General features: G+C 34.6%; 2 protein-coding genes, 1 long non-coding RNA gene and 1 other non-coding gene across 4 annotated transcripts; 2 read left to right on the top strand and 2 right to left on the bottom strand.

Moving 5' to 3' along the window:
• Positions 1-12,047: 12,047 nt before the first annotated feature.
• LOC148760835 (uncharacterized) lies at positions 12,048-13,875 on the bottom strand. Its single transcript, XR_016028664.1, has 3 exons — positions 13,750-13,875; positions 13,020-13,104; positions 12,048-12,151 (listed from the first exon to the last, which is right to left on the bottom strand). It is a non-coding gene; the product is annotated as an uncharacterized LOC148760835 (long non-coding RNA).
• A 15,409-nt stretch (positions 13,876-29,284) lies between these two features.
• Positions 29,285-37,209, top strand: LOC18589524 (putative protein phosphatase 2C 44). Its single transcript, XM_007014540.3, has 5 exons — positions 29,285-29,526; positions 29,720-29,980; positions 30,059-30,335; positions 30,506-30,660; positions 36,633-37,209. Exons 1-5 carry the CDS (start codon positions 29,455-29,457, stop codon positions 36,768-36,770), a joined length of 903 nt encoding a protein of 300 aa, XP_007014602.3. The 5' UTR covers positions 29,285-29,454; the 3' UTR covers positions 36,771-37,209.
• Positions 37,210-38,193: 984 nt separating this feature from the next.
• LRX2 (leucine-rich repeat/extensin 2) lies at positions 38,194-40,614 on the bottom strand. The gene has a single exon (XM_018127518.2). It carries the CDS (start codon positions 40,511-40,513, stop codon positions 38,267-38,269), a length of 2,247 nt encoding a protein of 748 aa, XP_017983007.2. The 5' UTR covers positions 40,514-40,614; the 3' UTR covers positions 38,194-38,266.
• Positions 40,615-69,381: 28,767 nt separating this feature from the next.
• LOC148760834 (small nucleolar RNA R71) lies at positions 69,382-69,488 on the top strand. Its single transcript, XR_016028756.1, has one exon. It is a non-coding gene; the product is annotated as a small nucleolar RNA R71 (small nucleolar RNA).
• Positions 69,489-71,836: the final 2,348 nt, after the last annotated feature.

Genomic DNA, 71,836 nt, shown 5'->3' with positions numbered 1-71,836 from the left:
TAGTAAAAGGTAGAAAGGTTATACTTCCTTGAAAAGGTAGGAAGGCTGTGCTTGATCCTTAAAAGGTAGTGTTGTTAAGGTTGTACTTGATCCTAAAAAAAGTAGTGACTTGTTGAAAGGTTGTGCTTGATCCTTAAAATGAAGTTGCTTATAAAGGTTATACCTTAACCTGGTTGAAAAAAGCAATTGATGATGGATTCAAACTCCTTGCGCTATCAAGGGAGAGGACGTAGGCTTTGAAGGTCGAACCTCTATAAAAATCATGGTTGATTTTCCTTTTTTCCTTTACACTCATTACTTGCTTTATTCTTCATCTTTGGTGCTTTCAAAGCTTTCATCTTTACCTTTGTTTTCAAGAAAGATCAATTTTTTAAAAAAAAACCAATTCACCCCCCTTTTGGTTTCTTTATCTTAAGCTTTTTGAACTAACAATTGGTATCAGAGTAAGCTCTCAAGTTTGAAGATTTAACAACCTTTGAGAGATTCTAAAGAAAAAGCTTAAAGAAATAAAGATGGCATCGACAAGCTTTGTGGGTGAAGGTCAGTTAATGATGAGACCTCCATTGTTTTCAAGAGAAAACTATTTATTTTGGAGGATGAGGTTTGAAAACTATGTAAAATCAGTTGATTTGGATCTATGGGATGTTATTTTGGAAGGATTGTATGTCCCTAGTAAGGTTGTAAATAGTGTGAGATAGATCAAGACCAAAGATGAATGGGATGACAAGGATAAGAAATTAGTTCAGCTAAACTATAAAGCATTGATTTTTCTCATGTGTGCACTTAATGAAAAAGATTCTAACCGAATAAAAATGTGTACATCAGACAAAGAGATTTGGGATATAAAGGAAAGTTGTTATGAAGGCACTTTACAAGTAAAAAAGTCAAAAGTTAAATCATTTGACTCTACATGATGAATTACAAGATAAGGGAGAGAAAGAACAAGTTGAACACTTATGTCTCATAGGAATCAATGACTCCAAAGTTAAGCATATATGCTTGAAGTCAAATACTCAAGAGAAAGGCATGTGGTATCTAAACAACAATCGCTTAAGACACATAACCGAAAAAAAAGAATATTTCAAGCATTTGAAACCTAAGTAAGGAGGAGATGTAACCTTTAGTAACAACTCAAAAGGTAGCGTTGAAGGAATCAACACCATTGGTAAAAACTCTTCATCTCACATTAAAAATGTACTCTTTGTGAAAAGCCTTAAACATAACTTGTTAAGTATGAGTTAATTATGTGACAAAGGTCTTAAAGTAACATTTGAATGTTTATATTGTTATGTTGTATGTATTAAAACAAATAAAATTCTTTTTATAGGAAATAGGAATGGAAATGTATACATTGTTCACCTTGATGACTTGTCTTCTAATATGTTTACCTCATGGTAAAGAAAAGTAAGGATTGTTGGTTATGGCATAAAATGTTAAGGCATGCTAGTATGTATATATTATCAAAATTGTCATCCTTAGATTTGGTTCGAGGACTATAAGATTAGCTATGAAAATGATGGTGTAAAACCCGACCCTATAAATACATGTCATGACATACATGCACTGAGTAGCATGTTATTATGCTAGGAAAGCTCCTAAGAAAAGACGAAACCCGGTATTGTACCTAACGGTACACTTGAGTTGATTTAACATCGAACTAGTTCAAATAGGAATCGTAGGATGAAATTTAATATTTTACAGTCCAGGAATGACTAAAAATAATTGTTCGGAGTTCGAGGGTTCATTAGGGGTAAAATTGAAAATTTTGATGTTTAGGGGTAAAATCGTCATTTTGCCACTTACGATCATAATTTTATAATGGAGTGAAATTTTTGACCAAGATTAACTATTTGGAGTATAATTTAAAGATAGGAAGTGAAAAAGTTTAATTCTGGTGATTTCTAGAGTGTAGGGGTAAAATCGTAATTTTGCCACTTGTGGATAAAATTTGAGATTTTGAGAGAATTTAGATCAAATTTGACAAATTGGAGAATGGTATGAGTATAAGGGATGAAAAATATGTCTATGGGCAATTTTTCAGTTTTTTGGGCAAAAATGTAATTTTTCACTTTTACGGGGGTAAAAGTGTAAATTTCAAAAAATTACTCCACCGAAACTTTGGATAAGTCTGAGAATTTTATCTAAGCTATGGATATGTGGGATAAGTGTATGTTGAAAATTTGGAACAAATGGATGAAATTTTAAAAATGGGCCAATGGGAAAGTGACACGTGGCATTTTTTTAATGAAATAATATTATTTTAATGAAAAGCCAGCCCATTTAAACCCCATTTTAAGTGCTGGCCGGCCATAAGGGAGTACAAGAGAGAACATAGAGAGGAAAGGAACAAAAAAAGAAAAACCAAAGAGAAATAAGAAAATTTAAAGGGGAATTCACGTTTTTCGCCCGTTTACGCGTCTAACGGTAAGATTTTTCGATTTTAGCTTGATTTTTACCTTTCCTATGCCTTTATTTCCATTTAGCATGCTTGAGGAGAGAGATCAAAACGTGATATCAAGGGCTGGACGAAATTCTAGGGGGAGAGAAATTGAAATTTTTAGGTTTTGATTTTTAGTTAAATTGATAGTTTTAGTTAGTTAAATGTGTTTAGAAATTAAATTGGGCAAGAAAGCATTAAATTTTCACAATACCCACCCTTGGCTGAATCTGCAATGAGGTACAATGATGATGATCTGATTTTTATTCTAAGAGAAATGAAGAGAAAATGATGAAAAATGGTTAAATGTGATAGAAAAACAAAGTAAAAAATTAACCGAGTTAATGTCCCATTTTTGGCCCAATTTTCCAAGGAAGAGAGTGAGCTGATTTTGGTGATTTTAGAGGAATATTGGTTGATAATTAATGGTTAGAAATGTTGGAGAGAGAATGGGACAATTTAGAGCTAAAATGGAGCGCGTTACTAATTTATCGGGTAAAGTGTCAAAAATAGGTTAATACCGCGTTTAAGCCATTTTTGTCTATTGCATTTCATACCATGCATTAGTATAGGATTTAAGTAAAATATATAGTGATTTAGCATTAATGTGATGAATTGTGTAAATTTTTGCAATGTGTCTAGGAGGAGAGCCTTCCGAAAAAGGCAAAGAAGTCGTACCCGACGAGTAGTGATAGGGGCGCTTAGAGAGCTTTTAGTTTGTACAAACGGTGAGTAAACTTATTATTATTGTAAATTATCTAGATTTTATTTTTAAATGCTCTTTATGTATTTTATAAAATGAAAACGAGATTAAAACGGGATTTTTGATGTTTTACAAATAAATGTGATAAATAAAGATATATTGGGTTGATTATGAAATTGAGTAATTGGAGGCTATTAACTGTCTTGAAAATTATATATTTTCCTATGAATGGCTTATGAGATATAAGTATATGTGGCTATATTTTGTAAGTGTATTGGGAAATTTATGTAAGCTGTTTTTAACTATGCAGGCTGGATAAATAAATAAAAGCCACGTTATACTGTCAAAATTTTATTAAAATTGGTGGGTTAGTCACTGCAGTGACGGGTTTCCGTGGACTGCCTATTAGAGGGGCACGGTAAACTCAGTTATATAGTTACTCCGGTTGTAGAGATGATGAGGGTAACTCTCGGGGTAGTATTAGAGCTCACTTCACATCGAACCCCCACGTGAATGTGTAACTCGGCCAACGCCAAGGGACTGCTTGTTTTAAAAATAAAAATGTGTTTCACGTGTGAATATTTTAACACCCTTGGCGGACTCGGTTAGATGCCTCGACCAAGGTATCCCCGAGGATTAGTTTTGGCTTGAGCCTTGTTTTAATAAAAGACATAAGCCTTAACAACTGTTTTGGTAAATTACAAATATTTTATGGTTTAAGAAATAAATTGAAAACATTATGAAATGGGTTGAAATTTGTTGTTTAAACTTGCCTCCATTTTACTCGTCTTTAGATATTTATGATAATGTCTGTTTACTCATTGGGATTTTATAATCTCACCACCCTCCTTTCCACCCATTTCAGGTTCAGTATAGACTGTAGATAGCTAATCTCATCGAGGACTACCATTGGATCTGCATTTTCCAAACCTCTTTACTTTTGTTCATTCGGGGGCCTCTTGTTATTGTAAATTAAATTAAATATTTTAGCTTACTGTATTTCAGTATGTATAAATTTATTTAGCTTTTACACTATAAAAATTATTCACGTATAACTCTATAAATATTATTTTATAAGAAAATAGAATATTTTTCTTAATATTTTTTTTATTTTCTTATTATATTCAAATAATCGTAATTTTGTTTTAAATGAAGATTTTAGACTTTTAAACTCATTTTGAATATGAATTATGTGTTTTGTACTTGTATATTACGTTTTACCCAATTTCAAAATTTTTGAGAAAAAAATGACCAAAATACCCTTGTGTGGTGAAAATTTTATTTTGATTGTTTTTGATCTAAAATAGTGTATATTCTCTAAAAACTCGATATTTAACAACGATTGCTCGTAGGAAAGGAAAGAAACTGATATGTAAGCCTTGCGGGGTTCCGGTTGGCATTTCGGATAATGAGTGTCAATCGAGACGTCGCGACGATTGTCATGGACTTGAGGGAGGTTCTGGGTCATGACAGATAGGTTGTGTGATACTTGTAATAAAAGAAAACAAAGAAAGAGTTCTTTTAAGTCTAAGAAGGATGACACTACTACTAGAGCTTTAGAACTTTTACATATAGACCTTTTAGGACCGACTAAGACTAGAAGCTTAGGTGGTAAGACCTATGGATTAGTTATAGTTGATGGCTATACTAGGTATACTTGGGTGTTTTTCCTAACTATAAAAAAATGAAGCTTTAGAAGTCTTCTCAAATTTTTGTAGAAGGGTAGAAAATGAGAAAAGGTATACAATTACTAATGTTAGAAGTGACCATGGTAAGGAGTTTGAAAACATTGGCTACGAAAAACTTTGCAAAGATAAGGGATATAGCCATAACTTTTTAGCACCTAGAGCTCCTCCACAAAATCGAAAACTTTCCTGATTTTTTTCTTAGTCTTGATGAGTTTATTTTCAATCTTCCTTACTCTTTGAGGTCATCCAAGTCAAGAAAAAGATTTGGGTTAAAAAGATTTTCCCTTGAAATTGACATAATTTGCACTTGTGTTGGTGATTGGCTCAAACCTGGTGATCTTGAAGATCCTTAGATAGTTCCTTTCCCTTTACTTGCAATCATTATCTCCATTAGCTTTGTGAACTGTTCCTTTATCTCTTATTGAAGCTTCTCAATCTTGTCCATCATTTTGACTGCTCATTTTCTATGATTTTATCTTAAGTTTGTGTATCACATGAACCATAAGTGAACTTCCATGAGCTTTTATCTTTTCCCAAGATGGATACAAATTTCTTTTTCATAAAAGACTTAAAAAGAGATCTTTTATGCTCTAGAATCGACAACATTATTGCTTTTTCTTTCATTGAATGCAATAAAGTCAAATGATACCACTTACAACAAAGGTGAATGGACGAATACATGTGTGTCAAAATCAATGATGCTTGAATGCATGATGGGATGATTAAATGTATTTATAAGTCAATGGACAAAGAATGATTCGAGGCACTTTATATACATGATGAGATTATAACAAAATATAAATTGTGTAACTCATTTTTTTTTTTCCAAACCAACTCTTTTTCCATCATTTTTTATTTATCCATTTTTTTAATCTTTTTTTTTATATACTATTATGAAACAAAATTTAAAAGGGGTTTTAGCAAAACTTTAAAAGTCAACATCAATAGATTCAATTCAATCCATGAAAGCAATTTGTATAATTCAGAGAACAACCTTAAACACATTTATTTTCACATAATTGTCCACAAACATAAACACATCCTTACAAGATTCAAAAGAAATGAAAGACTATTACGACTAAAATTAGATGTCCTAAAATCCTAAAATGCCTTTATTAAAAAGAAGGTGTCCCAATAAAGCCAACTTTATTGTCACTATGCTTCGCTTATGTATAGAAATGACAATTTCAACATAGTTTGAGAAAATTTTCCTCTTTTCTTGCAAATAGATTGTTCGAGACACAAGTCTTCTTTTTGCGATCTTTTGTCTTGAATTTTCCAAAAAGATTTCAATCTATGGCAATCGATTTCCAGTGTTCCATAAACTCAAAAGTTAAAGTGCCATTGTTGATGACATCTTTAATTCTCTCTCTCAACTGCCTACATTTTTCTATCAAGTGTCCAATTGACCTCTTATGATAGTCACATTTAGCATTAGGGTCATAATTCTTTGCCAAAGGGTTTTAGAATTGTCTTCATTGGCACAGGACTGAGATATTGATTCTTAATTACTAGAGGCAAAAGATTAGGGATAAGTATTGGCAATTGGTGAGTCTTGGGTATTGAAAATGACCGAGATACAAGTAGAGGTGTGAAGGTGATTGTCGATGGTGCAAATGTCTGAACTTAAGGAGTTTGTTGAAAGGGTGGCCAAAAAGTGGTTGGGCGGTGGTACAAATTTGGACACAGTCTAGTGTTCATAGGTTGAAAAACTGGTCTAATAGTGATATGTTGGAGGCATGTGTTAGGTTGCAAACCACTGTTTGAAGGTTGTGTAGGACTTAAAGAACTGAACTCAGATAAGAGGCTTTTTATTTCAATCATCTATGCATTCAACTCATCGATCTCTTTCAGGACCTTTTCCAAGCCTTGATCCTCATTTAGGCCAATAAGCACGTTATTGGACTCATCATGGATCAATGAGTTTCCACTCAACGATTGCTTATGGGAAAGTTCTGTTTGAAGTGACGAGGATTCTTTGGAGTGAATTCCGTTGGTCTCGTTGAAACATTCAACCATTTTCATTAATTTGACAATATTACTTTTCATCTCTTGAACTTCGTGTCCAAACTTTTCTTAAGTGTGTTGTAGTGCACTTATCCTTACTTCCAATTCCATGTCTTTAAACTCCCTTGACTCAAATCAAAATAAATTAGAAAAGAAATTTGAAATTTCACTAAAAATTTTCTAGTTGTATTTTATAAAAGGGGATTTGTTCTCTTTCCTTCAAAGCTAATAACATTATGTGGTTCTTTACAATGAAAATATTGCATATGCATGAATGCATGAGATGTAGTGATGCTTTGATGAATGGGTGAAGTGCTATACAATGGAGTACCTTTAAAATGTAAGAAAATTTAAAAATTGTACATGCCATGCAAGTGAGAAGCAAAAACCACATTATTAAAAATCATGTAAAGTGAGAAATGGAAAATTTATTCAAAACTAAAATCCTTATCCATTTTTCCTAAAAAGAATGAAAAAATGAAAGACCTTTTTTATTTCTCTTTTTCTCTCTATCTAAATGGAAGACCATTCCTTCTCGAGAAAAAAAAAAGAAAAAGAATTGAAAGAAATAACATTTTTTTCTTTTTTCCATTTTCATAATTTTTCAAAAGACAAAGGAAATAAAAGAAAATACTTTATTTGTTTATCAAAATAGAGAGAGTGGGAAGTGTTCCTTCATGTGTTCCTATTTAAAGGTACATCTTTCATGATAGGTTGGAATAACACTGCTTAAAAAAAAAAGGCTATTCACGATTTTCTACATGTTGAGTCTAGTTTCACTCGAAGTTAAAAGGTTCCCAAATTGTTCCTCATTGTCATCCACTCAGTCTAGTGAGGCACCCTAATCCTCACCCATTATAGCCTTCAAGCATACTAGGTTTAACCTCAGTGAGAGTGTTTCGCTAGCCCATACGGAGGTTATCACTTCACGAAAGCGTAGCTACTTAACCCCCTCTTAATAAGGACAGAGCCTAGGTAAAAGGCTCAAGCATGAATGCAATGTGTCATGTGTGTGAAGAAATGGACCAACCTTTAATCACTCATCTCATGCCCCTTTATCTTAAATGCCCCATAATTATTTAAAAGTAATAAAATAACAACAATGAAACAATAAATGCAACAAACAATAATGTACAAAATAAATGCTCAAGATTAAAGGAAACACTAAATTATTTAAGGCTTAGGATAACATATGATTAATTAATGGCTCAACTCTCAAAGCATCCCCAGTGGAGTCATCAATCTGTCGCTACGTGCGAGTTTAGGAACCCGATCGCTAAATATGGAAATTTAGGAGTCGCCACTAATCTTTTTTATTTAAGTGTGATTGGTCACCTATTAAATTGGTTCTATTTGACGAGATCCTAAATTGATTTTAGGTTTGTTTGAAGAACAATAATCTGGACTACGAGTTTACAGTTGGGTTAGGGAGTACAGTTAAGCACGGAGAAGGATTAACGCTCCCCTGATGCCTGTTTCATGAACAGTACCATTTAATCATATGTTATCTTATTTAAACCTTAATTTTTAATTTTATTCTTTTGTTCCTTTAATCATTATTTATTTTTCTATTTCTTTATTTTATTAGCAACTTAAAAGTATTTTATTCGGTTTTATGGATGTGACATGTGCATGATGCAATTATGAACTGCATAGCATAAATATTGATAATGTCAAATGAAAACCTTTTATTGAGGGTATTGCTCGAATTTGCCCATCATCCTGGTGGGATCCGAGGATATTCTCTCATCTATGGAATTACTTGGGAAAACTCACCTTCGCAAGCTTATCAAGCAAATCTCATCATCGGAGTAACATTTGCGGGTAAAAATAATTTTTTCATGAGTACAAACCCTAATACGAGCAAAAGCCTTTTATTAAGAACTTTTTTCGAGCTCTCCCACCATATTGGTGGGATTTGAAGATATCCTTTCACCTAAAGAAATTTTCAAGGGAACTTGCCTTCACAAGCTCCCTTGAATAGTCCCATCATCGCCTTAACTCATACAAAATACATCTGGATGCTACGACATTTAAATGATGTGATGATGGTGCATGACGTGCTATAAATTTCAACATTAATTGTTATTTATACTATATGTTCATTATTATTATTTTTTATCATTTTTTATTTCATTTTTAGTCTTTTTTTTTATTTTTTAATATTTTTTATTAATATCATAAAGTAATATTATTTTAGATTAAAATATTGAGACTTGAGATTAAAGCATCGATCATATTGGTGGAGTTTTAACAAAAATCCCTCACCTAAGAAAATTAACTCAAGATTGCAACTTCTCACATCCTGAGTAAATATTCCATCATCGGTATAACCCAAATAATATTATTTTGTCATATTATTATCATATATATACATATATATTTCTAAAACAAAATATCCTATTTTTTTATCTACCTAAATATACTTTATAACACAAATATTTATTCTTTTTTATTTTTTTTATTTCTTATATCTTCCTATCTTTATATTTTTCTCCTTATTCTTAATATCCATACCCTATATATAATAAATCTTTTTATATTTTCCGCTTATTCTATTTTCATAAAAGTCTTATTTTAATTTCTTCATTTCCTAAACTCTACTAGGCCCGATCTCATGTAATCCAAATAAACAAGTTCAACAAATTCAAGCCCACAGATTAAACCAAAAGCATAGGAAACAAGTTTAACCTAGCTTGGGCTTGAACCAACTTGTGAGGACTAAGCTTTGATGGCTTGGAAGCTTGCTTCACAAATTTGGCCTCCTTTTTCTTAAAACACTACCATTTTAACAACTTCACAACTTCTCTTTAACTAAACCCTAACTACAAAAAGGTCATTTTCTCTATTTCTCTCCATCCTTTTTTTTCTTTAAACGATAGTCACTAATTACTCTCTCCCTTTGAAACCAACAGACCACCACTTAGTTGCTGTTATCACCCATTTCGTCTCCTAACACAACTAATCTCAACCACCACAAGCCATTCTTTCTCTTAACTCGAAAGCCAAAACACTAACGACCAACCTCCCATTTTTGTAGCGATTTCTTTCTTTTCATTTTGGTTTTTCTTTTTCTAGTGCTATATCTAATCCACTAGATTTTTTGTTTGAAATGGCTAGGTTTTCTACAATTCCATCATTTTCATGGAAGGTTAGGATTTTGTTATTGCGACTGCTCTTTCTTTTTTTCTCTTTTCTAGGGTTTTTTTCTCATTTCCTCTCTAAGGCTTCTTTTTCTATAGTTTCTAACCTTTTTATACAACTCTCTAATATTTATATATGTGTAAAGGATGTTGTTCTTTGGTAGGCTCTACTGGCAATTTCATCCTTGCACTGCTAGCCTCTGCTAGGTGCAATAAATCACTCCTAATAGAGAGCATTTTGCACCTTGTACCATTTCTTTGTCATTTTGGCCAAATGGCCTTTTCCCATTCATTTCATTCATTTTTAGGTTTTCCAGATTGTTCTATGAGTAATTCTATTTTAATCTTCCTTAGTTTCGGATTAATGTTTACCAAAGTTGGTGGAAGGCTTGATTTAGGCTGCTACTAGTAGCCTTTTTTGTATTTGTTTTTTCTTCTTCTTTTTTCTTTGTAATTATTGGTCATTTACTTGCTTTGTTTTTTTTTTTTTAATTTTGCTTAATCTAATCTTATCAAATGGAAGACCCAAGCAAGGCCTAAAATCACTGAAGTCTAGAGAAATGCCCAATTTCAAATTTAGGCTTAATATCAACCCATAAACAGAAAATAAATGCAAATAAAAATAAAATAAAATTGAAAATGATAGCAAATAAAAAAAACTATAGTAATATTATATTAAAATAAATAAATATTAAATATTAAAATTAAAATTAAATAAAATAAAAAATAATGTCTACAATAAGCTTAAAGTAAAACTACTAAGACGGGGTTGAATTGGTTGTTAATTAAAAATTCATCCTTTTTCAAAAATCAATTCAACTGTGAAAGAATAAAACAATAAAATAAAGTATGAAATTAATGAGTAAAGAGCAGCAAAGTATGAAGGGACTTAGTAGGATTTTTATAGAGGTTAGACCTTCCAATGCCTACATCCTCTTCCTTGATAGCACAAAGAGTTTGAATCTGCTCTTAGCTTGTCTTTTCAATAAGGTTAGGCGTAACTTTTACAACATGCCTTTTGCAAGATCAGACATGCCCTTCTACCTTTTTCTTGGAGGTATAATCCATACAACAGTGGATTTAAGTGAACCACAAACTAGAAAACTTTAGAAAGGTAGATAACAAAGTTTAGGTTCAAAAAGGTGAGAGCTTTCACAAAAATAAGGGTGATCAATGAAGGTCTAAGCTTAAGAAGGATTAGTTAAAGAATAAGGATGAGAACTTTACGCTTGTTGTAACACCCTGTACTTTGCTATGTTGACTAATAAAGCTTATCAAATGCCAATTGAGGTTAATTAGAGTGTTTAAAAGTGATGAAGGGTGAAAGGCATAATCTGGAATAAAATATTTCACACGCGAAGAAATAATGATTAAATAATAATATTTTTATTAAGAATGAATTAATGATATAACAAGTGATTTAGAAGTGAATCGGGACATAATAAGAGATTTTAGGTGCCAAGGAGACAAGTGAACAATTTTGAAATAAAATAATATTAAAATATTAATATTTTATTCAGTGTCAAAATTTTCCATGGAGTATATGGTTAATCTAAGTGTCACGACCCGGAACTCCCCATCGAGCCCGTGACAACTGCCGCGAAGCCTCGACAGACATTCTTCACCCCAAATGTCGATTGAAACCTCGCAAGGCTTAGCATCAACTTCCGCATCTCCCCGGTGAGCAACAGTTATTCAATCTCGCATTTCAAAAAAATCATAAGTCATTTTTAAATAAGAACAATAAAATATTATTTTCTGGCTCACAGGGGTATTTTCGTAATTTTTCGTCAAAAATCTCAAAACTTGCTAAAAATGTAGTAGGTAAGCAGAAAATATATATTTAATGATTTAAAAACAATTAAGTATCTAAAACGTTCATTTGAAAGCAAATTGTTGACAACTAGTACTATTCAAAAATAATAAATAAAATATTCTATTTTCTCATAAAATAAATTTTTATAGAAATATTCGTAAATAATTTTTCGCACATGAAAGTAAAGTAAAAATTGTATGAATAGAAATACAGATAACCAAAATATAAGTTTTGATCTGCAATGACACGTGGGCTTCAATTGACCAAGAGGATGTAAGACTGTGAACTCTTACTTTCTATAATGCAGTTCCGAGCTTAGTTCTCGTCTTACTCGACTATCTACAAACTGTCCTGAGCCTGAAAAATGTATAGGAACAAAGGGTGAGATTTTATAATCCCAGTGAGTAAACAGATACCATCTAAAGCATCTAAAGCCGAGTAAATGGAGACAATTAAAATAAGTCATCATACTGTAATTTCATTACCTTTCAGTTCATTTCAACCAAATAAAATCAATCCATATAAATCGAGTAATCAACTTGGCTTATGAATTTCTTAAAACTTTGGCTCGTGCCAAAACTCATACTCGGTGATACCTTGCGCAGGGCATCCAACCGAGTCCGCCAAGGCTGTTAAAATTTCGTATACACTTAAAATATATTTTTAGTTTGAGAAAATACAGCCTTTCCTTGGGATTGGCTGAGTTCCCCTTCACGTGGTGGTTTGGCGTGAAGTGAACCCTAAGCTATACCCCAGGAGATACCCTACGCGCCTCTCCGTTCGAGGTAATAATATAATGGAGTTTACCGTGCCCCTCTAATAGGCTAGTCCACGGAACCCCCTCTGCAGTAAATAATTAATATATAATCCACCAATCAATAAAATTCATTCTAGCATGACATGGCAATTTATCGCAACCTAGCCTCTCAAGGCTGAATACACAGTACAAATAATTCTAACACCGAAATCAATTTAGCCATTCATGCTCATTTATTGTCATAAGCCATTCAATTCAAAACCATAAATTTGCAACACAAACTAGCAGTCTCCAATTACTCTATTTTCAAAACCAATATTCGATTTTCTAGAAAATTTATAAAATCATTTTATAAAATTACAATTTCTCTTAAAACATAGCAATTTACCATTTAAACCCATTTTCCATAAAATCACACAGTTGTATAAAACTACTCTAGATAATTAAGATGATAATAAGTTTACTCACAGTATTAGGAGTAGAAATACTCCTATCTTCCGCCCTCGGGTGCAGTCTCTTACCCGAAACAATTGACTCACCACCTATCCATAATCTATGACACAAAATTCAATAAATTGTGTCAATTTATCATAAATTATTTCAGGCTCTTATCCATGCATTTGCACTAGATAGGATTTGAAATGTTTAAACAATCGCTTAATTGCGGTGTCCGACCTAACTCGCCTATACACGGTGTAAAGACCTAAAATCACCAATTCGACTCCAATTCCATCCATTTCAATTTCAATTATCCAATTATATCCACAATACCTCAATGACTGTGAATTTGGTCCAATTTATCAGTTCGGACTATAAATTACGCTTTTACCCCTAGTGGGTAAAAATTTCAATTTATTGCACCGAAAATTCTCATTTAATTTCCAACCTCATAATTCATCATTTTTCCACCCAATTCTCTTAAAATAAAGTCAACCTCATCCTCACATACCATTGGCTAGATTTGGCCTAGGGAAATTCATGGAGAAGATAAATATTTTTCTTGTTGTTTTACTCATAAACATGCTACACTAACACTAAACACTAACATAGCTCAAAATCAAATTTATCTAACAACTTTCTCTCTCTAAACCCATATGACCAGAATAGAAATCATCTTCAAATCACATGATTCAACCATGGAAAATGATGGGAAATGCATGGGAAAGGTAAAGCACAAGACAAATTTAAGAAATGTTACCTTTTTTCACTTGATTTTTGAATTTTCACCTATTTTCCCTTTAAATTTCTTGGCTAGGGTTTTATTTTCTCCTTTCTCTCTCTTGTTTCTTGCTTGGCCGAATGTTGAAGAAGAAGAATGGGTGGGCTGATTTTTTTTTATGCATTTTTATTGTTTAATGAAATAATATTATTTTATTCATATTTTAAATATTTTATTAATTCATTTTTTTTTCTAGCCATCCACTTGTCCTACTTTTTCCACCATGCATTCCCTTTGACTTATCCAAGTCTTAAGTGAAATTTCCAGATTTTTCCAAAGTTTTGGTGGAGCAAATTTTTTAAAATTACACTTTTGCCCCCGAACTTTTCAAAAATTACATTTTTGCCCCAAAAATTGAAAATTTGCCATAATGCATAATTTGCACTCCTCATACTCATTTCACACTCCAAATAATTAAATTTGATCAAAATCCTTTCAAAAATTAAATTTTCGATTCCAGATGGCAAAATTACCATTTTACCCTTTTACTCCAAATTATACTGAAATTAAAATTTTTCACTTCTAAACTTCAAATCTTACTCCAATAAGTCAAATGGGGCCAAAAATCTTTTCTTAAAATTTCCATTTTGTCCCTAGGTGGCAAATGACCATTTTACCCCTAGATAACGAAAATTTTGGTTTGACTCCAAATTCATCCTTGAACTTTGAATCACCATATTAAACCATTTTGGGACTTTAAAATTCTTAATTTCATCATAAATTCTCTATTTGATTTAGTTCGAGGTTTAACTCAACTTTGTTGTACCTTTAGATACAATACCGATTTTTGTAATTTTTTTTTTTCGGGACTCTTTTAGCATGCAAACATGCTATCCATCACATGTATGTCATGACAAATATTTTTATAGAGTCGGGCTTGTCATCTTCTCCCCCACTTTGATCAACCATATGATCCTTCTTCATGACTGATTTCGACATCTGGCTAAATATTAATATTTAAAAAAAAAAATTATCTTGTCTCCTTGATACGTGAAATACCTTATTATGCCTCACTTGACTTTCGAATCGCCTTTTATCTCACAAATTCTCCTCCGATACATATATTATTATTTTTTTATTATTTTCTCACTTGCAAAATATTTTATCCTAAACTACTCCTTTCGTCTTTTATCACTTTTAAACATTTTAATTGACTTCAATTTGCATTCAATCAACTTTATTTATCACCATATCAAAGTATGGGGTATTTCAATCTCCCCCACTTAAATAGAATTCGTCCTCGAATTCTCGTCGATGTTGCGTTATCAATCTCCTTCTATGATCCTACTCCTTGTTCCTTCTATAGGGACATTCAATTTATTCACCTCATTCACCTTCAGTTCAATTAAATGCTTTATTTGTGGTAAATATCATCCTTTGGAATTGGATCAGTAATACTTTTCACAACCATGACCTCTTATATCGAGACACTAAGCATGCCTTTATCACCATTATTAAATTTGAACCATAACTTCACCTCAATTATATTGATTTCGATCACATATCATACTTACTTATGTATACCTAATCATCATTTTATTAATTTGCTCCGTACCAAATTTCTCAATCTTGATTCATCCATCTTATACTGGTCTATACACTTCCTTTAATAGAGTTCCATTAAGAACTTAAACAATCCAAGGTTTACCTTCAAAGTCACTCATAACTTTAATCGTTCATTGCATGTTCGTTAACACTTTAGCTCACTGACCTTTTTGGACACTATTTCAAAATCTCCCAATTATTGAGAACCATTCTTCACTTTAGTTAGTAAAATTATCAATTTCATATATACATAGATACATGCATTTTCAAATGTCAACATCTCTCTTTATATATAGGAATCCATGTGTTCACATGCCTTGGACTACATTCCCCCTTTATTCATCCGTATCACAATCCTAGTTTCAATATAATAACTCTTATAGTGCATGTCAACCTTCTTATTATACTTGTGTATAACTTCATATCATTCATATCATTTCCAACCATATGTTTGAGTTTCCTTATACTATATATCATTCATCACAATGTCATCTCCATTGAATTATAATCCATTATGCGTATATGCTTTATAATCCTATTGATGCCTCAAAGATTTATCTCAACTTGATCATTGGATCTCATGCAATACCACAATTCCTAAGAGTCATCCTTTTGTCCTTAATCATCTTTCATGCCTCTATATTACCTTGTATCTTTCTTGCATTACGATATTGATTTGTCACTTAAGACTCGAACCCATTTGAATCATGTATGCCTTAAGCATTTTCGAATTCTAATTTCCATAATATATTAGGAAAGTTTCATTATCTGACTTCATTTTCAAGGTCAACTTCTATCATCCTTTGTTCCACTCCTTCATATGAACATAACATCATTCTTCCTTAACCAATCTATAAATTGTACTTGAAATTGTAAAACTTAAAACTAGATTCTCCTTAAGTATTTTTCAATATTAATACTAATATCACTCTCAGCTTACAACTTCTTTTTTTATAATTACATAACTTAGTGCTTGCTTTAACGAGATCCAGAGCAAAACTTCTCTTAAGTATTTCCTTGGGAATATCTATCTTAAACTTATGTCTCACAGCATGTGATTCCTTAACTTGTGATTTAGCCGTTAGGCTTCTCAGCAAGTTTTAAAAATTTTACGTTTCATACTTGCTGTGTATGATTAGAATCTCTTCTCAAAGATGTTTATGTATTCCTAAAACACTTACTCTTAAAGATATATAAATACGTACTCATCCATTCAATCCCTAACTCATCTTCATAGGTTTCTAGGGTGTCACACAATTAGCCTCATGTTGTTTCTAACTCTTGTCATTTTACTGTATCAAAACAGATATTACAAATTCTCGTAATGATATTCTATATAAACTGATTTTCTATACCAGTCTCATAATTCTTCCTTCACACTTTCATTATTTGGTATCTCATCTCAATATAGTCATCTCAAGAATCTTTCAAATTTTTTTTCTTTTAATTATATGCCTATATACAAGGCAATAAAGAAGTTTTTCAATTCATTTGGGTAAACATTCTCCAAAATATTTAAGACTCCTAGATAACAAAACACAATGACCAACAACCAAAATTCAATTTGTAAGCTCATTATCGTGTCACTCTCATCTTACTCATGCATCATAGGCGTGAGGTATTCGAAGCATTACAGCGTTGAACAGTCAATGCTAAAGTACTGTAGCTATTGGAAATTTTCTCATCAAAGCTATTTGTCTGCATTCAAAGTCACCACATCAATCATTCTCAACCAGTGGTTTCCCTTCTAGATATATATCATGAGTTCCATAAGTATAGGTACCTTCTATTTTCTTGTCATACACACTAAGCCAGATTAATACTTTCATCTCATGTCATCTTTTGACTTTTATCAATATTCATAAAATTCCACCTCATAACATCCTTTCCATACAGTGTAATAAATTCATGATACATATACCACTCTACACATAAGTTGTTTACTATCTACAACTTTCCTCAAATTTATTGTCATCCTTATCCAATTATCTTCTTTGTCTTATACTCCAATAATCTTATTGACTTTCGGTATAATTAACTATGAAAATAGCCTGGCTTCCTCCTCACTTTATTCTCGCAATCCTTACTGAATCAAAATTTTATATTCCCCATATTCCATAATTTAACTTCATTGGGTTATATTTGTGCCCAACTATTATCTCATAGTGTCATAACATCACTGAATAATCCCCTTCATGCTTAAATTACAATCATTAACGTAATCACATTATCCATTCCAAATGTCATTTATAACCTTATTGCTTCCTTCTATAACCTTCCTCAATAATTATATTACCAATTTATCTCTATCATACTAAAGATTCCCATATACCTTCAGTTACTTAAACAACCATTTTATAATACATTCTAGTCTTATACTTTAAAAGCCAAACTATTTTTACTTCTTTGTATAGATAATTATTATCTCTTTTACACAACATCTACTTAGAGTTAAGGTAGTGTAAAATCCTACGAAAATATTACATGTCCTTGGGATCATCATCTTAATCTGATCTTATCGAAAGATTCTACTCCGAGTCCTCCTAAAGATCCTCTTCCGGGTTTTCCTCCTCCTGAGATTTTTTCCTTTGCTCCTCAATCCAGGCTTGTTGTATTCTCCTATATTCTTCATCACTCACCGGTGCAGCATTTCTTCCACAACCGGGAGGAAAATGTCGTACACTTGACACTTTTCTAAGGGGTTTACTTGCCACTGTTACTTTCTCCTTATCCTTTTCTAGTTGTCCCCTTACATTTCTCCCACAGCCTGGTGGAAAGTGTCGAACTATTGTCACGCTCTTCCTAGAACGAATACCTCCTTCGGCTATCCTTAATTTCCCCCTTTCTTTAGCATGTTCCTTAGATTCTCTCAAAAGGGAACTTTTCATGCTTACATTAATATTATCACTATCTGCACTTTTTGGACTACTCGATTCGGACTACCATCGGCTCCTAGCAGTAGAATCTAGCAATCTCTCGCTAATACTATGAGAGGCATCGGGACTACCGTCTCTCCTAGACATGGTGTATGTGTCACCAGCTCACCTCAAAACCTATATGCAATCAAATAGTAATTGTTTAATTATTTATGCATCTCAAAAGTAGGTAGATTTCTATATGTAGATGCATACATTCTATTCAATCTAACCTAACTTAACTTAACTTAACTTATCTTAACTTAACTGGACTTGGGGCCACGCAGTGTCAGTGTAGATTCCTTAAAACAACTTTAAAACCAAAAACTTTTAAATCCAAAGCTTTAAAATCAAAATATCTGATCTTTAAATCATGCTCTGATACCAATAAAATTGTCACGACCCGGAACTCCCCATCGGGCTCGTGACAACCGCCGCGAGGCCTCGACAGACATTCTTCACCCCGAATGTCGATTGAAACCTCGCAAGGCTTAGCATCAACTTCCGTATCTCCCCGGTGAGCAACAGTTATTCAATCTCGCATTTCAAAAAAATCATAAGTCATTTTTAAATAAGAACAATAAAATATTATTTTCTGGCTCACAAGGGTATTTTCGTAATTTTTCGTCAAAAATCTCAAAACTTGCTAAAAATGTAGTAGGTAAGCAGAAAATATATATTTAATGATTTAAAAACAATTAAGTATCTAAAACGTTCATTTGAAAGCAAATTGTTGACAACTAGTACTATTCAAAAATAATAAATAAAATATTCTATTTTCTCATAAAATAAATTTTTATAGAAATATTCGTAAATAATTTTTCGCACATGAAAGTAAAGTAAAAATTGTATGAATAGAAATACAGATAACCAAAATATAAGTTTTGATCTGCAATGACACGTGGGCTCTAATTGACCAAGAGGATGTAAGACTGTGAACTCTTACTTTCTATAATGCAGTTCCGAGCTTAGTTCTCGTCTTACTCGACTATCTACAAACTGTCCTGAGCCTGAAAAATGTATAGGAAGAAGGGGAGAGATTTTGTAATCCCAGTGAGTAAACAGATACTATCTAAAGCATCTAAAGCCGAGTAAATGGAGACAATTAAAATAAGTCATCATACTGTAATGTCATTACCTTTCAGTTCATTTCAACCAAATAAAATCAATCCATATAAATCGAGTAATCAACTTGGCTTATGAATTTCTTAAAACTTTGGCTCGTGCCAAAACTCATACTCGGTGATACCTTGCGTAGGGCATCCAACCGAGTCCGCCAAGGCTGTTAAAATTTCGTATACACTTAAAATATATTTTTAGTTTGAGAAAATACAGTCGTTCCTTGGCGTTGGCTGAGTTCCCCTTCACGTGGTGGTTTGGCGTGAAGTGAACCCTAAGCTATACCTCAGGAGATACCCTACGCGCCTCTCTATTCGAGGTAATAATATAATGGAGTTTACCGTGCCCCTCTAATAGGCTGGTCCACAGAACCCCCTCTGTAGTAAATAATTAATATATAATCCACCAATCAATAAAATTCATTCTAGCATGACATTGCAATTTATCGCAACCTAGCCTCTCAAGGCTGAATACACAGTATAAATAATTCTAACACCGAAATCAATTTAGCCATTCATGCTCATTTATTGTCATAAGCCATTCAATTCAAAACCATAAATTTGCAACACAAACTAGCAGTCTCCAATTACTCTATTTTCAAAACCAATATTCGATTTTCTAGAAAATTTATAAAATCATTTTATAAAATTACAATTTCTCTTAAAACATAGCAATTTACCATTTAAACCCATTTTCCATAAAATCACACAATTGTATAAAACTACTCTAGATAATTAAGACGATAATAAGTTTACTCACAGTATTAGGAGTAAAAATACTCCTATCTTACGCCCTCGAGTGCAGTCTCTTACCCGAAACAATTGACTCACCACCTATCCATAATCTATGACACAAAATTCAATAAATTGTGTCAATTTATCATAAATTATTTTAGGCTCTTATCCATGCGTATGCACTAGATAGGATTTGAAATGTTTAAACAATCGCTTAATTGCGGTGTCCGACCTAACTCGCCTATACACGGTGTAAAGTCCTAAAATCCCCAATTCGACTCCAATTCCATCCATTTCAATTTCAATTATCCAATTATATCCACAATACCTCAATGACTGTGAATTTGGTCCAATTTATCAGTTCGGACTATAAATTACGCTTTTACCCCTAGTGGGTAAAAATTTCAATTTATTGCACCGAAAATTCCCATTTAATTTCCAACCTCATAATTCATCATTTTTCCACCCAATTCTCTTAAAATAAAGTCAACCTCATCCTCACATACCATTGGCTAGATTCGGCCTAGGGAAATTCATGGAGAAGATAAATATTTTTCTTGTTGTTTTACTCATAAACATGCTACACTAACACTAAACACTAACATAGCTCAAAATCAAATTTATCCAACAACTTTCTCTCTCTAAACCCATATGACCAGAATTGAAATCATCTTCAAATCACATGATTCAACCATGGAAAATGATGGGAAATGCATGGGAAAGGTAAAGCACAAGACAAATTTAAGAAATGTTACCTTTTTTCACTTGATTTTTGAATTTCCACCTATTTTCCCTTTAAATTTCTTGGCTAGGGTTTTATTTTCTCCTTTTTCTCTCTTGTTTCTTGCTTGGCCGAATGTTGAAGAAGAAGAATGGGTGGGCTGTTTTTTTTTTTTATGCCTTTTTATTGTTTAATAAAATAATATTATTTTATTCATATTTTAAATATTTTATTAATTCATTATTTTTCTAGCCATCCACTTGTCCTACTTTTTCCACCATGCATTCCCTTTGACTTATCCAAGTCTTAAGTGAAATTTCCAGATTTTTCCAAAGTTTTGATGGAGCAAATTTTTCAAAATTACACTTTTGCCCGCGAACTTTTCAAAAATTACATTTTTGCCCCAAAAATTGAAAATTTGCCATAATGCATAATTTACACTCCTCATAATCATTTCACACTCCAAATAATTAATTTGATCAAAATCCTTTCAAAAATTAAATTTTCGATTCCAGATGGTAAAATTACCATTTTACCCTTTTACTCCAAATTATACTGAAATTAAAATTTTTCACTTCTAAACTTCAAATCTTACTCCAATAAGTCAAATGGGGCCAAAAATCTTTTCTAAAAATTTCCATTTTGTCCCCAGGTGGCAAATGACTATTTTACCCCTAGATAACGAAAATTTTGGTTTGACTCCAAATTTATCCTTGAACTCCGAATCACCATATTAAACCATTTTGGGACTTTAAAATTCTTAATTTCATCATAAATTCTCTATTTGATTTAGTTCGAGGTTTAACTCAACTTTGTTGTACCTTTAGATACAATACCGACTTTTGTAAATTTTTTTTTTCGGGACTCTTTTATCATGCAAACATGCTATCCATCACATGTATGTCATGACAAATATTTTTATAGAGTCGGGCTTGTCATCTTCTCCCCCACTTGGATCAACCATATGATCCTTCTTCATGACTGATTTCGACATCCGGCTAAATATTAATATTTTTAAAAAAAAATTATCTTGTCTCCTTGATACGTGAAATACCTTATTATGCCTCACTTGACTTCCGAATCGCCTTTTATCTCACAAATTCTCCTTCGATACAATTATTATTATTTTATTATTATTTTCTCACTTGCAAAATATTTTATCCTAAACTACTCCTTTCGTCTTTTATCACTTTTAAACATTTTAATTGACCTCAATTTGCATTCAATCAACTTTATTTATCACCATATCAAAGTATGAGGTATTTCACTAAGTGGGGGAGAAGAAGAATGAGGAAATTTCAGAGAAGAATGACATTAATGAGGCTCGTGTGTTTTTATTAAATAAAGTTAGCGTGGGTAAGTAAATATTTAAATATTTCGATGATACCGCATTGAAGCATGAACTTGATATTTTATTGATACAAGTGTTTAAGGAAGAAAAATGGAAAGAAATTGGAATTAAAAGATTGTGGGAGGATACAATTAAAAAGAGTGAAAACCTTAGAGGGTAAAATAGTAATTTTGTCATTAAGTTGGTCAAAGCTTCCTTTGGAAGCTTTGACTCTTCATCCTTATCCCATGGCTGGTTCTTATCTCCAGCCACAAGATATTTTCCTCTTCTCCTCCATGCTCTACACCATTTTCAAGCTTCCATGCCAATTTCACCTTGCCACCATGCATTTGAAAAGAAAAATGGCTATGTTTTGCAAGGAAAATCATACTCTTGGAAAGAAAATAAATGAGATCAGTTGAAAGAAAGGACAAAGAAAAAAGAGAGAAAGGAAGAAAAAGCTTGGTTTTGGTGATTCAAGCAAGGAAAGGTAAGGATTCTTATTTTTGGCTTGAGTAATCTTTGAAAATGAGTTAGTGACTAAGAAAAATGTCTTGTGGCAGCAAAGATTAGCTTGATTGGAAAAAAAAGTGGTGACATACAAGCCAATAAACCCGTGGGTACATGATGGACTCAAAGTGGAAAAGGAAAGCGGTAAGCTTAACACTATGTTTTAAAGCCTACGGTTAGTTGAATATTGTGAGTAATTATGGTTGTTGAAAGGATCTATTTGCATAAGCTAGTTGAAAATTGTTAAGTTTGTATGGCATGTTATTTGAAAGAAATGAAAAAAAGGAATATTGTGGATGGAGGATTGAGAAACAAAGTATTGAAAGTTAGATAGAAAATGATGCATGTAAACTTGGAAATAATCGAGTGAAAGTGAGAATGATTGTTGCTGCCATATATGTGGGTTATGTGTGAAAATATAAGACGAATTTCAATGAAAATGGCTGGAAAAGTTTAATATGGGTGTTAAAGTCATAAATAAGTTGTCGGTAATTATAATTTAAAGAATTACGTAAGCAAAGGATAAAGGTAACTTTGGTAAAAATGTGTCAAGATGTATATGAATATGCAAGGTTAAGTGAGGAAAAGTGGTGATTCTAGCATAGTATGAGTTATTAACATGATGGTAATGTTTGAATAAAGAGGAAATGGGAATGATAAACACTAAGATTATTAGATTTGGTTTATTGCTAGGAAGTGCGCAAATGGAAAATGGACATCGTGTGATCAACTAAAGGAGAAAATGTACCCGAATAAGTGGCGAAGTGATATCCCGCCATTGTAAGGTGAGTGGGGGGTGCCTATTTCAAAAAAATTCCATAGCTATATAATGTTATACATTTTATAAACGTTGCCGGATTTCATTAAATGCAATTGTGGAAAGCATGAGCTGTTAGCCTCGATAGGAGTTTCTAAATGGATTTACAATGATTTATACATTGTTATTGTGAAAAGCATGAGCTGGTAGAACTCGTAGGAAATTGTAGATGCAAGTTGTTTTGAAAATTATTTTGGATATATCTATATATGAGCTATATATGTAAAGTATTTTTGAAATCGGGAAACAAGCATTTTATACTATTTTGCCTTCAAAATCTGTGCCTTGTATTTATGGGTGATATGCATAGTTTAAATGAAATAGTTAAATGATTTAAAATGCAAGTTTTGAGCACCAATTTTAGTCTGATCTTTGAATAAGAGAATACACCATGCCTTTTTATGTGAAAAGTAATTTGAAAGGTTATTGAACCTTATTTTCAAATGGTTTCAAGCGAAAGAATTGGAAACCTTAATGTGGTTTTTGAAAATGGTTTTGACAAACCAAGTGCGTCGAGAGTAAGTCGACTGTCACTTCAGTTAATTGTGACCTTCGTGCACGAGTGAGCTCTAGCAAGAGAACCTTTGGGTCACCGACGAACGGTTAGGAGTGGCGGGGGCCACGACCTGTGATATGTATACGTGGTTAGGCCACAAGTCACCTCGGTTGAGTAAGACTCCCGGATGTGCACGGTATCAATCGCTTGATTCTCCGATGTCAGCCAACATCGTGAAGACTGCCATAGCTATGGGAATTCGGTGGAGTAAGACTCCCGGATTGTTATTATGTGGAAATGGGTCCACGTATTGATATTACATTCTCCTACTAAAAGCTTTGTGAGTTTTCAATGCATACTTTCTTGCATGGTGGGGAGTTAAGACTTTCTCTACAGCTCCTATTGTTTAAATAAAAGTTTTCAGTGCTTAGTTGACAAACATGAGTTGATTTAAGTGGCTGTACACTTTGATTTCTTTACATGCCATACATTTTGGGAGCGTGCATACCTTTATACTGTATTTCATATTTTGATGGCAAATGATGTTTCCGGTAATTGAAACTCTTTCTATTACACTTATTTTCGGTACTGTTTTGCAAAAGAAAGCATTGTGTAATGATTTTACGATATTATTTTTACAAGGCACAAATATCCTTATTGTGGTTTGGTTTATAAGATTATCATTTTATATTCAGGTTTTATCATTCAAATGATTTGCTTATTGCTTGTTTCCCATCTACTCCCTGCTCACGGAGCCGATGATCACTGAGTCTATGAGACTCACCCCCTTATTTTCCTTTTGCAGATAGTGATTAGCTAGCGAGCTATTCATCGGCATTTATGGTCCACTGCGATGTAGGTAAAGGCATCTCCTAATACCCTATTTCGAGTCGCTCTGCTGCTAGAGGTCGAGTCGTAGCACTTTATTTAATTAATTGTAAATAGATAATGGCCTTGGTACAAGTATTAAATTGGAGATTTTAGACTTCATTGTATATACTTACGAGTATATGTTTTAAAAATTGAATTGATTATTGTAATTGTGGTTCAAGTTATAACACGAAAGTATATGGTTTGAGCACTAATATGGATTGGTGAACGAATATAGTGCATTATCGAGAATGTCTAATAAGGCTTGCTCGGGTCTGATGGGTTATGCCTATTAGGTCCATGTGTTGATCATGGCCTAGGATTTGGGTTGTGACACTTGTTGTTTGTTCAAAGGTATGAACTTTTCTGTTTGCAGTCATTTCTGTTGTTTTTTACTCTTTTCCTCTTCAAGGATGATTCAAAATCTTTCAAAATCCTCTTTTCTTTTTTCTTTAACACCTTCAAGATGTGTATTTATAGCCTCTAAGATTTTTTTTCCCATTGAAGTAAGTTTTGAATCATTTCTTGTATGTTTAAGCCAGCTTGCACAATTCTGTCGCCTTTGTAGGGTCATTTTTGTTGAATCGATTCTTTGTAGTTGAGTTGTCGGCTCTTCACAAAGTTTATAACTTTCTATATCTGAAGAATCGATTTTTTAATTTAGAGGTGTCAGTTTTTCTACAATTAGACATAAAGGTGATACCTTTGCAAATCGATTTTTTTGCCTTAAGGTGTAAGTTCTTCACTATAGACTGGCGCCAAACTTTGAAGTCAACTTTGAATTTTGCCATTCCACTTTTGTCCAATTGTGTCATGCCTTTCTTGGTCACCAAGTTTTTGAGTTGTGCTTTTAATACTTCAAGAACCGACTTCTTCTCCTTGTAGAATCGATTCTTTCTTCATTGTTTTTCTCCATTTGCATTTTGTCTCTCCAGAATCAATTCTTTATATTTGAGGTGTCAATTTTTCATAAATCCTATCTTCCAAGAACCAACTTCTCCTTGTCTCAGAATAGATTCTTCACTGTTGATCTTTGCTCGAGAACTAACTTATTCTTCTCTAGAATCGATTCTTCTTATAATTGAAGAAATATATTTTGTTTCCTTTTCATTCAAGAATCAAGTCATTTCTTTTGAAAGCTTTATCCTTGGGCTGACATATTTAATTTTGAAAACAAGAGACTTTTAAGAAAATTAAGAGCATGATCATCCATATTAAAGATATGTTCAAATAATTAAAGCATTTCAAATTTTATATATTAATTTTAGCTTTAACAATTCTTTGAGATTTTTCTTCATACTCAAAAATATCTTTCACTTTCAAAGCTTATTAAGTTCAATTAATTTTGTCATGTTAAAACAAGAATAAAACTAACAAAATAAAATCAACAACATCATTAATAATCATTAAATAACATTTGTGTCGGAATAGCCCCTGTTCACCATGGACCCTTCGATATAACTCCCGTCGACATGAGTGCGCACATATGGGGGAATGGAATCACTACCTCACTCCCTTTACTCTCCTTGAGAGGTAGTAATGGAATATCCTTTATTACCTTATGGTAACATTGGAATGGAATCAATGCCTCATTCCTTTCTCAAAAAATGGTAATGCAAAAATCCTTCATTACCTTCTAAGATTTGTTAAAGGAATAACCCCCGTTAACCATGAGCAACAACCAACATTTCACATCTTATTATTGAATACTTATTTTATAATTCACCCTCATTCATTAAACACAATGTTCATTTGACATCTTATTATGTCCTCATACTCATAACATGTGGTATGTGAAACTACTTCACATACTTAGCATTATGACATTCAACATGTGTTTATTCTCATATCATGGACTATATGGAAATTACCTCACATACCTTAGCGTAATTTACATCATATGCCTATTCTCATTCATGTGGTATATGGCAATGTCATCACATATAAATTAACAGACAAACAACATATAGTCCTTCATAACCTCATTTAACATATGGAATTCATCATCAGATAATTATTACAATTTAGTATGCTCCAAGCATTTCATACACATCTCATAAAATTAAGTGGTGTTTTTGGTATAAAACGTTTGAAAGGACTTGTTCTCCTTTGTTGAAAGCTAATACATAACAGAATATTTACATATATGTAGTAGCTTTGAAAATCATTTCTAGAATAATTTCTCATATACAAACACATTTTTAATTAGTTAAACATTTATGAGAAACCATACTCATCAATAAACCATCAAATCATGCTTCAACTTTACATTGGTGTATTCATTCACCTTGACAAAAGTGTGCTCCTAAGCCTTGCTTTTGTCAAACCTCACTCGTTCTAAAATTCACAAGCTCAATGCAAGTTAACACAACGATTTCTAACATAAATTTCCTATTTTTCCAACAAACCCATTTATTCAAAACTAACTAATTAAACCCATATTTTTTGTTTCAAGCTAATAACCCACAATACTTTCAACCCAATTCATATATAATGAAACCTTAATCGTTTTTATCTCCACAGACTTGTTGAAGAACAAAAACCCCCTAAATCCTAGTCAAATTCGGATTAAAGGAGTTGAAATTTACAAAACCCTCGAGTTAAGTTGAAAAATTATGATTAATATCTAAAAATGCCGAAACTTACCGTAGATTTGAGTTTGGAAGGTTGAATCTTTATCCAATGGGTTTTTTGAAAGGTTGGAAAAGGGTTTGGTGGTTGTTGGGGATGAGTTGGAGGTTGGAAAAATGAAACATGAAGGCTAGGGCTCGTGCTAAACATGTTATATTTTTTTTCTGTCAAAAGGCACTAGGATCGACTAGAGAAGCTATGGGATTGATTAGGGCTTCATCTTTGATATTTTCATGTAATCTGCCTTAAGATCAACTGGTGAAGTTATAAGATCAACTGGGGCTTTCAATTCTCCAAGATTTTCATGCAATATACCATAGGATCAAGTTGTAACCATTGAGGATTGATCCTCCAAGTTCAAACTTATAAAAATACATTTATTTGGCTTACTTTTTCAACCATTCCCTCAACCATCATTCACCCATGAATATAACAGAATCATATGGAGAAATTTACATCAAATGATAAGGAATTCTCATGGATAGTCATCACCTATGTATGATTCATCAAAATTCAAGTTTTCACTAAATTTTCACAATATGTAAAGATTGGGGTTTCACACGAGGTCTCCTAAATTTGATGCGTGGAATTTATGTAGAAAATTATTGATGCAATCATTGGCTTTAGTGACTTGAGCATCCAAGCCACGATCACATTATTACACCTGGTCCAAGGAATAAACAATTCAACTATCGACTTTGGCTCTTTAATTAATTTGTCCACAAAACCAAATTTGTTTCAAATGGACAATGCCAACAAGTACGATCTTCTTTAAGAAAGATAATTTATAGAAGTCAATTTGGCGTTTATTGTTACTACTCCATAATGATAGGAATGATGAATGAAATAAAGTGATTGATGGTCTTCTAATGGTGAAATTGAGATTTTTGAGGGTGAAACAACCATCATAAAGGTTTCAATTGAAGAAATAAAGAAAAATTTGACAAGAAGAATCGAAAAAGGAGAAATTTCTTAATTTCTTAATTAATCAATAATTTTAGATGACAATCATCGTTAGTGTCTCAAGATATGATCGAAGACTTCAACCAGTTATCTAATAACGCATGAAAGTTCTAGGATGAAATTACAAATTGATGATAATCAAGAAAGATAAAACATTTGATGGGAAAGGGAAAATGTGAAATTGAATTTTTGTTCAGTTAGTTGAAAGCTGTTACAACTTTATTATTTATACACAACAGATTTGCTACTTAACAACAAGTTTAATCAACTAATCCTAACTTAGTCAACTCTAATTACAAATGCTATCTCTATTTAACTTAAGCTTCTTCATGCTCCTAACGTGCGTGATGTCACATGCTCCTCACGTGTGCAGCTTCATTTCTGTCATACAGCATGCCTTCTCAACATTTGCAAAATAAATCATCTGTTTAGTATCATACTCGGGACATGGTACGAGGAAAGCAAGATGGGGCGTAGAGGAGACAAAGGCCATGACCATGAGAGAGGGGGAGAGGGTCACAATCGGCGGAAGTTGCAAGGAAGAGACGGGGAAGGGAGGGGCAGTGGGCCCTACCCCCACGCGGAATATGATGTCATCGTTTTTTGCTGCCTTTATTTATTATTTACTAACAACTTCTGCTAATAATATTAGTAGGATCACCAATCTCTTTATATTGGTGCTGTCAAAGTTGCATTTCAACCCCAACAATCAAACCATTCAAGAAAAGGACTATTCTTGGCTTTGTTTTTGCTTTTACTTTTGGATCAAGCGGTCAACCTTTATCTTCCATAGCCAATACTACTTTAGTCTTCCTTTGCTTCTATTCCGTGTATTAAAGCCCTTCAACAGTAATAATACGAGTGAATACCAAACACCCACCCTTTTTTTTCCTCTGCTCTGACCTTTCAGACTTTCCATCCCTTCCCTCTCTCTCTTCTTTTCTCCTTTTCTGTGTATTGGGTGCATACACGCACACACTCGCGAGGAAGAAAACGCATCAGGGAATTTTACTAATTCTTATATGTTGAAGACATGAGCAGAAGTTCATCTGTTGCAGGTGCCTCTCGCCCTGTTAAAGAAGCCGGCTTCTTTACCAAGATCAAGGTAACTCTCTCTTTTTCTCTGCCTACCTGCTGTTTAACTTGTAATTCGATTCAATTATCTTCTTTCGGATTTGGGTTGACTTGAGTTACACATATGAGTTGGAAATAAACGTCAGATTGTTGCCTGCTCATTGAATTACATGATGATGATGTTGATGTTGTTGTTGTCTGTGAATTTTATTTCTGGATTGCAGAATGTTGCTTGCCTCAAGTCATCTTCTTCAGACAAAGGAAAAGGTGGAAAAGGGAAAAGTAAGTCATCGAGTACCAAAGTGTCCCACGGATTCCACTTAGTCGAAGGTCAATCAGGCCATGATATGGAAGATTACCATGTTGCTGAATACAGAAAAAAGAGGAATCATACGCTTGGATTGTTTGCAATCTTTGATGGTCACTTGGGGGATCGCGTGCCCACTTATTTGAAAGACAACCTTTTCAACAATATACTCGAAGAGGTATCGTTTCCTTACCATCACATCCCTTTCTTCCAATTGCTTCGTTAGCTCCCCTTCACCCATGTGAATGTCATACAGCCAAATTTCTGGAAAGACCCTGAGGCAGCAATAAGGAATGCATACCGCTCCACGGATAGGGTCATATTGGACAACTCTATGCAATTGGGGCCAGGTGGCTCTACTGCTGTAACTGCTATTGTTATTGATGGCAAAGATTTATGGGTAGCAAACATTGGTGACTCAAGAGCTGTTGTGTGTGAGAGGGGCTCTGCCAATCAAATTACCGTGGACCATGAGCCGCATGCTGAACGAAGAAGGATAGAGAAGCAGGGTGGCTTTGTGACTACTCTTCCAGGTAATAGATATATATATATAATTACGTTTTCCATTTATCACTTTCTGCACTAGGATCATACCAAACTGGTTATGCCACATCTACAAGATTGACAGCAGGCTACATCAATGTATTTGTGATTGTTTAATTAAAAAAATATTTTGATGATGAAAATGTGATTCTTATTTCAGGAGATGTGCCTAGGGTTAATGGCCAACTTGCGGTTGCACGGGCTTTTGGGGATCAAAGCCTTAAAGCACATTTAAGCTCAGAACCTGATGTCAGACATGTTCCCATAGACTCGACTATTGACTTTGTAATACTGGCTAGCGATGGATTATGGAAGGTCAGTTAAATAGGTTATTTGTTATAGCATTTGATCTCCATTCTGCATCTCTAGGTTCGGCTGGTGCATGGAGCACCTACAGGCTGTAGCAATTGCACGTGTTAAGTTGTCTGTTGAACATAAGAGCTGGATACATTTTTAAAAGAAAAAGAAAATAGAGAAATTGGGGGAGGGTGGGGATGGTGGACTGCAGCCCTGGTTCATCTGAAGAAGAAGAGGACATTGGAGAAACAAATAGAAGAACCAGAGGGAGAAGGTTTAATTCCATTATCTCAATTTCCAATAATCTCAATAATTTATAATCTGAAACCTCCTGAAAGTGAAATAACATAGGTGACTATAAACTAACTTTAAAACATAATGGAAATGCTAAATATAACAACCAAATGCTCTAGCACTCGGAAAATAAGCAATATACTGGTTAATATAATATAGCCTAAATAATCTAAAAATCTGACATCTATATCTGTATAAACTTTATAACTAATAAGTTATAAAATTACAAGATAAAATGATTAGTAGTTTAATCCGTCAAATAACTCTGTTTTGTCCTTCATGTATAGATTACTTTTTGCCCAGGGGTAAAATTTTGATGCATTAATCATTTGGAAAACCATCTCAAAATTTTCCTTAATAAAGATTAATACAAGATACTTTCTGCTGACCTTTCTTTCCGTACTTTCAAATTTTTGAAATGAAATATTGAAACTGCTTACTGCTTGGTGCATTCTTAGGTAAAGGGTCAGAATTTTCTTAAAGAATAGGCTCTCTCTTTTTGATTTTGATTTTGATTTTTTTTATTTTGGGTACAGACTTAATGGATAGGATGGATTATTGTGAGTTTTAAATTTTAGGGGGTTGGGTGGGAGTTGGACAATGAAGTTGTCATTTAGTATTCACTTAGCTTCTTTGTTATGATGCAAATTTTTCTAAACTTGAAACTGGGCTGCACGTGTGTGCACATGCATAAATACATACAGTTATATTTAGTTGATATCTTAATTTGAATCTTCCGTTCAAAAAGCTATTAGAGAGAGAAAAAATTTCTGCTCTTGCTGAAATAGTTAATTAAAATCTTCCTCAACAAAGCTTTTTAATGATCTCAACTCTGTTTTGTTTATTAATCTGAACACCTGATCTTAGACAGACCTTAATTCATTGTAGTTTTAATTTTAAGAGATTTCTTCCACAAGATCCCTTGTCTAAGTCATTCATAAATCATTCCTTTGATGTAACTGTGAGAGATAACTTAAATATCTGGTCAATAGTAAGACAATGCTTTCTTGCGAGTGACTTCATTAGGTTTGATTTATAGCGTTATCCACCAAAAGCACCTCAGTAGTGAATAATATAGATGTTATTACAGTTTTTGAGTCAAAGTAGCTGATAGGACTGAGAAAGACTAGAGAATTGCAGTCATCTGTATTTATGCTTCACCAATTTTAAGACAAGTTCCTCAACCACAAACATATCATAGGGGATTCTTGATTTGGCTGATTTCCTCTCTTTCTCTCTCTCTCCATTTGTTGTAGAATTGGTGGACAAGCTATGCTAAATTCTGAAGACAAATGAGCATTGTTGTTTTGTTGAATATTTATTAGTTTATCTATGTACAATTGAATAACCAACCTACTCCAGGGAATAAGTTGCTCAAGTTTGAGCTAATGATTTATATAGTTGCTTAAGCTCAGCGTGAACTTAGGTCAAGAGTTCAAATACTGAAGCTTAGCATGTTAATTGCATCAACAATTTGAGATTGGCTCAACTACGTATCCATTGTTGAATAGATTGCGCTCCACATTTTTTGATTAAGGTAGAGTTCAATTTTAAAACTTTAAAAACATATAATTTTACTGGAGTTTAATTGAGAAGAGATACCATTCTTATCTGTTCATGAAATAATTCAATTTTAGTTTTTTTTTCTTTTATTTTTATGAAAGAACTCTTGCTTAAAATATTGTCCAAATTTTAGTTGGATGACATGTCAAATATTTGATTGGTTAATATAAGAAAAAAGTTTTCTGTTATTAATTTTTAATTTTTATTTTTCTGAGTTTGACCATTATATTATGAACAAGTTTGAACTAGTCTCTTAACAAAATGATCACATAAATAAATTTGATATGCTCAGAAGTTGTATGAATTCACTTTGTGAAACAATAGAGAATTTAGGCCCCCAAGGAGACATTTATGTTGGAGTGAAGCAAGAGCATTCTAGAATTTTTCTAATTGTTTATCTAGATATGTTTTCCTTTATGTTTACTGTTTTACTATAATTATTGGTTTGTAATTATGTTTTTATTTTACTAAGTGGTCATGTGTATCTAGCACGTGATCTCCTAATGAGTTTGAATGGCTAGGATTAGATGGGGCTTATGTATTTTTAAGGGCTAGGAATAGAAATTGCTATAACCCTAGATTAAATAGTCTTTTATACTCATTAGGCAGCTGTATTATATTGGATTGTTTTCTCTTAGAGGTTCTACAACCGTAAACCCTAGTTATCTTGTTCCTACTTCAATTTTACATCAATTTTAGCCTTTGTTTGGTTTTCTTTCATTGTTTTGGTTTTCTTTTTAATGTTTTTTCCTCCACACTGCATCATGGAGGTCCCAAGTTCAAATCTTCAGAAATGGGTGGTGGGGTGCTAGGACCTTTTTAGAACTTATGGCACAAAGTGCAAAAAACAAAAGGCATAATGCTTAAAAAAACCCTGGAACTATTCAAGAAAATTCAAATATGTTCTTATTTTTCTATTGCATTTAATCAAGTCGCTGTACTTTTATTTTGGATAAAATAGACCCTTATGACAGACTAACATTAGTCAATATGCCACTTATCATTTTTATGTCCACGTGGCGTTGAAATGGCATTAACGTGATGGGTGAAAATGTCATGTGGTCATGTCATCATATCACATCAAACATGTCATGTTATCATTCATCATAACATGTCAGTATCATGTAACAAAAATTTAATAAGTGACATTTTGACTAACGATAGTTAGCAACCATTAGTCATAAGAGTCTATTTGGCCTAAAATAAAAGCTTAAGCGCTTGATTGAACCCAATAAAAGAATAGGGGCTTATTTGAAGTTTCCTAAATAGTTCAAGAGCTTTTTAGATATTATGCCCAAAAAAAAAAAGATTTAGCTTTTTACGTAAAAGAAATTAATTGTTTAGTCCACTTATTTCTAAAAAGAATAAACGTGCATAAGAAAAGATTTGTTATTCTATTAACTTTAAAACATAAAATTGTATTAATAACCCTCAAAAGTCAATTTATTCTATTGCTTAATGTATTACAAGGATATAGCATTAGTACAATTAACTTAACTAAAAGCACCATCAAACTTTAGCTCTAAGTTCCTTCACTCCTCAAACAAGAAGTTACTAATTATTTTGTACAAACCATTGCTATTTCATTATGCTTTCAAAAGACACATATATTGTTGTTTGTCAATGATAATACCACTAACTAAGGGGTGCTTCTTTCTTTCACCTTTTGCCTTTCAAGGCATTTGCATTGGTAGAGGGCCTCAATTGGAGGTATTTGCCTGTGCTGGATTTCTCTGTGCCTTGACAGCACTTTTCTGAACATTGGTCCCCCTGTCCCCTCGACAACATTGAATATATGCTAAGGCTCCTGAAATACAGATCCTAAGAATGAAGACTTTATTCTTTATTTTGAAAATTTGCCCTCATGAATATGCTATTGCGGTTTTTCCTCACATACTCTGGAGTTTTTGGCGAGGGTCATGGGTGTAACCCAAACCCTTTTCCCCTAATTATTGGTTAAAACTAAAAATTAGTACTAGCAGAATTTTTAAGTTTTCAGTTAAGAAAGTTAGCACTGAAGTTGTTTTATTAGCTTGACAGCTGTAGCAATTTACAATTGAAAAATGCATAATATGTTATAATGGGATATAATGTAATAACATGAGTTGGTCACATAGCACTTGGAGGAGACGGCTGTGGTGGTGATGGTGACAATAGTTCATGTTGCTGCTAGGGAGTACACTTGTGGTTGTTGTGCTGGTGTTAGTTTTACTAATTATGGTTGTGCTGTTGACTATATTAGCAACTAATAAGTATTAAGGTGGTAGCTATGCTTGCTGTGGTAATGCTGATGTCATGGTCTTTTAACATTTTACATGGTTTGGTTGTGTTTGTGGTGGTGTGATGGTTGCAATGTCAGCTATGGTTGTTTGACATCCTTAAGGCACTTAATGCTCATTATTTTTCAAGCCTTGAGGGATGTTGGGTTGGATTAATAAAGTTGAAATCAGAGCACTTGGGTTATCTAGTCCAACAGATTATCTTGGCATGTGTTGATGGTGAAGACACTTCAACATGGACCACTGTAATGAGAAATAGGTTTGTCTCATCTAACAGAATAACATCATCTGAAACCACCCTCTATATTAGGATTTGCTTGGTAGGAAGGATGGGAAATTTTTTTAATCTAACGGTTAGGTTTCATAACCACCTTTCTATTTTGTAGCTTGACCATTGGATTAAAATTTTTTCCTTCTTACTTTCCATCCTCCCAACCAAGCAAAGCCTTATTGTGCAACCTAGCTTTTGCTTTGAGATCTTCCTACCATTTGGCTTTGCTTGGTTTTGTGAGCAATATTTAATAAAAAGTTGGAAGCCAAAAGAAAAAGTTGGAAGCTTCTGTTCAGTCCATGCTTCCCTGTGTGTTAGATACATGGGTGGTCATTTTAAGGTAGTGCTGTGAATGACAATGTTCTTCATCAGGTAGCCTGTTGCTGATTTGATTGTTTGTTGGCAATTGAGATTGGTCTTTCAGAGGATAAATGGGGATTGGGGTCTAGGGAGGGTCAGATTGATCTTTTCTTACACAGAATGCAGTCATTGGAACTTATGTGCAGGGAATATGATGCAGTGGGAAGCAGAAACAAGAAAAAGAAAAGTATAACAGTTAAACAAGACCAGAATAAAGGCTAAAAATTGATGATTGATGTAAAATCAAAGTTGGAACAAGATAACTAGGGTTTAGGGTTGTAGAACCACTGAGAGATAATATTCTAATATAATACGTCTGCCTAATGTGTCTAAAAGACTACCTATAATAGGGTTCAGCAGCTTGTAATTCTAGCCCTTAAAAACAGATAAACCCCATCTAATCCAGCCTTTCAAACTCATTATGAGATCACATTCTGGTCACTTGATCACTCGATCACATTCTTAGTATTAAAATTTTGTACTTAAGTGTCAATGTCAAATTTTTTTTTTTATCAAACATCATCTTAAAAATCCATTTATAAATAAGTTTGTACTTAACTTTTCAATATCAAAATTTTTATTTTCAAACGCCACCTAATTCGCTGGATTACAAATTGGTATGCTATGAAAGGGTGGAGTTTCTTCTTTCTGTTTTACTAGTCATGTTCATTACTACTACAAATAGGTTACTTAGCAGACCTTTGGAAGACTTCAGTTTTTTTTTTTTTTTTGGAAACTAGGAAGACTTCAGTTGTTACGAAGGCATCATTTTTTAATGTTGACTGAAGGGGAAAATTATTCTTTCGAAAGAACCCTGGAACATCTTATTTATATATCAGCTAATCTAGTTATTAATCGTCATTTATATGTTTAACTAATGATGGAAAGTAAGTTAAGTACATTTTGAGTGGTGGAATCATTTAACAAATATATGGAATGTTTATGTGGAAATGATTGTCATGTGTATCCATGAACGAAGCCCTGGGGTGATCCTCTTTTTCTGCCCTGCAAAAATTGATTATATTTTTCTAGATCTTGGTTGGTTTTGCAGCCAAGACTTATTTGAATTGAAAGTGATATAACATATTGTAAATAGGTATTAATGAAAATGATTAGGGCTTCTTTATTTCTGGGTTTGCTGCAACTAGCCCAGGCATGAATACTGGTGGTGTTCTTTTATGTTGCAAGTAATCCAAAAATAACTTGTTTGATTTGGTTGGCAGGTTATGAAGAATGAAGAGGCAGTTAATTTGGTGAAATCCATAAAGGACCCTCAAGCAGCAGCTAAACGATTAACGACTGAAGCATTGGCAAGAAAGAGCAAAGATGATATATCATGCATTGTAATTCGTTTTGGTTGACGCTACTAAGGCCGAAGCTTTTGTTGGCATTGTTCCTCCTGAACTTTCTGTTGGTTGGTTCCATTGGAAGGTGTAAATAGGGGAACTCTTTGAGATGGAGAGCTTCATCTATGTGGTACATGTCTTTGTAGGGATAGTGATGTCTGAGCAAGTTGAGATAGCAGTGTGATGCATTTTTTTGTTCCCCGGGACATTCCTCATCAATCCATGAACAGGTTTGCATATCTAGATGCCCCGGGGCTTGGGTAATTCTATCGTAAGACCTGTGATTCAAATACGAAAGGTAGAACAGAGATTGATTCTAATCAGGTGTGTATACTGTGTGGATAGAAATAAAGGCATGATACAAATACTTGCATGTACTATATACATATTTAGTATTTTGTCGCCGGCTGTTATGTGAAAACCACCACCATTATAATCACTTGTTTTCTTTCTATTTTTTGGCTAGTAGAATAGATTGCAAGATGATTGAGAAGGTACATAGTATTCAGCCAACTTTGGTTAATGTAATGCCTGATATTTTACCAGCTGAATTATGGGATTTACTCCTGTTGTTAGACCACAATTGGCAATTGAATGGTGAATGTCATGGCATTAATAACTAGTAATTGAGTCTTGCAGAGAGATCTGCCAAAAAGAAAAAAAAATTAAATGTTCATGGTGCAAGGGCACGTGTGGGGATCAGATCAATAATTGTATGGTAACTTTTATTTTCTTTCAACCTTGGGCCTTTGGAGCTACTTTCTGCTGTGCTTAGTTATGATCACTCTTTTGCGTTACACTTTTTATTTATCACCATATCTGACTAAAAATCACAGCAAAACCGAGCTATCAGGGAGAAATCACAACAGACCTCCGCGTCCCAGATCTGGCATGTGACCTACCTCACATGCGTTCTAATGAGTAATGATGTGTTGGACAGTTCATTAGTTGTTGTTATATCATCAATTATCACCAACATCCATCAACTGATTGCTCCTCTCCCCACTCCTGTCTGCATTTATTTACTTTGAGATCTCCCAGGGCCAAGTCACATCTTTTCCAAGCTTTTGCTTCCAGGATTTAAACTTAATACAACTTTCTTGATTCTAAACAATTTTGCCTAACTAGTACACGTGCCACTGTTCCTAATCAAACTCAAATAGGACAAAGACAAGTTTATTTGCTCAATATTCTTGACTTTTACAAGAATACTGAAAAACAAGGCGGATGGAGAAAGTAAGCTGTATGTATCGTCAATCCTGACTTTGGATCCATACATAAATTATACACAAATTTCTCACCGCATTGCCCGTATAACAAATATACATACTAGCACAAGAATACAAAAGAAAGAAATAAAATATAAATTATCATATATATATATATATATTTAGAAAGAAAAAAAATAGTGCTCAAGCTGAACCAAAAAAACACACAATTAACATGCGACCCACTCATGGTTGCACCAAAAGAATTTGAATTACAACTCAATGGCGCGCAACAGCATTCCCTTAGTAGTAGGGAATAACGGGGGGAGGAGGAGATGCGTACGATACTCCTCTAATTGGTGGAAGTGGTGTGCTTTCAAATGAGGGTGGCGGAGGAGGAGACGGAGGTGGATGTGATGGTGGGGGTGGGGATGAATATGAATAGTGTGTTGATGGGGGAGGAGGGTTTTGATGCTGTGGCGATGGTGGGTAATGCCATTGATGTTCAGGTGGTGGGGATGGTGTTGGATGGTGATGACCAGGTGCTGGTGCATATGGTGATGGGGTTGAGTGGTGGCTTGGCGGTGGTGGTGGTGGTGATACTGGAGTTGTGCATTCTGGTGGGGGTGGTGGAGGAGGAGGGAGAGGATGACATGGCTCATTGGGTGGTGGATGATGATGATACTCTACTGGTGGAGGGGGGGACTGAGTCCCCTGATGCTCGTGAGATGGCGGAGGGGAAGGTGTGTATTTCTCCATTGGTGGTGGAGGTGGAATTACTGGCTGCCCCTTTGAGGGATAAGGAGGTGGAGGTGGCGTTCTATGTTCGTAGTGCGGTGGGGAATACTCAACCTGAGGTGGCGGCGGTGGTGGCGTTGATTGATTAGGCATGGGAACATAATGAACCGGTGAGGGTGGAGGTGGTGAGGGTGGTGTATTGTAGTAATGGCTTGGTGGTGGTGAGTTGTAGTAATTGTTTCGTGGTGGTGGTGGTGTATTGTAGTAGTGGCCTGATGGAGGTGGTGGGGGTGATTGTTTGGGCCCATACTCAACGAGTGGAGGCGGGGGTGATTGTTTGGGCTCATAGTGAACTGGTGGAGGCGGCGGCGGAAGATGCGTCTTGGGTGATACTCTTTGACTAGGGGGTGGTGGAGATGTAAAGTGGGAGTAATTCGGTGGTGGTGGAGATGGTGGGGAATGCAAAGGTGGCATTGGTGAAGAGTGCGATGATGGTGGTGGTGGAGGATGTGATCTGGTGGAAGGCGAAGACTTTGAAGAAGGTGGTGGTGGGGATTTCATAAACGGCCTTGTCGAACTAGATGGACGCGGTGCGGGAGCCCTAGGAACAGGAGGCCTTCTAATTGGCGATGGGGAACTGCCACCGCCGCCGCCTCCTCCTCCTCCGCCAGAACTTCCACCACCACCACATTTGAATTTGCTGCAGTTAACGGGCCGAGCGGCATTCGAGGAGCATTCCCTGGAGGATCTCTGACCCTTCTTGCCAGGAATGCAGTTCATGGTACCATTTGTCACCTTTCCGCCACCAGATATTGCAGAGCAACTTGGTGGTTCTCCGGTGAAATAATTGAAAGAGTAAGTAAAGTTTTGCAAGTTGGGTAGCTGGCACGCATTGGCTGGAATCACACCCGTGAAGCTGTTGTGGGCAACATTCAGCTGCTCTAAGCTCTTCATGTTGCCAATGGTGGACGGCAAAGATCCCTGGAGATGATTGAAGCTCACATCAAAGACGGTTAGTTCCGTGAGCATCCCGATCTGTGGAGGCAAACATCCAGTAAGATTGTCGTTCATGAGGATGATTTCATTCAGCGTTTTGCCCATCATCCCAATGCTTCCAGGAATGCAACCTCCGAGATCGTTGTTGGCAAAGACTAGCACCGAAACGGGAGAGTTTCCAAGATTCTCAGGAATACCAAATCGGAACCTGTTATCGTTTAAGAAAAGGGCATCGAGTTGCTTGTCGAAGAGCTTGGAGGGAACGGACCCTTCAAACTCATTGAACCGAAGATCCAAGTACTTGAGAGAAGGCAGAGACAGAACCACATTGGGGAACTTGCCTACAAAACGATTGTTGCTCAAGTCAAGCTCATGAAGCAGCTTCATGCGGCGAAAGCTGGCGGGAACAACACCACAGAAGCGGTTGGAGTTAAGGTGAAAGAGTGCAAGATCGGTGAGGCGGCCAAGCTCTGGAGGGAGATAGCCAGCAATGTCGGCGTGATTGAGGTCTATGCCGGCGACAACTCTGATTTTGGGATTGGAAGGAGAGGGAGCACAGTAGATTCCCATGTAAGAGCAGACATCAGGGCCATCCCAGTTGGCTGTGAAGTTGAACGGGTCTGAAAATATGGCCGACTTCCAAGCTTGCAAAGCAATGTAGGCTTCACGTAGCCTTGGGTTCTCAAACCGCAGATTTGGATCCACTACAACATCCAACTCGTCATCCTCACCTGCTGCAGAGCAGATCTGGGAGAGAAAAGAAGTAGAAACAAGCAAGAAAAGAATGAAGAGGAGGGCAGGACGAGGAGGAGACATTTGCGAGTGGTTTGCACTAGAATGGCAGAGAGGGCCAGAGAGAAAAGTCACATGAAGAAGAGTGTTTGTGTCATATGAGATATGCCCGTCTCCACATGGTTTGTTTTATATTTTTCCTCTGGGGTGGGGGAGTGGTTTCCCTTTTAGTTACTGTATCTCGTTTATTTCTTGGATTGAGTTGGTCAGTTTACCTTAGCTTCGTTAACTGTTGATCTTAGGATGGAAAATTTGCTTTGTTTTTCATACCAAATACAAGTAACCCCACTAAACTAAAATCTTTTAAAGGAACAAAATGATGACATGCTGGCACGTCTCCTTGCAAAAGATGTAAAGATTGATGGTTGAATTAATGTTGGATGATTCGTTCAGCATGACCTTCCTTCTTCAAGGACGTGTGAGCCACTGTCTTTGTCACTTTCCCCAGCTACCACGACACGGAGAATTCAACATGGATTCACCCATTTTCACTTTCTCTTTATGTTTAAAATACCATCCATCCAACCCTCCCCAATCCCCTTTAACAGACCATATTTACTTGGTTTAACTGAACCCATCATTACTTTTTACTCTTGCCTACAATTATAGTACCATAGTGTGGCTGGAACTGTCCAACTTGTAATGTTTGTGGAACAACAGAGCAGGCTTCGTATATTTTACCGAAAAGCATATGATTAGAGTGCAATTTCTTCTGTTTTCTCGTTTACAAAAAGAGATGGGCTGGCAATGGGAATCCAAGCAAAGCAAGAATGCGCGGTGCAAGCAAGGAGTCAACCGCAGTGATGCGGGGCACAACTATGATATAATAGCTCCAGTCTCCATTTAAAATATACTAATAATTTGTTGCTAACGAGAACAAGGGAGGATTCATCAACGTTCACTGCTAAATTCGATGCACCATAACTAAGCTGTTTTCGAATTCTTGATTAAAATTTCTATTTAAAAGTTTTGGTTTTTTTTTCTTTTTCTTCCAAAAAGTAAAGATAAAAAATACATATAAGAAGCATAGTGTTAAAATATCACGACATATATCTTTTTTTTTTGAAAAGTATCACAACATATATCTATGGCAAAGTTGATTGATAATAAATAAAATAATTCTTATATTTAAGGATAACATATGAACCACATGACAGGAATTTCATGTGTAGAGATACTAAATCTATTGTTAATGTGACATAGTTTGAGATGGTAAAAGATTTTTATTTTTCGAGTTTTGTCTTATCCTCACTCGATGGGAGTCAATACTTTTTATTTGAAAATCGAAGATTTGGTGAAAAAGAGTGTTGAAAATGATGACTTGGTATCGGGTTAAGACATGTTTGGATTGAGATAAAATATAGTTACGTCTAATTATAAAGATAAAAGGGTCCATGTACCAATCAATCATGCCGAGCTAGGCTTGCAAGACGTTGGGAAAAGCCAGACTCGCGCCTATGTCCAACTTGGCCATTTATATATTATATTATATTATATTTATTATTAAAAATGTTAAAACAAATTGAAAATATATAATTGTAAATAAATGAAAAGGCTGCTGTGCTAAGATATCCTAAATTATGGAGGAGGGTAAAAAAATTTCTTTTATCATGGTTTTAAACAGAATCAGTTTGGTTAAGGTTGAGGGATAAAGGGCAGGGGTAGTTACTTTGTACAATATCATGATGGATGTAGTAATGTCAATGGGTTGCCGAACAGGAAAGGAGTGGGTGATGACAAACGAGATGGGTTTCAAAAAGATGAATAGGAATTCCTGGTGTAAACAATAAACAAATACTAGCAGCAACAGATTGTGGCATTAGCTGCCTGCCAGTGCCAGACAGAGAGAGAGAGAGAGAGACAAGTGGGTCCCATTCTAAACTGGCTGCACGATCTTTGAGACTTTTTCTAATTCGAATCTTTTTTTCAAAGTGAAACCGCGTTTGGCTCTTGCCTCCTCCTCCTCCTATTCTTTCTTTTCTTTTTCCTATTCTCATCGTGGGCATTTCTTCACGACAAAATTATTAAAATAAAATGTTTGGGACGGATCCTTTTACTGTTTTCATTGTTTTTTTCTTAATCTTTTCATTTTGTAAATAATGTATATTCATAATAATTTCATCACATAGAGACAAATAGTCAATCATTATTTAACTGCAATGCTCTATTCATGTAAAATATTAACCCAACCAATATGGTAATATAAAACGAGAAAATTTTTTTAGTTTTTTAAAATAACATATTTTAAAAATAAGCTTTCAGATAATTTTAACTGTTTTTAGCTACGAAAATAGATTTTGGGACAAAAATGCCCTTAATGAGTCATCTTCGTTGACGCGCACTCTCAAACAGACAAAAAATGAAAAAATAAATATGCAAAGAATTTACGAACATCTAATTTTGTGCAAAACAAAATAATGTTGCATGAGATGATTTTTCAGAGATTTCGAACATGACATTCAAATAATAGGAGAAGAGTGATATTAAACCGAACGAGAAACCGATCATGATGAATTGAAAGCTTGGAGAATGATGTGAAACCAGAAATCCTTGATACGGTGGTGAATCGAAAGGGGAAAGATGTGAATCCAAAGCACGAAATAGTCGTGCTATAATAGGCCATATGTGACACGACTGTGGTAGGGCAGGGTTTAGAGTTTGTGAAACGACATGTTAGGAATGTGTGAACGACATGGTGGGAATGTGTGACACGACAGGGTTCAGAGTTTGTGACACGGCATGGAGGGAATCTGTGACACGACAAGGTTCAGAGTTTGTGACACGACATGGAGGGAATCTGTGACATGGCAGGGTTCAGAGTTTGTGACATGCCATGGAGGGAATATGTGACATGCCAACATTTAGAGTTTGTGACACGCCATGGAGGGAATCTGTGACACGCCAGTGATCAGAGTTTGTGATACACCATGGAGAGAATTTGTGAAATGGAAGCGTTCAGAGTTTGTGACACGCCATGGAGGAAATCTGTGACATGGTAGCGTTCAGAGTTTGTGACACGCCATGGAGGGAATCTGTGACATGCTAGCGTTTAGAGTTTGTGATACGCCGTGGAGAAAATCTGTGACATGGCAGGGTTCAGAGTTTGTCAAACTCCATGGAGATCTGTGACACGGCAGGGTTTAGAGTGTGTGACATGGCATGGCTTGAACATGTGACACGACATGGTTTGAAAAAGGAAAAAAAAAAAAGGGCAAATAACAAGGAAACCGATTGGACTTCCACTAAATGAATTCAATGAATAAATGAATATTTATAGAGGAAATTGTGAGGCCATTTCATTTTAATTAAATATTTTTCAGAAATCGCAAACGACTGTGTGAAGGAACTTAGAAAGTTTGATTTGATTCAATCCTCATTCACAAAGGTACCCGAGTGTTCGACTTTGTTCTTTGCAAGTTTAACGACACCACAGCAACAATGTTGGTTATTAGTGAAGAGGTCAATTAGTCTGAAAATAAAACTTTTAGAACTTTCTTCTGTTTGTTAATTTTTTACTAGGTTTGTGTGATATGTTTGTATTTTTTCAATCTTTTTCAATTGTTATGTTTAAACTGTTTTTTTTTTCCGGTTTTATGGTCATACCAAAGTTTTGAACTACAACAGATATGGCGTGTAGTGGGTTAACTACTTTTGGGGTTTTTTAGCGTGTCACGACATTGGTTATTTTAAGGCAGTTCGTGTAATGAGTCAGTAATTACACTAATTGGCGTGTCACACGCCATGGGTATTTTAGGCCAGTTCATCCTTACAGTAATTATAATGATTGGCATGTCAACGTTGGCATGTTACAACATTTGACTTGATACGCATGGCTGTTACAACATTTTACGTTATATTCATGGGCGTGTTACAACATTTTACGTTATATGCATGGCGTGTTACAACACTATGGGTTAACTACTCGTGCATGTGTGCCATGTTTTGCAGATGTAGTTCAGACAGTATGAGGATCTTGACAATTTGCTTATTGTGCCGAGGGAGAAGTGGGTGTTCAATGTCGTTATTAACACCCACTGTAAGTGATCGCAACTGTATTACATCAACAAGACTCTCCAAGAGAAAGGGGAGTACAATGCAGTGAAGCGTACGTGCTTCGGAATGTTGCTGGACGTATATCCACAGAGCTACTTCTCTTCTGTTCTCCTGCACAACATCATGATTCGTCGAATCATTGTGACAGATTCAATGAAGCATGAGCTATGGTTTGCCATTGGCAAAAGCAAGGCGAGCATAATAAAAGCAAGAGTTTTGCCTTATCATCGAACTGAAATTTGGTCGAATGCCCGATGTGTTCACACGATACTACGAGGTTGTTACGGACGAAATTCATAGGCGATACTGGAATGGGCAACAAAGCGTTAAGTTGCAAGCGTTGCTTGATACGTTCCGAGAAGGTAAACTTTCAGTGACCGAGAGATGCGACCAAGATGGCACTCATCTTGATCGCGAATAACATTTTATTTGGTCAAGACTACCGTAGACGGGTGACGCCTTAGCTTTTGTCATTGGTGGAGGACATCAACGCTTGGAATGTCTTCCCATGGGGTCACTATGTTTGGAGGCTAACCTTGGACTACCTTTTGAAGGGGTTCGAAGAGCTTGCCTCGAATGTGCATAAGAATCGTTTACGGTACAACATTTACGGATCTGCGTGGGTGATACAGGTACTGTTACGTAACATTTTTTATTTTCCTTTTGACATAATAATTTATGGTTACACTCGTTTATCATTTACGGTATGATAATAGTTACATTTGACTTACAGTTCTGGGCAATCGAGGCAATTCTGGCCTTGCGAAAGATAGTTGCCCTTTTTGCTCCAAAGGACAACGTCTACCCACGCATGTGCAAATGGTAATGCAACCAGAAGCCAAAAGACTTCTACAAGGCAATTGAGATGTTGGAGTCATCTCAGCAGGTGAGTGAATAGCTACTAATTTATGCTGTGAATTTGTATAATAATTTTCTCTAAAATTTAATCACAATCCCTATTTTGCAGTTGTGGGAAGTTGAGACCTTGGAGCCCACCCCTGATGAGGCCAGTTGGGAGTATTTTGTGGACATCGATGTCCCGTTATCTAAGGGCCACCAACACGTGCCAATAAGGCACATAGAGGATCGGGCATGTCACGACCCGGTACTCCCTTCGAGCCCGTGACAACCTCCGCGATGTCCCGATAGACATTCATCACTCGGAATGCCAATCGAAATCCCGTAAGGCTTTAATATCAGTTTCTCATTCCCCCTGTGAGTAACTGTTGCTAAATATCATGTTCTAAAAGATTTTAAGTTATTTCCAACTTAAAACAATAAAAAAATGATTTCTGTCTCACATGGGCATTTTGGTCATTTTTCCTTGAAAATTTCGAAACTAGGTAAAAATGTAGTATGCAAGTACAAAACACATAATTCATAATCAAAAATAAGTTTAAACATCTAAAACCTTCATTTGAAATGAAATTATGATTATTTGGATATAATAAAATAAAATAAAATAAATATTCAATAAAATATTCTATCTTTTATAAAACAATATTTTTAGAGTTATACGTAAATAATCTTTGCAGCATAAAAGTAAAATAAATTCATACATACTGTAATACAGTAAGCTAGAGTATTTAATTTAATTTACAATAACCAATGGGCCTTTGACTAACCAAAAGTAAGGAGGACTGTGAACCTATAGTTTGGAGGATGCAAATCCGATAGTAGCCTCAATGAAATCAGTTATCTACAGCCTATTCTGAGCATGAAATGGGTGGAAATGAGGGTGGTGAGATTATATAATCCTAAGTGAGTAAACAAACATTATTCAAAATATCTAAAGTCGAGTAAATGGAGACGATTAAAATATTCCATCTCAATATGTATTTCATAACATAAATATTCATTTCATTTAAATAATCAACATGGCTTATGAGTATCTTAAAAGCTTAGCTCCTGTCAAAATCATTCTCGAAAATACCTTGGTCGAGGCATCTAACCGAGTCCGCCAAGACTGTTAAAAAGTTTCGTATACACATAAACATATTTTTAGTTTGAAAAACACAGCCGTTCCTTGGCGTTAGCGGAGTTCATCATCACGAGCTGGTTTGGCCTGACGTGAACTCTAACCATACCTCAGGAGATACCCTACGCGCCTCTCCGACCGAGGTACATATATAATCGAATTTTGTGCCCCTCTAATAGGCTGATCCACAGAACCCGCCCACTGCAGCAAGCTAAACCCACCATACAATAAAAATTCAACAACATGACATGGCAATTTTATTATTATCCAGCTTATCAAGGCAAACAACAATTTATACATTTCAACGCAAATAGCAATTCAGCCATTCATGCCAATATTGTCATAAGCTAATAAATTAGAAGCATAAATTCACAATACATCAAATGGTCTCCAATTACTCTATTTGCAAAGCCATCATTCAATTTCAAGACAATTTATAAAATCATTTTATTTAAACACATTTTGTTTATAAAACCTAAAAATTAACCATTTTACTCATTTTTCATAAAATTCACAAAATCGAATAAAAAGACCACTTTAGATAATTAAAATGATGATAAGGTTACTCACTATTTCGAGAGTCGAATTTCTAGACTACTTTGACTACCGATCATCGATTACAATTTCTTTGCCCTTAGCGGAGGATTCACCACCTAGACATGATGCAAAATCAAGCAATTTACTACATTGGTGCTAAACCGTTATAAAACTATATGGATGCATGAAATGGAATGCAAATTGTTCGGATTATCGTCTAAACACAGTGTTCGCCTAATTCGATCTATCATTTAATTAATTGGCCAATTCAACTCCAATTAACTCCATTTTTCTTCCAATTCTCCAAACCATCAATCACAAATTCAATAGCATAAAATTTAGCAACATCACCTTCACATTTTCCTTTGGGAATTTCAGCCATGATGGGTGCATCAATACTATAATTTTTCCTACTTGATTTTCTCACCGAAATTCATTATTTTCTAACCAAATCACTTGAAATAACAATCAAAATCATCATCAATATTCCACATGGAGAATTCAGCCATTGATGGGTAATGGGAGAAAATGAATTTTTCTTGTTGGTTTTTCATGCTACACATCACTAACTAACTAAAAACACTAAAATACATTGAAATCTAACCAAATCAAGCATCAAAACTCCTCCCCCCATGTCCGGCCAGCAAGAGACCCATCATGATTTCATATGATTCAACCATGGAAAATCAAAAAGAATGCATGGGAAAGGTAGATCTCAAGCTTTATTGAAAAAATCTTACCTTTTTCACTTGTTTCCTTGAATTTTCACACTTTTCCTTTGAATTTTTCCACCTAGGGTTCTTGTTCTTTCTTTGGCCGGCCATAAGAATGAGAAATAGGCTGATTTTGTGCTGATTTTAATGCTAAATAATAAATGTATATAAACTTGACACATGTCACCATTCCATTGGTCCATGTGTCATACTTACCCATTAAGCAATCTCTCTCCACCACTTAAATTTCCTCAATTATCCATGATAATATTGGGTAAAATCCATGTGCTGGACAAGTGTTGGGTGGTGTAAAATTATAATTTTGCCCTTGGGGTGGCAAAATGACTATTTTACCCCTATGCTCGAAAAAATGTCAGAATTAAAATTTTTCACTTCTCAAACTCAAATTATGTTCTAAATAGTCAATCTTGATCAAAAACTTCTTCCAACATTCCAATTTTTAACCTCAGGTGGCAAAATGACCATTTTGCCCCTAGATCATGAAAATTCTAATTTGACTCCAAATCGGTCCTCGAACTCCGAATCACCATTTTAAGTCATTCTGAGGTTTTAAAATTCTCAATTTCATCTTAAAATCTCTATTTGGTCTAGTTCGAGGTTTAATTCAACTTAGTTGCACCACTAGGTACACTGCCGACTTTTGACAATTTTTTCGGGCTTTCCTAGTATGCAAGCATATTGTCAATCACATGAATGATATGGTAAGTATTTTATAAGGTCAGGCTTGACATGGCAGACTGGGGCTTAGGTGCAAGGGAAGAAGGAGAAACTTGAAGTAGAAAAGAGCCACTAGTGCCATGAAGCGGAGGTACCGCCGTTACTGGAGTCAATGAGCTGTTGGGCCTCGAGTTGATGGAGGAAGGTGATGACCATGGCAATGGCAGTGAAGAGCAGGTAAGGACGGTTCTAACGGTTTGTGTTCAACAATTCCATATGTGATTATCGAATAACATATATGTGTTTGCAGTTGGACCATACACAATAGCTTCACAACCACTAAGAGGTCCTCCTCAAACTCATAGTGCTAACGATGAGCTGGTAAGGACGATTCTAACGGTTTGTGTTCAACAATTTCATATGTGATTATCAAATAAGATATCTGTGTTTGCAGTTGGACCATGTGACGACAGCTCCTTAATCATTAAGAGGTCCTCCTCAGACGCACAATGCTAACGACCTATTGGCAAGATCGGTTCTAACGGTTTGTGTTCAACATTTTCACATATGTTTATCAAATAACACTGTAATTTATGTTATTACAGTTGAGGGAGGCGACGACAACTCCTTAACCACAGATCGGTCTTGCTTAATTGCACAGTGGTGACGAGCCGCCTGTAAGGATACTAAAGTTCTAACGGGTAATGTTCAACAATTTCATTTATGATTATTGAATAACATAGTAATATATGTTATTGCAGTTGACCCATTCGATAAGAGTCAATGACAGAGTAGTCACGAAGCGTCAGTTGCGATGGATCATGCATCAGTATAAAAAAGACATGTCGAAGCTGAAGGCTTCAATTCAATAATTGACTCTGTCGATGCAGACGTTTGAGGACCGTGTCGTTGCTCGGATTCTAGACGGCCTGAAATCACAAGTACGTTATTCTATCTTCGCTCATATATTGGTTGTTTACGTTTAGTAGGTGTAGTTCTAATTTTTGTTCTCTGTTTATGGTTTGTGGTATTTTATGAGCTAACGGATTTTCCCATTTGTGTCGTTCTGTAGGGCGGTCTTTCATCTCATGATGCTGGTGAGGACCATGATGATGCTGATGATGGGTAGCATGATGAACTTGGTGTTCACATTCGCGATGACGTTGTTGGTACTAACGGAGACCTTGTTCCTGAGGTCGATTCAGATGATGCTATGGTAGGGGTTGTGACCCTTCAATCAGATGATGTTGAAGGAGACCTTGTTCTTGAGGCCGATTTGGTTATCAATGCATCTACGGGAGGGGAGGGGGACCTTCACTCAGTCGTGGCTGAAGGAGAGCATCTTCCTCAAAACACTCCTGAAGCTAGTAGGTCACGGTTGTCATCACCAAAGTCATCTACTGTCCATCATCATGCAACACAAATTTCAGACCCAACTAAGCGGGCACAACTAAAAATGGTGAGCAAATACAGGGCAAGCTCGAATGTTGACCCCTCATTAAGCCGTTGGGGTGTAAAGAGCACAATGGTTGAAGCGTACAAAGCTTTAAAGAAAGACAAGTGTGCGAGGTAAGCTCATAAATAACATTGCAAATATTATTTTTTAATGAAACATTAATCCACCAAGGCTTTTCAAACTCATTTTGTTACATATGCAGGCATAACATCGAGATCTTAGGGGATTAAGAGGCTAACTTTTTCACAACATTAGAGGATCTCAAAGAAAAAATGAATAGTGAACAAATAGACGCATGCCTCAGCGTACTTTGTAAGCAAATGACAAGGCCAAAGTCGAAATTGTACGCTACCCGTGCATGCGTGGTTGACACGATATTCTTCGTAAGTTTATTTGAAAAATTTTCAGTTATGAAAATACTAAGTTTTTGATTGCATTAAGTGTAAGCTAATGTATACATGCTTCACAGGACACCATCCATATGCTACACACCACATTTCTAATTGAAGATGCCCGGTTCACTATGGAAATTCCAAATGAGTTGCAGGGGTACGTGGAGGGTGAGAAGTGGACATACAATAAAAAATGGGAAGATGTCAATTTCATCCTCACCCCTTGCAGTGTAGGTGGGCATTGGGTGGTAGCGAAGATCGACTTGGTGAGGTGGACGATCAGGGTGGTGGACTCCGCAAGAACTTCGGATGCTAAGGATAACGGAGTGCGTCCGGCTCAGATGATAACCCTTACGACAATTATGCCAATCATCTACTACCAAGTCGGTTATTTCAATAAAACATGTCAGAAGACACGGGATTTAACGTTGATGCCATTGTAAATTCATTTGCCGAAAGCTAAAGTGCATCGACAGAATGATACTGTCAGCTGCGGTATATTCATGATAAAATACATTGACGGTATTTCGCAATCGACATTAATCAGAGTTAAGTAGAATATGATTACAAATATGCGTAGCCAATACGCTCTAGAAATTTTTTCCAATAGTTGTGAGAGCGAACCTTGAACATATCGGCCCTTGTTTGTACATTTTTTTATATATACAATTAATTTAATTAATTTTAATATTCGTACATTTTATACATTACTTTTTCTTTCTCAATTCAAACATAGTGCCTTTAAATTAATACTACAACCACGTGGCATGTCATCCCATTGGGCCATGGCGTTTCAACCTTAAATACTGGAATAAGTCAGCGTGTCACGCCAAGTATCTGTTTCCACTCAGCATATCACTACAATTGGGGTGTGCTGTGTCACCACACAATATTGCAAGAAGTCAGCGTGTCACCATAGAAATCTGCATGCACTCAGCATGTCACGCCAAGTATCTACTTCCACTCAGCGTGTCACCACAATTAAGGTGTGTCCTGTCACCCCACAACACTGCAAGAAGTCAGCGTGTCACCACTAAAATCTGCATGCACTCAGCATGTCACGCCAAGTATCTACTTCCACTCAGCGTGTCACCATAATTAAGGCGTGCCGTGTCACCCCACAATACTGTAAGAAGTTAGTGTGTCACCACAGAAATCTGTATGCACTCAGCGTGTCACGCCAAGATCTGCTTCCACTCAATGTGTCACCATAATTGGGGTGTGCCGTGTCACCCCACAATACTACAAAAAGTTAGCGTGTCACCACCGAAATCTGCATGCACTTAGCGTGTCACCATAATTGGGGCGTGTTGTTTCACCCCACAATGCTGCAAGAAGTCAGCGTGTCATTACAAAAATCTGCATGACTTAGCATGTCATGCCAAGTATCTACTTCCACTCAACGTGTCACCATAATATGTCATTGACATCTATTAATTACTACTTAATCTCAACCCCCACACCAGATGATCAAAACTGCCACATGGCATTTCTTTTATTAGCTTAGCATAATATATTTTTTTGTTCATTTTCATCCTTATATTTCAATTTTATTTTTAAAATGTTTTAATTTAATAAAAAATAATTATGATGATTCATAGATGAAATTTGATTGGATCATACATAAATTTTTTAAATTTGTTTGGTCAAATCATGTGTTTTAATCTTAAATTTCATATGATATGTTTTTAATTAGTCAAAAATTTTCTCTTTCTATACTTGCATCCTTTGAAGTAAACTCCTTGGTACAATATTATTATTATTTTTTTAAGTGATTGGCTTAAAGTTTTATATGGAGGTATTAATAAGATAAAATAAATGTTGTAATTAAAAAAGTACAAAAAAAAATTGAATATTAGGATTTAGAAAGCTACTAAAGTTAGATGAATTAATTTTATATCTCTTAAAAGATTTGATTGTAAGAACATAAAAGGTTAAATCAAATGAAATAGAAAGGAATTAAATTAAATCATTAATTGTTTAATACAAGTGGTAATAAAATGTGAGAAAGGGGTATGTCAAGCCCGACCTTATAAAGTACTTGCCATGTCCTTCATGTGATTGACAATATGCTTGCATACTTGGAAAGCCCAAAAAACAAATCGTCAAAATTCGATATTGTACCAAATGGTACTATTAAGTTGAATTGAGCCTTGAACTAGTCTAAATAGAGATCTTAAGATGAAATTGAGAATTTTAAATTTTTCAGAATAACTTAAAATGGTGATTCGAAGTTTGAGGACCGATATGGAGTCAAATTGGAATTTTCAAGATCTGGGGGCAAAATGGTCATTTCGTCACCTGAGGTTAAAATGTGAGAGTTAGATGAAATTTTTGACTAAGATTGACTATTTAGAACATAATTTGAGTTTAAGAAGTGAAAAATTTTAATTTCGACATTTTTTCAAGCATAAGGGTAAAATAGTCATTTTGCCACCCAAAGGGTAAAATTGTAATTTTACACCACCTAACACTTGTCCAGCACATGGATTTTACCTAATATTATCATGGATAATTGAGAAAATTTAAGTGGTGGAGAGAGATTGCTTAATGGGTAAGTGTGACACATGGACCAATGGAATGGTGACATGTGTCAAGTTTATATCCATTAAATATTTGGCTTAAAAATCAGCACATATATCAGCCCATTTCTCTTCATATGGCCGGCCAAAGGAAGAACAAAGAAAGAAAAGAAAGAACACAAACCCTAGGTGGGAAAATTGAAGAAAAAGTGTGGGATTTCAAGGGATTAAGCTAATAAAGGTAAAATTTTGTGATTTTATCTTGTGATTTACACTACCCATGCTTTTTTTTTCATTTTCTATGCTTAGAACTCAAGTTTGCATGATGAACCCATTCTGGCTGAATTTGAGAGGAGAGGTTTTGAGCATTGATTTTGCTAGATTTCAAGTTAATTAAGTGTTTTTGGTTGTTTGGTAATGGAAAGTATGAAAATCTAGCAAGGAATCACTTTGTTCTTCACAAACCCACAAAAGGCCGAATTTTCTAGGGAGGATATTGAGGCTGAAATTGATGATATTTCATGATATTTTGATCGTATTTAATGATTGGTGAGGCTAGAAATTTAATGAGAAATTTTGGTATGAAAATATGAATTTTTACCTAATGTATAGACATGTGCGATTTATGGTTTGGACTAATAAATTGAATCATATTCACAATCATTGAGGTATTTTAAGTATAATTGGAGTGTAGAAAGTGAAAGAAATCGATTTGGAATTAAATTGGAGGTTTTAGCCAATTACACCGAGAATAGTGCGAATTAGGTTGAATACCGTATTTAAACAGCTATTCGGATATTTTGCATCACATTTTGGTGCATCATATAGATTTATAGAGCTTGAAATAGTTTATGATAAATTGACACAAATTATTGAAATTCATGTCACGTATGATGTATAGGTGGTGAATCCTCCGCTAAGGGCAAAGAAATTGTACCCGAGGATCGGTAGTCAGAGTACTCTAGAAATTTGACTCCCGAATTAGTGAGTAACCTTATCATCATTTTAATTATCCAAAGTGGTCTTTTTATTCGATTTTGTGAAATTTATGAAAAATGAGTTTAAATGGTTAATTTTTAGGTTTTATAAACAAAATGTGTTTAAATGAAAAGATTTTATAAATTGTCTTAAAAAGTGAATGATGGCTTTGAAAATAGAGTAACTGGAGACCACTTGATGTGTTGTAATTTATGATTTTAATTGATGGCTTATGATAATGTGTTGGCATGACTGGCTGGAATTGTGATTTGTGAACTGTATGAATTGTTCTGTTTTACATTTACAGGTTGGGTAGTATAATATTAGTCATGTCATGTTCTCAAAATTTTATTGTATGGTGGGTTTAGCTTGTTGTAGTGGGCGGGTTTTGTGGACCAGCCTTTTTGAGGGGCACGAAATCCGGTTATATATGTACCTCGGTCGGAGAGGCGCGTAGGGTATTTCCTGAGGTATGGTTAGAGTTTATGTCACGCCAAACCACCTCGTGATGATGAACTCCGCTAACGCCAAGGAACGGTTGTGTTTTTAAAATAAAAACATGTTTACGTGTCTACAAACTTTTTAACAGCCTTGGCGGACTCGGTCAAATACCTTGGTCAAGGTATTCCCGAGAATGATTTTGGCAGGAGCCAAGCTTTTATGATACTCATAAGCCATGTTGATTATTTAAATGAAATGAATATTTATGTTATGAATTACATATTGAGATGGAATATTTTAATCGTCTCCATTTACTCGACTTTAGATATTTTGAATGGTGTTTGTTTACTCACTGAGATTATATAATCTCACCACCCTCCTTTCCACCCATTTCAGGCTCAGAATAAGCTGTAGATAGCTGATTTCATCGAGGGCTATCATTGGATTTGCATCCTTCAAACTGTAGGTTCACAGCCTTTTCTTATTTTTGGTTATTCGGGAGCTCACTGGTTATTGTAAATTAAGTTAAATACTCTGACTTACTGTATTACAGTATGTATAAATTTATTTAACTTTTACGCTACAAAAATTATTTACCGGTAACTTTATAAATATTATTTTATAAGAAAATAAAATATTTTATTGAATATTTTTATTATATTCAAATAATCGTAATTTCATTTTAAATGAAGGTTTTAGATGTTTAAACTTATTTTTGATTATGAATTATGTGTTTTGTACTCGCTTACTATATTTTTAGCGAATTTAGAGACCTTAGAGTAAAAATGACCAAAATGCCCCTATGAGGAAAAATTTATTTTTCTATTGTTTTGAATTGGAAATAGTTTATAATCTCTCAAAACATGAGTTTAGTAACTAATACACATGGGGGAAGCAAGAAAAACTGATGTTAAGCCTTGTGAGGTTTCGATTGACATTCCGGGTAATGAATGTCTATCGAGACGTCGCGGCAGTTGTCACGGACTTGATAGGAGTTCTGGGTTGTGATAAGGTAACAGTATAGGGACTTCACAAGTCTATTCAGTGTTCAAAAGTACGGACAAAATGAAATGAATAATCAAATAATATATCTACAAAATTAATAAAAAAAATAAATACTCATATACAAGAGGAAACTAACAAACACAAAATCCAAATATGAATGAATGTAAGATACTGCAAGAGCAAATTGTGACAAAGGTATTGCACATGGGTTGCATATTTAGTTAGGCCGACAAGCTGTCTTCATCCACAAGACACCCTACGTTTTCAAACATTGTCCTTTGTGTTGGACAGTTGTTGCTTGTGTGACCGGTTTGTTTGTAATTGGAACATGCTTTTGGTCGGCGCACTCGTGGAGGCGTCGATTGACTTGGAGATGGTGTTGGATTTGTGGATGAAACTGTAAATGGGGATGGGCAATTCTATCTATTATGCCTATACCTCTTGCATTGTGAACATCTCCATGCTCGACTGCCTTCACTGGCCGATGGAATCCTTCTCTTCCTAGGTCTTCCCGCTTGGCCTCACCAAGGTGGTGGCACGACGACAATTTCTTTCACATGAGGGGATGTCCCACTCACTAGGATGCCCTACCGAGCGAATGGACTCTGCATAACCCTCCACCAAAACGGTTGTTTTGTAGTAGTCAGCGCATAATTTAATGGCTTCACGTTTGCATTTACTGAAAAATACAATAAACTCAATGTTCAAGCACAATGTAAATACTATGTCAATTAGGGTTCAAATAAGAAATAAAGATATTCTGACCTTATTGCTGCAATGGTATGGCTGCATGGCAGTAAATCTGCTTGGAACTCACAACATGAACATGTCTTTTTGGATAGGTTTACAAGTCCGTCCATCTTCCTATCTTTAACTTCGAACTCCACTCGATTGATAGGTTTAACCACAAAGCGATGTGCATCATTGAACCATTTGCTCAACTGCCTAGCAACCCAAGGGCTAAAGAACATGGTCATCTTGACGGCCTCCTCGTACCGGTCATGGAACCAATGCTGGAACATGTCTCTGATGAACTCGATCAAAACAGTGATTGGCATTTGTCTTGCATGCTTTAAACATGAGTTAACACATTCCACAATGTTGGATGTCATCATTTGGTATCACTTTGCTGGTGAACAGGCACGTGCCCATCTCTCAAGGCTTATTCTCATAAGATCAGTGTGGGCTCCTACGTGAATCTGCTTGAGATGGTTCATATGTTTGTTGAAATCAGAAACCTTATAGCAATCTCGAGCAAGGGTGAAAATCATAGAAACATCGTTGCGCTTGAACTTGTTTTTAAAGTTTTTCTTCAAGTGGTACCCGCATAAACCATGGTGCACTTCTGGGTATGCATTTTGGATTGCTTTCTTAATGCCGAGATGCTGATCAAAAATAAACATAGTGTTTTCAGGACAACCAACCGCATCATGCAGCTTGCTAAGAAACCACGTCCACGAGTCTTCGTCCTCAACATGGCTGATGCCAAACGCAACTAGATATATGCACTGGTTCGCATCTTTGCATAAAGCGACAAACAGAACACCCTTGAACCTGTATTTCAGATGTGTTGTATCAACTGCAACCGTAGGACGCATTACATCCTTAAACCCCCGAATACAAGCCTCATATGCCCAGAAACAATATTTGAATCTTTATGCCTCATCAGTAGCCACTGTAGTGACTGTGTCGAGATTTTATTGTTCCAACATATAAAAATATAAGGGTAGTAGTTGAAATGACTCCTCCGGAGGATCGAAAACAAGCCTATTCGCATACTCCTTCGCTTGCCAGGCCTTACCATACAAGCATTCCAATCCCCATTGAACCCTTATCTCACCAATTATATCCTTAAGTCTCAATGCTACTCCATTAGCTTGAAGCTTGTGTGACATAAGTTCACCAATTATCTTCTCACTCGCGGTTGCAAATCGCCCTTGCAAACCATCGACAGTACATGTGTGTACTTTGTGGAACATCCAAACTTACCAATATTCTCCTCCTTCAGGTAACTTCGTTGCACGCACACTGAACTTGCATGCCTTGTCCTTGAAACCAACCTTATAACGAGCATTACACAACCTTTTTACTTTTATCCCAAACTGCTCTTTTAGAGCCAACATGTTCAAAGCTCGTTTCAACTCGACCTTCGAGGAAAATATTCTTCCTTTGTATAAACGATCATTGACACATGTCGACTCTTTAGTTATAATTGTTTGGAAGGAGAAACTTTCTACCCCTGAAATTACCCACGTACGAGATATCTTTGCATTTCCCTTTCCTGATAACTATCATGGAGCAATGTACTAGGAAAACGAATCCCGTTCTCATCAGCGATGGGGTTATTGTATATGTGGTCATCACACTGAACATCTCTTATATCAACGCCTTCAATAGGTTCCGTTTCGCCTTCAACATTATTGCAAATTGGAATGTCACTGTCATAAAGCCAATCATCGTCTGAACTCTCATCATGCCATTTATCAGGCCCATCATCTAAATTGTCATCAAATCTGTCTTCACCGACAGGAAACAAATCCTCGTTTCCCTCATCAGATGCAGTATTATCCTCGAGCGTCGCAGTGTTGTCCTCAAGTGTCGCATTCTCATTTAAAAATGCCATTACACCCTGCATAGTTTCACCTTGATCGTTGCATTTGTTGGACAAAAATAACTAATTGGTTCGATGCACATCCTGATCGGAATTGTGCAACCAACAGTTCTGTGAATGTCATGTGCCTATCGGGCTGCACAAACTCTTGTGCATACGTCAATTGCCATTGTTGTGGGTTACGAACTCAATCATGTGGTATATGTGAAGCATTGTAAATCTCATTTTGATTGAGCTGATTACTATGTTGTTCAGCTTTTTCATGTGACATAACATTTGTTTGGCGTCCCTTAATGCTGACATACACAGCCAGAACATTCCTCTGTTCTAGCATAATTAATACAACATCCTCATCGTCCTTGATAATTGGCCGTGATAGCTCTCTAGGTGTACTGATCAATGCATGTAACTTAATCTCGTCAATTTCTGAGTTTACCCCAACAACATCTTCAACCAGCTTCATCAATCCCACAAACAACAAATCACTCCTAACCCCCCGCATTCGTGACTCACCACCCTTGTAAATGCCATCCACCCATTGACCACCGTGTCTTATTACAAGTCACACAATTGGAACCCCATTGAAATTTTGAAAACAACAATAATTTGTTAATCATTTAACACATTACATGACATGCCGTGTTTTAGAATTTGTCAGTCATGTTGGAACACGCCATGCATATAATGTAAAATGTTATAACATGCCATGCATATAAGGTAAAATGTTGTAACACGTCATGCGTATCAAGTCAAATGTTGTAACATGCCAACGCTGACACGCTAATCACTATAATTACTTTGGGCAATGTTTTTAATCCATATTCTAATTTACACCAAATGTTTCAGAAATTTAAGTGTTGCAGCAATAAACCCAATAACATACCTTGATGTCATCTTTGCTATAAAGTCTGTTAATTGACGACAATATGGCCAGATGCCGAGAGATAGACTATAACCCGATGACGATGGTGCTCAACAGAAAGTTGATAGAGCTCATAAGTTCAGAGAGCTGAGAGAGTTGATGAAGATGGTGCTCAACAGAGAGTTGGCAAAGTTGAGACAGTTCAAAGAGTTGAGAGAGAAAGATGAGCGAGCTCAAATAGTTGAGTATTTATTTCTATTTTCTCTCTAGCAAGAGGGAGATATCGGGAGCTTAATTTGGAATGATGTTTTTAAGGGCATTTTGGTCTACTTATGCTTCTTTTTGGCTAGAAATAGATAACTTTATATGAGTGGTTATTTCTAAAATCACCTTATCAGGAGGTCCATTTCTCACAATTTCCTCATATAAAACAAAGATATAAATATTTTAAAAAATTTAAATAAATATTTATTATTTTATCACATTCAATTAAATCTTTATATTTTTATTTTGAATCAAATAAATCACTATAATTAGCCTTTGACTAACAATTATTAGTTAAAATGTCCTTTCTCATTTTATACTTACATGGCACTGATATAAAAAGTAAAAAATATCATGTGATCATATCATCATGTTACATTAATATGCCATGTCACTATCTACTATAATATATCAACTTGCCATGTCAACACTACATGACATAAAATAATAAATGATGCCAACCATTAGTTATAAAGGCATATTTAGCTCAAAATAAAAAATATAAGAATTTGATTAAACGTAATAAAACAATAATAATTTATTTGAATTTTTCTTAATAGTTCAAGGGCTTTTTGACATATAATGAATTAAACAAATTATATAGGCTAGTCTAATAGTTATTTTTGCTAGTTACTTTTTGGTTTTTTACTTTTACTCTTTTAAAAGGTCACTTAATAAAAAATGCAAATGGTAGAAAGCCAAAATCAATTATAATTAAAAAAATGAGTAAGCAATTGAAATAAAATATTAAATTAATAATTATTCTATATAAACATAAAATTATATATATTATTTTTTAAAAAATTACATATATAATCTTTTACATAACAAAAGTTTTATTTACTCTGGTACCCATACATATATTTTGATTTTTGCTCCCAAATGTGAAAAGCAAGTAACAACTAAATAAAACCATAATTCTTTTAAAAAAAATACACAAGAAAGATGTTCAAGTGAAATACTTGAATTGCCTAACTACTTATAAGAAATAAATATTCATTTATTTGTCATTTATTATCTTGAAGCTATTTGTTAACAGTTAATGATGCTACCTGTTTAGTTTCGTTGAAATTCTTGACATAATTTAACCGCAAACATACAATCTTTAATTCATATTAAGTGTATAAAAATGATTTTAAATAAAAAATTTATAGGGGCAAGTCTGACTTTTACTTTACAAAAGTTTAATAGAGTATATAATGTAAAAATTGAACGATTAACACAATGAAAATGGAAAGAAAAAAAAGAAGAATATCAAAAACTTCTTTCAACATAAATTCCAATTATCAGCTTTTGAAGTTACTTGTCAGAATGCATAAATATAACTTTGGTTGCTAATTATTAGATGAAGTTTGGATTTTGTACAAAAATTTATATCCTTTTTGTCTTCTTTTTACTACTTTCTCTATTTTCTTTTCTTTGGGTTATATTCAATTTCTTTTCCTTTTTTTTTCCTTCTCATTTATGTGAGATTCCCCTGCACTTTTTGCCCCTAATTATCTTAGAAAGTGCCAAAATTTGCCCATCTTTATCTCTTAAACCTCCTCAATTTTTATGACACTATCTCAATACCCCAAAATCATGAGATATGTGATACACTAACCTTCCTTTTTTCTTTAATCTTATTGTCTTTTATTATTACAATTTAGTCATAATCTTTTGCTGGAATTGACGGGCTCAACACCCAAGTTCAAACAATGCCAAATAAAAAAAGGAAAAAGAAAATACAAAAGAGGCTTTTCTTGTCCATTCAAAATTTAAAAAACAACCAAAGATTATTCTTAAGAATTCTGAAAGCCCCTCTAATAAACCAATCAACCCATTGTTTGCATGGTTTCAATTTACTCCTCAATTGTCAAGGGGACGGATTTTGCCTGAAACAACCCCAAAAGTAGAGGTGTGCAAATTCAAATCAAATAGAATCAAAGTGAGTTCGGTTTTCTTAATTTGATTATTTTAGTTAATTAAGTTCGATTAAAATGATTTAATCAGTTTGGTCTTAGATTTGAAAATTTTCCAACCAAAATAGTCAAACTAATCAAAATCAGTAATATTAACCTATTACATCCCATTTTGTGGAAGAATCGTGATAGGTGCAAGAACCAAGACAGGTATAACTCGTTAGGCCCAAGCAAGTCTCCTTATATTCATTCACACTCATTATGGTTCGTTAACCATCATTATAATACATAAGGCAACCAATATACTATTCGCATGCATACGTCCATAGGCGACAATACACAGCTATGGAACTTCTCTATATCAAAACTCATACATATCATATGATCATCCATCTACACCCACAGGTGTTCATATAGGCTCTTGAGCCAATTTTTCACATATAAATATAACATTCATAAAGTAAATGCCAACCATTGGCTACATCATCATAAACATGTTTAAATATCCATAAACATAAAGAAAAGACCGACACGTCAGTGGAACATGACTCAACCCTCTAGGCATCAAGTGGCTATTAGACACCTACTAAAGAAAGAAGACCGAGAGCTCATCTTGGCGATAAGGGTGTAAACTAATCACTGATCTGCAAAACAAAAATAGGGAAAATAACGTGTAAGTTACAAAGACTCAGTGAATGGATATGAAAAAGGGAACAAGCCAAGGGGGAGAGTTTTTTTGTAATCATACACTTGAAATCACATGTTATTCATAAAATTTCTCAAAATTTCCATAATACTCATGAAACATGGCATTTAAATACATTTCCAATAACATTTAATTGAAATCAAACTAGCATAAACTGTTGAAAAACATTTGCCTTTGAAAAACACTTGAAAATCTAATTTTTCAAGGAATCTATCAATAGATTATACATAGAATGCTTCCTATAGCACTCTATCCAAAATTTATCAATACATCTCCCTCAAGTATCAATAGATCAGTCATGAAACTTAATTTCATAGGTGAAATTTTACACATAACCATATCCTAAGTCCCTTTATACCATGGGACTATTCCTTAGGCCAAAGTTTAGTTTAACGAAGGCTAAAACCATCACAACCAAGTGTGTATCACATCAATGTTCATTCAACATAATATACACATTCTAGCATGTATTACAACAATAATTCTCATTCAACATAATATATACTCATCATCATTATTCCATAGAATTTTACTATTACAGCAAAAACATTTCATAACTTTGAGTGGTGTCCGCCATTCAAGTGAATAGTGGTTTAACCCCCATTATCTTGGGTTCCTAGTACTTTTTGTGAGTGGCATTTTTCCTTACTGTGTAATCCCACATTGAGTAAGAGGGTAAGTTAGGAAATCTTTAAGTGATCATATAGATTACATATTTTAAATATGAAACTTCATTTTAACTTTCAAAAGAATTCATTGACATTTTTTGTTATTTGTCACTTTTGAAGCAAAAAATTTTCTAAGTCTAGAAGGAGTCACTAGAAGGGGTCAAAATATGTGATTTTTATAAAACAATCTTTTAGAAATAAAAAATGACATTAATGATTCCTTTGATATTTAGATGACCAAAAATGATTTTTTTTCATAATATTTGGAGTACGTTTGCTATGGTAAATGGCAGCTGCAAATTTAATTTTAATTGAACTTTATTTATCTTGTTCTTGAAACCAAAATTTAGATTTTGATTTTTTTGACACTTTTATTGAATCCAAATGGGGGGTTTCTTAGCTTATTTACATTAACTATCTTAAGTAAATGGAGAGGAAAAAGGAAAGAAGTAAAAATGAGGACACTCACTTAAATGGTATTTAACATAAACTTTTGAAAACTATCTTAGTGTATAAAGTTGAAAGCATGGTTAAATGACTTGATGTATTATTGGTGAGCATCTTTTCCATACAAATATTGCACTATCAGTGCAAACAAATGTTCTAACAAACATCTTAAATGTTAGGGGCATATCAATCATCCCTAGGAGTTTCCACATATAATAATATATCACTGAGCTAGGAATCAAAGGAGGAGGAAGCCATCGTGATTTTGACAAAGGTATTCTAATCACTTTCCTCTTCCTTAAAGTTTTTATTTGCATTAAAACACCAAGGTGATCGAGGTAGGTGCGACATTTTATTTTATTTTTTATTTGCTGCATTTTAATCTGATCATGTCGTACCTAATAGTTGATTGACTATGGTTTTATGTTGTCTTAACCTTTATGGATATTGATGATTGATTTCATCCCTTGATTGATTATACACTATACATTGAATTGTTATACTATAGTTCTTGGAGCCTATCGATATAAGGACTTGTAGCTAATGGCAGAACGCACTAGCCATTGTGCACAATAAGTGGTAGCTTGAGCCGGTTGAGAAATTCCCAAAACTTACTAGATATTGGTAGCTAACGAAGTACTACCCGTTTTTATGAATAGTTGTCGACTAAAAGCAACGAACTATTCGATTTAGTGCAATGACACTAGGTGGTTTGGATGTCCATGGTTACAGCTCCATTTTGATTGATTGAATTTCTAATATAGTGATTTAGATTGAGATATTATTGAATTTGTGATTGAATTGATGGATTGTGACATAGTTATTGCCTATATGATGTTTACAAGTTGTTGATTTATCTACGGGTGATTTATAAACTTGTTTGAGGTCTTAGTTGTCACGACCCCACTCGGAGTTCCATGATCGACGTAGGAGTCAGACAAGCGAAGCCTACGAGACCCGAGCAAGCCTTAAAATTTTGAATCACACAACACATAGCCAAGGGTTTATAAATTCACATATTCATATGATATTTAAGTTCAAATACATAAACTTTGCCACTTGGCACATATATTGTAATCAATATTTAATATGTCAATCATAAGGCCATACATTGGCCATCAAAATAGGTTTTTACTTTACAACCCTTGCACAAGTTCAACTAGCACATCGTGCCTACATACATAACAAATTAAACTGAACCCCAAGGCGGAAGCTCATTATAGACTCAGCGGAGTGGATGTGTCAGATAAGGACTTACGGGATGCTAAAAATGATCTGTCAATGGACAACCCTTGTCACACAACCTTGTGGCCTATTTATCTGCATATGGTACAACAAATGGGTGAGTCATCTAATATTCAGTGAAAGATGCAGATAAATCAAATATATATATAAATATATATATTAGACACATATACAAATATTGCACTATCAGTGCAAATAAATATTCTAACAAACATCTTCAATGTTAGGGGCATATCAATCATCCTTAAGAGTTTCCACAAATAGTATATTTCAGAGTTTTTTATGCAAGCATTGTTGCTCCCTTGAGCTCTTCAAGGCCGCGGCCTTACTTGCTCTTATGCTACCTTGCTGCAATCTGCTGCAGTTGCTCATATTGCAAAGCGATTTTCTCCTACTTCAAGCCTGATCGAGTTAAAATGATAAACATGAAAATTTTTGGTCTGCCTTTTAACTTTGCAATGGTTTAAGAATCATGTTGATTGAATCTCTTTAGATCAAATTATGAGTGAAATATCCTGACATGTTCAATAGAAGTCTACACTTGGTCTCTATTGCCTTGTTCACCAAATCAAAGACCAACTTTAAGCACATATGAACCTACAAATATCAAAGACCAAATTAGCATGGACTTAAATAGAGACTTTCAACATGAATTTGAGTTAAAATTAATAAAATTAAAGTACATCAACATGTTTTGAACTAATTAACTAAAAACCTAAAAACTAACTAAAATTAACTCAAAACATGAAGACTTAGCTATTTTTTTATCCCAAAATGTAGCTAAATAACTCCATAAAATAGAGTTATCATACTCCCACACTGAGCTTTTTGCTTGTCCTTTAGCACAACTAAAATAAAGAAAATGAAATAGCATGGTTGAAAACATCAACTGAGAGATCACATCGCTTCATCGATCACCCTTAATTTCCTCATAAATTGTCTAGTTTTTCCAACCCAAGTAAAGCATAAATATCATTTAAGTTTACTTTTCCTTCAAATGTAAGCTCATTTTTTAGATGAAATTCTATGTATGTGTGTAATCTTTTATAATGAACATCATGCACTTTAGATAAGTTTATGCTCATCAAATCTTAAACTAGCTTAGAATTTCATCAGTTTTCTATTCACCTATCTCTCCACTAATGTAGGCTCACACTCAACTTGGATACTTAAGACTTTATTCAGCTTGTAATGTAAGGCTAGGGTCAAGGTAGGATACAAGATATTATGCAGCTCAAATCACCCTAAACACACAATTGTTCTAGGACCTATATAACCTTATTATTTTCTTTCTCCACTAAGTACACCTTTGTCTTTCATTTCGCTCTTCATTCATCAACCATATTTTTTTATTCTCAATTCATCACCTTCAAACATGTTTTTTTCAATGACGATAGAATGAATACTTCACATCAAATTATTAAATTATATATTTACTATTTTTTTTTATAATTCATCTTGTCCACCTTTTCATCAAAAATGAAATATATTTTCTAAAACAATGTACATGCTTAGGAATGAGTGGTGTAGACTTGGAAATTTTATTTAAAGGCTAAGCTCACTTGTTTATGGTTGATAAAAAAATTAGAAAAATTTCTTGGCTTAAGGGGGTATACTAAGGATAAACTCTAATTGGGTTAGCTCGAAAGGCTCAATTGATCCAACAATGGCCTAAGTCATTTCCTAGTTAAGTGTTTCCTAAGATTTCACCTTAAGAAAGGATCAAACAAATTCTAAAATTCCAAGCCTAGTCTAAGAATTCACATTCACACAATCATTTTCTAAATGTACATAATAACTCAATATAAGAGATAAAGTGCTTAATTGTGGAAATTTCATTCTATAATGTTGCCACACATAAGAATTCAACATACTACTTTAACTCTATTCATGCTTACTAAAAGTACAAGAATAGCAAGACAACTAGATTTCATCAGTAGATAGGCAAGTCAATTTCATGGTGCTTTACTCTACCTACAAGTTTCAACACACGCTTATCCTAAATGCAAATTGACTAGTTTAAAATATAAATGCAATATACTAAAAGAAAGCATAAAAAGTCACCCCCAAACTTAAAGTGAACATTGTCTCTAATGCTCCTGAAAGTAAAAAATAGAATACTCCCATATGCTTGTAGACGACATCACACGTCATCATCCTCCTTCACAACATTGACTTTATTATTATTATTATTATTATTAATATTTACTTAAAAATCATAAAAAAATAACCTACAAAAACATGAAAAAGACAATAAAATTAGTAAACAAGACTTAAAATACAAAAAAAATTAAAACTAAAAGTCTACTAATAGAAAAAAAAATTAAATAGGCCAAAATTATCTAAGTGTAGAAAACTTGGGTTGCCTCTATAGCAGTGCTTTCTGTTGGTCCCAATTAAATGTGCTAGAGAGGGGTGAATAACACAATTTAGCTTTTTAAAAAATTATCTCTAAGTGTAGACAAATTCAAGATAGATGAAAGAAAGAAAATAAAACAAAAATAGAGTAAATGAGATAGCAGAATTTAGAGTGGTTCGGTCAAAGACCTACATCCACTACCTTGATTATCCAACCAAGGATTTTCCAACTTAATCCACTAGAAACGGTGAAATTCACAAGCTTCCACCAAGCTTTACAATGGCTTTTACCAGGCTCAGCCAAAACCTTTCACAATAGTTTTTCACGGGCTAAACTAAAACTCAACACCTAACTTTTCAAGGCTAAGTTAGAACCTTAACACATTCAAACAAACTTAGCTTGAAACAACCACTTAGAGTGACTCTCTCACTCTAAGACTACAAAAAGAGAAGTAATAGAAAGTACCTATGATCACAAGGTTGATCTAAATGGTACAAGGTTGAGTGCAGAATACAAATACAAAAGATTGGCGTTTAAGTGCAGAAAGGTGCAGAGGAGATTTTCTGGTTTTTCAGCTTTATATGACTTAAATCTTTTCAACACTTCCAAAGAACTTATTTCTAACCATTGGAAGACCCTTTTATGCTTGGAGAAATAGCTTGATGATAGTTTGGCAGTTTATGGCCATTGAAAACAGTTGAGAGTTAGTTCTAGCCGTTAATCTGTCTTCTAGTGCTTTGGTTCAAATTACAGACAAAGAGCTCTTAGTCGACTAACTTTCTTCTTGGTCAATTAAGTTGGTTCATCTTCTGGTCACAGATTCTAACAAAGAGCATTTAGTCAATTAACTCACATCTTGGTCAACTAAGTTAGTTCTGTCTTGAAGTTCAGATTTTGGCAGAGAGCATTTAGTCGACTAACTCACATATTGGTCGACTAAGTCGGTTCTGTTTCTCAATATTCTTCAGCTCGCCATTTCTCCAATTTGAATCTTAGCCAACCAACATTCTTCTTTATTCAACTAAGGAGCTTCATTCTCATTAATCTATCATGTCTCCTTATTTTTATCCTTTTTTTTTATATACACTTTGAAAGATTGATTTATTAATTTCATACATTATTTGTCCTGCACACTCAAGTAGAAAAATTAGACACAAATGAATGGGAATGTTTTATTATCATCAAAAACTAATGGAGCTAACACTTTCTTTATCTTCTTTAGCTAGACTCTTTTTACAAGCTCCTTATCCTTTCTCATCATAATGTTTGAGGCTTAACACATTGACCGTCAATAAATTGGTGTCTTCACTCTCAACCTCCATAATGCCATAAGGATAAATCTTCACAATTTTGAAAGTGCTCACCCACTTTGATTTATGTTTCCATGGAAAAACTTGAAGTAGGACTTATAAAGTAATAAGACATGTTGCCCAACCTCAAAATTAGGATAGCTTGAAGGTGGTAGTTCAACAACAAGGCTTGGTGCTAGCTCAAATGGAAGCTGTGGAGTAATCTTATCTTTTCCCTTATTAGCTAAGGCCACTTTATAAGAATGAGCTGTGGAGGAAAGGTACTTAGTTGCATTGAAGATAGTAAATTCAACGATCTCCTTTCCAACTCTGAAAGTTATTCTACCTTCCTTTACATCGATGAGGGCACCTGTAATGGCCAAGAATGGATGTCCCAGTATCGAAGGAATATCAACATCCTCTTTCATCTCAAGTACAAGAAAGTCCACTGGAATGTTCAATTTCACCACTTTAATCAAGACATCCTCTGTAATCCTAAATGGTTACCTTATTGTTATGTCTGCTAGCTACAAGGTGACTGTAGTAGGTTGAATCTCTTTCAGTCCAATTTTCCTATCAATAGACAAAGGAATAATTGATATACTAGCACCTCAATCACACAAAGCTTTCAAAAAATTAAAATTAACAATTGAGCAAGGGATAAAAAAACTCCCTGGGACTTTAAGCTTTGGTAGAAGCTTGTTTTGGATTATAATGTTGCACTGCTCAATAAGTGCAACTATCTCGAAATCCTTCAATTTTCTTTTATTTGACAATATATCCTTCAGAAACTTCACATATGAAGGCATTAGCTCTAAAGCTTCTGCAAAAAGAATGTTGATGTGAAGCTTTTTGAATACCTCAAGAAACTTTTGGAAGTGCATATCAAGCTTTTGTTTTTGAAAGCATTGAGGAAAAGGTGGTAGAGGTAGGTTTGTCTTTGCTTTGATGTCCTGACTCTGCTTGTTGGAAATCATTATCTCTGTCTCTTTTTCATCAGACTTGTCTGGTTGTTTAAATTGTTTGGAATTTACTTTCAACTTTCTTACCACTTCTCAAAGTGATGGCCTTAACATGTTCCATAACATCCCTCTTTGGATTTACCTTATATCACTGGGCAAAGTCCCTTGAGCTCTGTTGTTTATTGAGCTTGCCAATTGTCCAACTTGTGTCTTAAGGTTTCTTAATGAGGTTATATGACTTTGAATGAAGGAGTTTGTCTTAGCCATGTATTAAAAGAGTAACTCTTCTATTGATGGTTTCTTATTCAGAATATGGGCTCTTGAATGCTATTGAAAATTGGGAAAAATATTTGGCCTTGAAGCTAATGCTCCTAGATTGTTTCCCCATAAAAAGCTTGGATAATTTCTCCATTCGAGATTGTATGTGTTGGAAAAGGGGTTGTTTTGCTGTCTGTTTCCAATGAACTGAATTGTTTCCACGTTGTTACTTGGACACTAGTGATGGCATGTCCATCTCCACAATTGTCACAAACTACAAAAAGACTTTGAACATGATTGATACTAAAAAAATCTAACTCTTTGATTAGAGCAGCTACATGTGTAATTAATGTCACGATGGCATCAATCTCATGAACTCTAGCTATTCTCCTATATATGGATTGTTCTGATGGCCATAGATAAGTTTTTGACACCATCTCTTTTAATAGGTCATAAGCTTCATCGATAGTTTTTCTCATAAGAGCTCATCCTGCAGTTGCATCAATTGTATTTCAAACTTGGCTACGCAATCCATTGTAAAACATATGTATTTAAAGCCATTTCGGAAAACTATGATGTGGGCAATGCCTAAGTAAGTTATTGTTTCTATCCCAAGCTTCATACAGTAACTCACCATCCAATTGTATGAAAAAAGTGATATCATTCCTCATTTTAGCTGTCTTCGCTAGATGGAAGTATTTTGCAAGGACCTTATAGGCAAGGTCATCCCATGTTGTGATTGAATCTGTGGGTAATGAATTCAACCACACTTTTGCTTTGTCCCTCAATGAAAATGGAAATAATCTTAATCAAATGGCATCATCTGTAACCCTGTTGCGCTTAAATGTGTCACATATCTTCAGGAAATTAGATATGTGACCATTTGGATCATCATTCGAAACACCTACAAACTATACTGATGTTTGGATCATAGTGATGATGGCCGGCTTGATCTCGAAGTTATTTTCTTGTACAGTTGGCCTTTTAATGCTTGATGGGATACCTTGTATTAAAGGAACAGCATAGTCCCTCAATAAATGATTCTCTTCAACTACCCTCTCTTGGACTTGTCGCTCTCTTGGTTGTTCATCCATTGTACTAAAAGAACTAAAATCTTATTGACTTTTTTGTCTTAGTCATCGAAATGTTCGTTTAATCTCTAAGTCACACAAGATAGTCTTTAAGTTTCGTGTTATGCACATACAATGTCAAACGCACCTTAAAAACAGAAAAGAAAAGAAAAAGCTTTGTCTAAGACTATTTGTTTAATTTAATATCAGCAAATATAAATATGAAAACAAATCGTCGGTAACGGCGTCAAAAACTTGTTGGTCTGGTTATACACGCAAGTGCAAGTGGCCGTACAAGTAATATAAAGTAAGTCGAGTATCGTTTCCCACAAAGATTTGTACCTATTTTTACTGAATAATAAGCTTATAACAAAATAATCTCATCCAAGCTTCAATTTCAAAAGATCAATTAAATTAAAAATAATTGATTAATTAAATAATGAATAAAGCACAAAATGTCACTAAAAGAAATATTTACTCAAAACCTAGGATAATGGTGTCTTTCAAAACTTTGTTTGATTTAAATCATTTCCATAACTCAGATTAATGGAATATATGGCTAACCTAGAGTCCAAATTATGTACATGTCATCTGTCGAGATCATGCACACATACTTTTCTAAATTAATCCCATATGTCTATGCAAATTAATTAGAAAGTTCATTAAGTTCGTGTTCTATATGGCTGCCTAAGGTATTTAGGGATATGTCTATCCTAATCATGAAACTATCACCTAACTTTGAAGTGAATCGAACAAAGGCTATTCAAAACTATGGTCTAGTCTAAATTCCCTCTATCGAGTTCCATTTAGAGACCCACTACATTTTAACTGGTGATCAAGCAGTGAAAAGCATTAAGTGCATAATTGAATAAACCATGTGATTTCCATTAACACTGAGCAAGAAAAAATCAAATAATCAAACTACATAATGAAATATCCCATAATTTTAGAAAATGAAATTAGTTCATCATTGTATTTATAGTAGACATAATTAAATCAATAAAGAAGATCATTGCTACAACAAAATAACAAGAAAGAAAAGAAGAGTAAAGAAAACTCAAATCCTCTGTCGATTCTTGATCCTTGATTCCCTTGATTTTTTTTCGTTTCTTTCATTGAAAATCCTTTTCTTTTCTCTCAAAAACTGCCATCGTTGCCTCTCTGAACCTCTTTTCTCAATTGCTAAAAAAAACCTATTTGTAACCACCAATAAACCCTAAAAACTCATTTCTCGATTGGCTACACTTCATTAATTCATGTCAAAACGCCATGGCTTTGCTCTAGTGGCATCGCGACGTTTCTAACTTATATATTTTTTTGCTTTCTTTTCATCCGGGGGTGTGCCGCTCCTCCTTAGGCACTATGGTAGTCAGCTCGCAAGTTTTTGTATGGGAGCATTACTACTCCCTTGGGCGTTGCGGCTTTGAGCTTTTCAAGGGCGTGACACTACCTACTATTATGCTGCCATATTACTGTCTACTGCAGTGCCTCATCTTACAACACAATTTTCTCCTACTTTAAGCCTGATCTAGTTGAAATAGTAAAACATGCAAATTGTAGGTCTACCTCTTAGCTTTTCAATGGTCCAAGAATCATGTTGATTGAATCTTGTTAGCTCAAGTTATGGCTGAAACATTACGACATGTTCAGTAGAAGTTTGCACTTAGTCTCCAGTGCCTTGTTCAGCAACTTTCAACTTTAAGCACATATGAACCTATAATACCAAAGACCAAATCAACATTGACTTAAATAAAGACTTTCAACATGAATTTGAGTTAAAATTAATAAAATTAAAGTACATCAACATGCTTTGAACTAATTAACTAAAAACCTAAACACTATCTAAAATTGACTCAAAACATGAGGACTTAGCTATTTTATTATCCCAAAATGGAGCTAAATAACTCTATATAATAGAGTTATCATAATCAAATCACGTGTGTGCCAAAGCA

Source organism: Theobroma cacao, chromosome 9 (genome assembly GCF_053813885.1).
Source record: "Theobroma cacao isolate CCN51 chromosome 9, ASM5381388v1, whole genome shotgun sequence".
NCBI classification, from domain to species: domain Eukaryota; kingdom Viridiplantae; phylum Streptophyta; class Magnoliopsida; order Malvales; family Malvaceae; genus Theobroma; species Theobroma cacao.
The sequence above is the reverse complement of the archived record's forward strand: the minus strand, read 5'-3'. Positions and strand labels throughout refer to the sequence as shown.

Coding starts and splice junctions, on each gene's coding strand:
- LOC18589524 (XM_007014540.3), top strand. CDS start 29,455: ATGAGCAGAAGTTCATCTGTTGCAGGTGCCTCTCGCCCTGTTAAAGAA. Junction 29,981..30,058: donor TCAACAATATACTCGAAGAG/GTATCGTTTCCT, acceptor AATGTCATACAG/CCAAATTTCTGGAAAGACCC. Junction 30,336..30,505: donor CTTTGTGACTACTCTTCCAG/GTAATAGATATA, acceptor TTCTTATTTCAG/GAGATGTGCCTAGGGTTAAT.
- LRX2 (XM_018127518.2), bottom strand. CDS start 40,513: ATGTCTCCTCCTCGTCCTGCCCTCCTCTTCATTCTTTTCTTGCTTGTT.